This window comes from Peromyscus maniculatus, chromosome 8 (assembly GCF_049852395.1).
Source record: "Peromyscus maniculatus bairdii isolate BWxNUB_F1_BW_parent chromosome 8, HU_Pman_BW_mat_3.1, whole genome shotgun sequence".
In the NCBI taxonomy this organism is placed as follows: domain Eukaryota; kingdom Metazoa; phylum Chordata; class Mammalia; order Rodentia; family Cricetidae; genus Peromyscus; species Peromyscus maniculatus.
In genome coordinates this window covers 105509815-105578890 of record NC_134859.1, presented here as the reverse complement: position 1 = coordinate 105578890, position 69076 = coordinate 105509815, and the positions used below count along the sequence as shown (strand labels likewise).

The following is a 69076-nucleotide window of genomic DNA, read 5'->3' as shown; positions in this document are numbered from 1 at the left end:
AGTTCCGGGAAAGGCACAAAGCTACACAGAGAAACCCTGTCTCAAAAAACAAAAAAAAAAAAAAAAAAAAAAAAGATGTTGACAGAACACTAAATGAAACATGAGGGGTGTCTGACTCAGGGACTTGTGCATTCTGGGGTCACCGGTACCAGAAACTCATCCTGAAGAGAAGGCACACAGAAAGAGTACTTTATAGCCATGTGTCAACACAGGACATATACAAAGGCCTGTGGTTGCCTGGCACTCACCTGGCAGGCGACCTAAAGCCAGCCTTCCAGCCCCGAAGGGTAGGCTCAGGCTCATTATCCATGACTGTGTCTGAAGAGCTCCCCCACCCCAAGAGGCAGGGCTCCTTGACACTGGCCCCCCAAGACCTGACTGCTCCCTTCCCAGGTATGAAGTCCGGCTCTGGCAGGTCAGTCTTGGACCCCCATTTCTCTATCTGTGAAATGGGTGTGTTAGTATCCCCTATTGACTACTGAACTATCTCTCCCGACACACATGCAATACCTAGAACAGCCCCAGCCACGTAAAAGGCCTGGGTCATGTCCCCCCCCCCCCCACGTCTCAGTGTGCGCCTCATTTGATCCTCTGGGGTCACCTTCTGTATTAGATAACCTCCAAGCATAGGAAGTCCAGCCGCCCAGCATTTGGGTGTGAGACTGGGGCCACTGTCCTCACCCACCTCTTCCCAGGTTCCCAGGTAGGAACATAGGCCCCTCAACCTTGGCTTTCTCTGAGGGCCACTGAGCTGCAAAGGGCTCCCTCTAGTGGTCTGGTGTGAAGATCTCCTCTAGGCCGGATCTCACCCTGGGGAGGAAGCGGGAAGCAGCTGGAAGCACCCCCAGGGTGGTGGAGGGTCCTAAGGGTCTCAGCGCCTGCCCAGTTTGTGGAAACGCCCGCACACCTGCCTTTTTCCCTTCAGTCCTTCGAGCTGCGGACCTGGGCCACCTGCGGCCACAAAAGCAGAGACTCAAAGGAGATCAAGTTCCAAGCTGTCCCAGGAGGGGTCCCAGGTCCAGTAACACCCAGCACCCAGGGTCCGTGGCTCTCACACAGATGGCAGAAGGAGACAGGCGGGTGATGAAAACCTACAGCCTTGAAGTTGGGGCAGAAAGAGAAGATGGAGGGATGGGGTGCAGGGGCAGGCGCTTTGGGTGGGGATGTCGGTTGCAGAGATGAGTTACCACTCTATAGAGTGCTCGAACACTTTGAGTCTTTGGGGTTTACTGTGTAGCCCTGCCTGGCCTGGAACTCACACTACATAGCTCAGACTAGCCTTGAACTCGGTGCAGCCCTCAAGTGCTGATAAGTATGCGCTCACATTCTCCTCTCCCCAGGCACTTGATTGCTGAGACAAGGACTCACTCAATAGAACAGGTAACCTGGGACTTTCTATGTAGGCCAGGCTATCCTCAAACTCATTGCAGTGCTGGCACCTCAGCCTCCCTGGTGCTGGGATTACAGGCATGTCCACCACACCTGGCCCCAGGCACACTCCCCTTTTTCTGTCCTGGTGCACTCCCCGGATAAGCTGAGGGTGACCTTGAACTTCTGATCCTCTGGCTTCCACCTCCTGAATGTCAGGATCTCAAGCCATCAATGCCAGGTTTATGTGGTGCTGTGGGTGGAACCCAGGACTTCATGTATTCTAGGAAAGCATTCTACCAACTAAAATCCCCAGGCCCAAACCACCAACACACACACCCTTTTTTTCCAAGACAGGGTTTCTATGTGTAGCCCTGGCTGTCCTGGAACTCACTCTATAGACCAGGTTGGTCTCGAACTCAGAGATCCACCTGTCTCTGCCTCCCGAGTGCTGGGATTAAATTCATGTGCCCACGCCCCTTGGCTCCCAAATCCCTTCTTAAGGATAGACTCCTAAGGGCCCCTTGCTGGAGGGGAGCCTGAGCATCTGCATTTTACAGACAGCAGACGAGGCTGATGAACAAATCTGAAAGCTCCTGGCCTCCCTGTGGCAGGCACAGCCACCTGGGAACTTATGAGCCTGGCCCCAGGGGTGGAGCCCTGAGTTAGGAGGACCAGGGTTACCCTCCCGTTTATGTAACACACACACCCAGATTCGGAGGCACAGGGATACAGCATGGGGAAGGTGGACCACAGAACCAATAGTGCAAGCAGGAATGGACACTGGCCCTGGTGACCTCAACCACCGCCAGCGACTCAGGAGAGGAGACACGGGTCCCCTCCAGCCCCGGGCAGTCTGGGTGGCACTGGCTGTCCACCCCACCCCCAGCCGCTGTGCCTCCACGCAGCCCACTCGCTTCCTGACCCCAGAGTCCGTATCGCCCTGTGAACCCGCCAAGTCCGCGGGATCCTCGTTAGCTGAGTCCTTGTCCTGGTTTGAGCTTTTGCCACTGTGAGGAACCAAAAGCGACTTGGGGAGGAAAGGGTTCATTTGGCTGACATTTCACGTGACAGTCCATCTCCAGAGAAGCTGGGGCAGGAGCAAAGGCCGGAACTGCAGAGGCCATGGAGGAACATGCTCACCGGCTTGCTCCCCAGAGCTTGCTCAGCCTGCCTTCTTATACAACCTGCCCAGGGATGGCACTGCCCACATCCATCATTCATCAACAAAACGCCCCTCAGACCCACCCACAGGCCAAGCTGATGGAGGTAGTTCCTCAGGTGACTCCAGTCAAGTTTGGGTTGTGCCGACAGAAACTAACCAGCACAGCTTTTCCAACAACCAACACACACACAGTCTTCTCCTCCGCAGAAACTCCGCCCCGTCAAACACTCCCAGCTCTCCCCGCCCCAGCCTGGAAGCCCCATTCTGTTCCTCTCTCTGAACTCAGCACCGGGAACTGTACTTAGACACGCAGGCATGCATCCTTGCATCCAGCTCCCATCCCTGAGCAGCATCCTCGAACGTTATCCATGTAGCACGTGTTTGAATTTCCTCTTTTGCTTGAGTAATGCTTCATTGCATGACGGAACAACTCTGCAGCAGACAGACACCTGAGTTCCACCCATCCTGGCTTGAACACTTGTCTGTGAACATGGGGGAGTATGTAAAAACATGTAAAACCCCTGCTTGTAATCGTTTCCTTTCTGCAGTTCTAGGGATGGGAGCCAGTGTCTTGCACATGCTAGGCAAGCACTCTATTGCTATTGGTGAGTTACATTCCAGCTCTTTTTTTTTTTTTTTTTAGGTATGTAGCCCAGGCTGGCCTCAAACTCAAATCAACTGCCTCTACTTTTTGAATGCTTCAGCTTTTTTGTTGCTGTTGGTTGGAGACGGGCTGATCCTCTTGCCTGGACCTCTCAAGTGCTGGGATTACAGGCGTACACTACCATATCTGGTTTATGCTGTGCGGGGTCTAACCTAGGACCCTACCAGCTGAACCACTTCCCTAGGTCATGGTGTCTTGTGAGATCTCTGATCACTCTTCAGGACCTTGTCTAAACCCAGTTTCCTCCCTCAGGCTTGCCTTTAACGCCATCCTGCTGCAGATTAGAGCTTCAACATATGAGTTTTGGGGACACAGCTCTATCCATAGGCAGTGCTGCTAAAATGATATCTCGGCAGGGTGGGGGAGACATAAATAATATCTACCCCTCCTCCTAAGGCCCCAACAACAAACCCAGGCACAATTCCGCCAAGTTCACTCTAGGGAACCAATGGCTTTACTGGGCCTTTTCTTTGGGGTGGGGTGGGGTGTTAAGACAAGGTCTCTTTGTGTAGCCTTGGCTGTCCTGGAACTAGCTCTGTAAATCAGGCTGGCTTTGAAGGCAGACACCTGTCTGCGTCTGCCTCTGCCTCCCGAGTGCTGGGATTAAAGGTGTGCGCCACCACTGCTGACCATCAAACTTTCTTGCAGGGCTTAGGTGATCGATTGATTGCTAACAGGAGTGATTGTTGTCCACGACCCTCAAAAGGCCATACCAGAAAGTCCTTACCCAGCAGGGACAATGGCTTTCACACTGACAGCCGAATAGTTCCGTCTTCCCCAGCCTACACCCTCGCCCCTCTCCAAGGCCATGGACAGTGAGAGCAGCATTGCGTGCAACAGGTGTTACGGAGACTATTTACTCAGGTGAGGTCTCTTCCCCCCCAACCCTCTATGAGGGGTGTGAACAGTCAGCAAGCCCAGCAGGGATGATCTTTCCAAGCCGGCACAGCTGGACACCCCACGATGGCGGTTGTTTGACTCAGAGGATGGACAGGTGCAGCAGGCAACGGCAGGGCTGTGGGCAGAGGCAGGGCTGGTCCGGTCCTGGGTCCTTTCACATCCTAGTCTTACCATCTCCTGTTCTCCAGAGCCTCTGTATCCCCGGCAGCATCCATCCCGAGACTGCCTGCTTCCCCGGCAGCAGATTGCCTAATGCATCCCCCAGGAGTCCCTTGGCCTATTTGGTTGTGTCACTTTTCATTTCAGGATGGGAGGCAGCACAAATGACCCCCAAGGAAGAGGCAGCATGGAATTGTGTCAGATGTCCTGGTAGTGCTAGTGCGTAGACACTACCAGGAAACAGCAGCCTCCCCCCCCCCCCCCCCCGCCCCCGCCCCAAACAGGGGACAGGCCACAGGGCCTGCTTATTTCCTTTTCCATTGTTAGTGGTTTTGTTGCAGTTCACAGTCCCTGTGCACCAACAGAGTTGGGCAACCATCACTGCAATCCGGAGTAGAACATCCTTGACATCCCAGAAAGAAAAACACCTTTAGCTACCAGTCCCAACCCCCACGTCCCAGCCCTGGCAACCTCCAGTCTGCAATCTGTCCATGGAAATTTCCAGGAGTGCTCTGTTCAGCCCGGAATCTGTCACGTGTTGTATGAGCCTGTTTCCTACAAGCTGGGCTGCCTTGGGTCCCCGCCCTGCCCACCTCTCTCCATCCTCTTGTTTTCAGGAGGCCCCTCTGAGGTTGCCTCTAGGACCAGCTCTTCCAGTCCAACAACTTGTAGGCCTGGGACAGGGTGGGGAGTGTCTTCATTTCCATGGATCTCAGACTGCTGGGGTCCCATCACCGTGTGCCACAGCAAACAAAGGGAGCACACACATAGTCTGTGCGTGTCTCTTAGAGCTGACCATGCTCTTGCTGCTCAGATTCTCCATCTTACCCACCTGGTGGTGGTGATGGTGGTGGTGGTGGTGATGATGATGACAATAATGGTGGTGATGGTGGTGGTGGTGATGGTGGTGATGATGATGACAATAATGGTGGTGGTGGTGGTGGTGGTGGTGGTGGTGGTGGTGGTGATGATGACAATAATGGTGGTGGTGGTGGTGGTGGTGGTGGTGGTGGTGGTGGTGGTGGTGGTGGTGATGACAATAATGGTGGTGGTGGTGGTGGTGGTGGTGGTGGTGATGGTGGTGATGACAATAATGGTGGTGGTGGTGGTGGTGGTGGTGGTGGTGGTGGTGGTGGTGGTGGTGGTAGAGATAATAATGGCACTAATAGTGATGGTGCCGCTACAGTGGGCTGAACTGACCCTCCAAAAGATTTGCTACCCTGAACAATAAAGGTGATCTTATTTGACAAAGCCTCTTCGAAGATGTAGTCAGGTTAAGGATCTGATTTTGGTTTTAGTTTTGCTCTTTTGAAGACAATATTTCTCTGTGTAGCCCTGGTTGTCCTAGAACTCACTCTGTACACCAGGCTGGCCTTGAACTCAGAGATTCTCTGCTAGAATTAAAGGTGTGTGCCACAATACCCTGCCCAGATTAAGGATTTTAAAGTCAGAGCCTGAAAGATTAGAGATGAGCCCTAAACACAAGGGTAAATTCCCTGTTAAGAAGTGCTTGCTAACCCGACATGGTGGCACAGGCCTTTAATCCCAGCACTCGGGAGGCAGAGATAGGTGGATCTCTGTGAGTTCGAGGCCAGCCTGGTCTACAGAGTGAGATCCAGGACACCAGGGCTACACAGAGAAACCCTGTCTTGAAAACAAAATAAATAAATAAATAAATAAAAATGCTTGCTACTTTTCCAGAGGACCAGACTTCAGTTATTAATACCATGTCAGGCTGCGCACAGGTAACTCATACCTGCCTGTAACTCCAGCTCCAGGGAATGTGACTCCCTCCTGTGGCATTTACAGGCATTCATACTCACGTGCACCTACTCACACACTGACACACACAGACACATGCATTTACATAAACAATAAATGTTTTTTTTCTAAAGAGAGGCAGAAGAGATGACAGGCCCAGAGATGCACAGAAGCAAAAAGTACATTGATGTGACCACAGCCAAAGGACACCAGGGCTCATCAGCTGCTGGAGGAGCAGGAGGGACCTTTCCTGGAGCCTTTGGAGAGGGTGGTATTCACAGGACCTGGGCTCCGGGCCTCTGGTCTCTAGGACTGTCATATCCCGTTTCTGTTGGTTATGGCCTCAGAAACTGGGCACAGGGTTCACCTGAGAGGCCCTCACCTAACCTCAGTCTTCCCACTGCTTGGGAGCAGCTCTCCAAGTGGGGTCCTCCTGTCCAGAGCCGCTGGGCTCTGGAGAGTTAAGTAACTCACTCCTGCTGTGGCCTGTGAAGTTGCCTCACCCCTTTGAAGTCAGCCCGGGATCCAGTTGACTAGCTTCCCTGCCACTGTCCCGGCAGGATGGAAAGAGAGAGGCCACTTTTTCCGAGAAAGACGCTAATGTGCTTACAGGCATTCCGTTATTACGTTTATTATTTACAGTCCGTTTTCGGGACATGAAATTGCAGCTGTATTGTTGGAAGTAAATTTTATTTCCGAAGCTTTAAAACACACACACACAAAAACAAAAATAATAATCCCATTAGCAGCTGAATGTTGTCATAATTCTGTAGAATGTAAATTGCCCCCTAATGACAACTGTGAAATACCAAGAACCTGTTGCAGCAAGATTGTTGGAAAGTGGCTTCTGGGCCCCAAACACAAATGATCATTTCCTTCACGGCTGCACAGGGCCGGCTTGTGAGCATGAATGGGCTGTGTGGGTGAAACACAGGCAACAGGAGCCCGGCCACTCGCTGAGGAGGACCTTTTCATGCTGTTTGGTGTTGATGCCTTTTCTGTGTGTGTGTGTGTGTGTGTGTGTGTGTGTGTGTGTGTGTGTGTGTGTGTGTACATGCACCTAGGTGTCAAGGGCAAACCACAACCATGAGTGTCCTTGCTCAGGCAAAAACCACATTTTTTTTTCTTTAGACGGGGTCTCTACTCTGGCCTGGAACTTGCCAGGTAAGACAGTCTAGCTGACCAGTGAGCCCCAACAATCCTCCTGTCTCCACCTCCCCAGTGCAGAGATTACCAGCATGCACCACCATGCCTGCCTCTCTTTATGTGGGTCCTGAGACTCGAACTCAGGTCCTCATGCTTGCAAGATGAAGCAATGATCATCTCCCCAGTCCTGTTTTTTTTTTTTCCCCCAGACAGGACATTATGTAGCTCAGGCTAGCTTCAGACTGACTACAAAACTAAGGCTGGCCCTCATCTCATGGCTCGTCTCCGCCTCCCAAGCTCTGGGGCAAAAGCATGAGCCACTGTGCCCAGTACCTTGGTGCTGTTGATGAGATAAGGAAACCCTGTAGCCAGGCTATCCCCGACTCATTAGGTAGACCAGGCTGGCCCATAACTCCTCCTGACTCAACTTCCTAGTGCTGGGATTACAGGAACGAGGCACATACCTTGCCAGACTCTTCTGTCCTTAGCCATACTGAGGATAAAATGCAGGGCCTCTTGAATGTGAACAAGCGTCCTGCCCTGAGACAGACCCCCAGCCCCTGTCGGCCCAAGACAGAGTGATAAAGAGGACCATCATGCTTGAGAATCAGGCTGGAAATCAGGGGTGGGAAGGGGGTGCTATCGAGGGTCCATGCTCAGTTACATGAAAACTTCAGACAATAAGTCAGATTTGGTAATGGCAACAGCGTGTCTGAAATTCAAATTTAACCAGGAGTTTTGGTTTTGGTCTGTTTGTCGTATTAGCCTTAGTGACTTTAGGCAGGACTGAGGAGGAAGGTTGGATCTCCAGCCCCCACAAGGGAATGCTTACAGTGGGGCCCTGCTGGCACTGGGGACATTTGCAGGCTTAGGAGATATGGCAGGGCTTGGCTTAACTGTTTCCCTAAGTGTGTGCATCAGTTTGCCTTCCTGTAACAAATATCTGAGACAGGCAACTTATTGAGCAGAAAGGTACCTTAGTTGGGGTTTCTGTTGTTGGATAATCTTTTTGTACATTGTGAAGATGTGTCTCTGCCAAGGCACCTTCTGATTGGTTTAATAAAGAGCTGAATGGCCAATAGCTAGGTAGGAGAGAATAGGCGGGACTTCCTGGCAGAGAAAGGAACTCTGGAAAGAAGAGAGGCAGGATTGCCAGCAAGATGCAGAGGAGTTCAGTATGGAGGAGAGAGAAGAGCCATGTGGCAGAATGTAGATTAATATTAGTGTGTTAATTTAAGTTATAAGAGCTAGTTAGGAAAAAGCCTAAGCTAAGGCCAAGCATTCATAATTAATAAGAAGTCTCTGTGCCGTTATTTGGGAGCGGGCAGTCCAAGGAAAGTCCGACTACAAGTTTCTACTGTTGTGATAAAACATCATGACCTGAAAGGTTTATCTTACACTTCCAGGTGACAATCCATCACTGAGGGAACTCAGGGCAGGAACTCAAGCAGGGCAGGAACCTGGAGGCAGGAGCTGATGCAGAGACCATAGAGGGGTGCTGCTTACTGGCTCGCTCCCCACGACTTGCTCAGTCTACTTTCATAGCTAACCCAGGACCACCAGCCCAGGGGGGACACCACCCACAGTGAGCTGTGCCCTCCCACATCAGTCAATCAAGGAAACACACCACAGGCTTGCCTGCAAGCCAGTCTGGTGGAGGCATTTTCTCAATGGAGCTTCCCTCTTCCCAGATGACTCCAGCTTAAGTCAGATTGGCATAAACTCACTGCAGAGATGGTTTATTGTGGTCCCTGAACTCAGATCCATTGCCCTGTTGCTTTGAGGTTTGTAGAGAGGCTGAACATCACAGTGGGGAGTGGGGAGCAAAGTAAAACTGCTTTTATTACCCGATGTGGTGGCTCACCGGTTATCCCCAAACTTGGGAGAGGATAGGAAGGTTGTAAGTTCCAGGCTAGACAGAGCTACACGGTGAGTTCTCTCAACAACAAAATCCAAAACTGAACAAATGAAAACCCCACAAAAACCCAAGTAGGATACTAGGGAAGTGATCAGTGATGAACTGTGCTTGCTGCACCATGGTGAAGCCTGGAGCTCAGCTCGCACATACCCAGCAGAGCATCCTGCTCAGAGCATCCTGCACAGATCTGAGGCCCAGCTCCAAGGAAGACAGCAAATGGGGGGAGCGGGTTGGCAGGGCTTGTAGGCTTCCAGTAATAGCCTCAGGCTCAGGGAAAACCCCTGCCTCAAAGGAACAGGTGGAGAGTGGTGGAAGACACCCAGTTCCTTTTGTGGTCTCTGTATGTGCGCTCACCATGCTCTCTTGAGTGTATGAACACAGGCATACGGACACAAACAAATCAGTCTTTATTGCTGTTATTGTTGTTTTGAGACAGGGCCTCACCGTAGAGCTATGACTGGCCTGGAACTCATATAGAACCACCTGTTTCTGCCTCCCAAATCTGAGATTAAAGAACTGTACCACCACATCCAGCTAAATACATCTTAAAAGAAGACACGGGCTAGGGGTATATCTCAGTCGACTGAGTACTTGTCTGTGCTGAAGAGGAGGAGGTAGGAGCATCCCACACTTGAGGCCAGTCTGGGCCACACTCTTCCTGGAACTGGGAATGAAGCTTACGTAGAATCCCTGAGGCCCTGTATTCAACCCCAGGCACCATGAGGTTGGGTAGCGGTGAGGGTGCCTGGCACTGAGCTCTTAGCTCAAGCCCAAGCACCACATTGAAAAACAGGTACCTGTAGCCCCAGGACTTGGCAGGGATTCAGGAGGATCAGTAGCTCAGGGTCATCCTCAGCTATGTAGCAAGTTATAGGCAAGCCTGAACTATGTAAAATTCTGTCTCAAAAACAACCAATTAACCAACAGCCAGCAACTGCTCACAGTATGGCCAGAATGTTAATGAGAGAAAAGGAAGAGGAAGAGGCCAGGGCTCCATGATTCTGTTTGAGGACACACCGCAATGACCAGAAGACCTCTTACTATCCTACCTCCTAAAGGTTCTTCTCCCTTCCAAGAGCATCAAGCATGGAGTGGAGGGTAAGCCTTTGGGGAATAGTCCAGATTCAAACTAAAGCTTGGAGACTTTGTGGGAGAAGGGCAGGGGCACCAGGGTGCTACAAGGCCTCTGGCTGAAACCCAGCCCCTTTTATTTTGCTTTTTATTTTGAGATAGGATCTGGCTAAGTTGCCTAGGTCAGTGTTTTGGTCAGTGTTTTATTGCTACGAAGAGACATCATGACCACACAGCAACTCTTTTTTTTTGGGGGGGGGGGGACAGAGTTTCTCTGTGTAACAGTCCTATCCTGGAAACTCACTTTGTAGACCAAACTGGCCTTGAACTCACAGAGATCCACCTGCCTCTCCACCTGCCTCTCCTTCCCAAGTGCTGGGATTAAAGGCGTGCGCCACCACTGCCTGACCTGACCACAACTTTTTTTTTTTTTTTTTTTTAAGTATACAACGTTCTGTCCACATGGAGCCTGCAGGCCAGAAGAGGGCACAAGATCTCATTATAGATGGTTGTGAGCCACCATGTGGGTGCTGGGAATTGAACTAAGGACCTCTGGAAGAGCAGTCAGTGCTCTTAACCTCTGAGCCATCTCTCCATCCCCACCACAACTCTTTTTTTTTTTTTTTTTTTTTTTTGCTTTTTCGAGACAGGGTTTCTCTGTGTAGCTTTGTGCCTTTCCTGGAACTCACTTGGTAGATCAGGCTGGCCTTGAACTCACAGAGATTCACCTGCCTCTGCCTCCCGAGTGCTAGGATTAAAGGCAAGTGCTGGGATTAAAGGCGTGCACCACCACCGCCCAGTTTACCACAACACTTATAAAGGAAAACATTTAATTGAGGTGGCTTACAGTTTCAGAGGTTCAGTCCATTATCATCATGGAGAGAAGCATGGCAGCATGCAGGCAGACATGGTGCTGGAGAAGGAGCTGAGAGTCTTAAGTAGACATAACCGTCTTGTTAACTAAGAAACACAGGCCAAATACAGAGTTAAAAGCCAAGAGGTCAGAGCAATAGCTAAGAGCTGAGATTAAAAACCTTACCCTTCACTGCCGCTGCTGTCCTACCTCTCCCCAAGAGGCATTGGGCGCCAGATGTAGCAGGAATCTTAAAAGTTCTTATTAATAAAATCAAACCTAAGCCAAGTATTGGGGTGAACACTGGAAGATCAGAGAGACAGAACAAGCCACAGCTAATCTCACCTGGCCAACTTCTCAGCTGATCCTGTTTCCTCAGACTGGAAGCTTCTGTGTCCTCATATCCGAATAGATCTCTGCTGAACTGTGCTGCTTGAAAACCTGAAGCTTAACCAGCCAAATGCTTCTAGTTCCTGGTCTTCACACCTTATATACCTTTCTGCTTTCTGCCATCACTCCCTGGGATTAAGGGCTCACTTTCTGGGATGAAAGGCGTGAGTCACCATGCTTGGCTGTATCCTTGAACACATGGATTTCTGCCTCTGGAATGCTAGGATTAAAGGTGTGTGCTACCACTGCCTATCCTTTATGTTTAATATTGTGGCTGTTCTGTTCTCTGACCCCAGATAAGTTTATTAGGGAACACAATATTTTGGGGAACACAATATCACCATAGTCGTACATCTTGATCCACAGGCAACAGGAAGTGAACTGAAACACTGGTGTGGCTTGAGCACAGGAGACCTCAAGTCCCACCCCTACAGTGACACACTTCCTCCAACAAAGCCACACCTCCTCTAATAAGGCCACACCTCCTAAGTGCCACTCCCTCTGGGGGCCATTTTCTTTCAGGCCACCACAGTCAGCCTCTCCCTCCTAGGTAGCTGAACGACAGGCCAGCACCACCAGGCTGGTCTCCTTCTCACTCTCCATGTCATTGCTGTTAGCGCCTTTTCCTGTAGACGTTCAAACACCACAGGCAGACCTTCTCCTTTGCTGTGTTACGTTGACCACTAAGATTGCACGCACGTTTATATCTTATTTGGCGTGTGTGCTGGAGGTGGGGTTCTTTCTACCCCTCTACATTCTCCAGGCCAGCCAGTCCTGAGGTTCTGGGTGGTCCTCCGGTCTCTGCCTCACAGTTTGCTGTTGTGTCTTTTTGTGGGCTCAGGTTGTCAGCCTGCCACAGGAGCAGTTTTACCAGCTGAGCTGTCTGGGGCCCCAAATATCTGCCAAATAAATGTGTGGGTGACCAGTGAGGGGGGGAAGGAGGAGGAGTGAACATGTGAATAGTGAGACCTGACTTGCTGACGCTGTTGTAGCTTCCGGTTGTAGCTTGAGTGTCTCCTTTTCTACTCTGAAGTAGGAACTTCCCAGCACTACTTCTCTGATTCATTCTCCCGTGAGTGTGGTGTGGTCCCTTTGCCGCATGCACCTCCCCATAGGGATTTATCCCCTGCCCTGAGAGCTGACTTCCCTCTTTCCCACCTTGGCTCTGAGACCCAGGCTGGACTCTCGCCTGCGGCGGATTGCAGCAGATACCCTGAAGATGAAGACGGTATTGAGGTGGTGAGTGACGTGAGGAGGGAAGTGAAGGGGTGGTGGGGTGATGGTGATGATGATGGTGATGGTGATGATGATGGTGATGAAGGGGACGATGGTGATGGTGGTGGTCATGACGAAGGTGGTGATGATGGTACTGTGGTGCCTTCAGTGAGTGAGTGGTCTTCTCCAGAAGTGTGACTGGCTGGGGCAGGACCCCATCTGCACGTACTGTGCATACTATTTTGCGTCACTTCCTCTGGCTAAGCCTTAGTGGGGGACTGCGGACTCTGGACTTTTGTTCCCAGATCTCACTAGCAGCCTCTCTGCCCCTTTTATTGCTGCAGGAACTTGGGGCCGCAGCAGAGGCATAGCTTTTTTTGCAACATGAAGCAAGGACGGAGTGGATTAGGGTCTCGGCCTGCCAGAACACTGAGGGGCAAGGCCCACACCCCTAGCAAAAGGCAGAGAGCCATGAGGGAGCCTCTAGAGAGAAGCCAGACTGGCCAGTGAAGGTGGCGTGCAGAGGACTGGCCCGGCACCCCTGTGGGGCTGAGCCTCCAAACAGACATTTTCCTGGGGGACATCTTAGGGATGGAGTGAGGCAGGGCCCAGGACTGACTCCGGGCATTTGCTAGTGTATTTTTCTCTGTTCCTCTTTCTGGAAGAGGAGAGCTTCCTGCAGACCCTGGAAACTGGCCTAGAGGTCACCTGTGGGCCACAACGGTTCTCTGTACCAAAGTGGCTGGGATGTGAGAGAAGTCCCAACAACCTCCTGGGTGAGCTCTCCACCTCCTGGAGGAGAATAAGAAAGAAGCTGGGGTGGAAAAAAAGGAACATCTTAGAGGACATCCCTGTCTGCCAACCCCCCACCCCCAGTGGAGGGAAAAGTCTATCCAAACAGAGCAGTGACCGGCCCGCTTGCCAGGGGAATGTGTACTTACCTTCACACCTGCAGACCACTGGAGGGGGAGCTCCAGAGACACCCCACCCCAGGCAAGTGAAGAGCAGCAGGGTCAGCAGGCTAGACCCAGGACTCAGGCCTGGCCTGAGCCGCCAGGGCCCGAGTGTCTTCGCAGCTGTTGCTCAGACTCTGTACCTTCAGGTTAGCCCAGCTCTGGATTCCTTCTTGACTGTCAGTAGTGGGGGGGGGGGGGTTGCAGGAGGGAGGCAGCAGGGACCCCGCCTGCGCAGGCAGAAGTTGGCACCTTGGGCAACGCCTCCCCCACCCTGTTCTGCCATTACTGGAAGTGAGGAAACCTCCTGGGGTCTCATAGAGCTGCCTGCTGGTAAGTCCCTTCCCTAGCGGCAGGGGAGGGCTCCCACAGGCCCGCCAGGGCTCCCACAGGCCCGCTGTGCTGGCAGCCCCAGCCTGGGCCCCCGGGCCCAGCCCCCACTGCGGGTGGTCTCTTGAAGGCAGTGAGAGTGGCGGTGGACAAAGGGGTGCCCAGGCCATCTGCCTCTGCCTTTCTGCCACGGGCCTTGCTGGTGCCAGGGCTTCCTGGGAAAGAGGAACTATTCCTACACGTGTCCACACACCACAAACAGGTGGGTGTGTGGCTGGAGAGGGGGCACCTTCACGCTTGTTCTCTTCCCAGAAGAGCGGAAGCTCAATGGCAGGTGCCACAGCAGCCCTTCCGGCAAGACGCCATCACTCCCAGGTGACCTATTATTTCCTGACTCTCTGGACCCTGAAGTCCTCGCTTCAAAGTGAACCTTCACAGTCGTGGGCAGGAGGAAGGGTCAAACGGTACCTGGAAATATCCATCTGACCACAGCAGGTACTGTAGACCACTCAGCCCTCTGCATCCTGGCCTTGCAGACGGCCTCAGGAGGTGAATGGGACAGTGGGGCTCACAGCAGGCCTCCAGCATCCCCAGAGGGAACTCAGGAGGGTCCAGTGTCCAGATCTGGAGGGTTCTATGTCAGTCAGAGCCCAGGGAGCTGTCTGGGTCAGCTTGTTCTGAGCATGGAGCCCAGGAGTGAAAACCAGGACTCCTGAACATCACCTGAGGGGAATAGATAGGAGGCAGGTCCTTCCAGAGACCAGGGGCAAGGGTCTGTGCTGCTGCCCACTCCGTCTTTAGTGCTAGTGTCTTTTTTTTTTTTTTTTTTTTTTTTTTTTTGGTTTTTTGAGATAAGGTTTCTTTGTATAGCCCTGGCTGTCCTGGAACTCACTCTGTAGACCAGGCTGGCCCCAAATTCATAGAGATTTTCCTGCCTCTGCCTCCTGAATGTTGGGATTAAAGGCGTGCACCACCATACCCAGTTTCCACAGCAACTCTGACATTTAATTGGGGCTGGCCTACAGTTTCAGAAATTTAGTCCATTAACGTCATGGCAAGAAGCATGGCAGCGTGCAGGCAGACATGGCGCTGGGGAAGGAGCTGAGAGTCCGACATCCTGATCTGCAGGCAACAGAAGGAGACTGTGTGCCACACTGAGTATAGCTTGATTAAGCATCTGCCTTACATATTAAGTGTCCACCTATTACTTAAGGCATGTTTGTGCCATTCAAGAAAGGGTTCACGGAGTGGGGGCTGGAGAGATGGCTAAGTGGTTAAGAGCCCTGGCTGCTCTTCCAGAGAACTTGGGTTCAATTCCCAGCACCCACATGGCAGCTCACAACTGTCTGTAACTCCATTCCAGGGATACATGCAGGCAAAACATCAATGTACATAAAATAAAAATAAAAAAATTATTATTAACAAAAGAAAGGGTTCGCACTGAGAGACTGAGCATAGCTTGAGCATAAGAGTCTCAAAGCCCCCACAGCGACACACCTCCTCCAACAAGGCCACACCTCCTAGTAGTGCCCCCTCTATGGGACAAGCATTCAAACACACGAGTTGATGGGGGCCATACCTACTCCAACCACTGCAGGCGTGTGTGCACGTGTGTGCATGCGGAGGCCGGAGGACAAAGGTGTGTGCTTCAATCCTCTTCTCTCACTGAAACTGTCTCCTCTAGGCTGGCTCCCTCTGGCCCACAACACTGGGATTACAGGTGCCCAGCAAGTGGTCTTGCCACTGAGCCGGTCCCCAGCCCTGGTTCCCACCTGATCTGAGACACCTGCCAGCGGGCAGCAGCGGCACCTCAGGTCCACGCCACTGCATTCGTTCATCATCCACACATCAGGGCTGGGAGCATCCGTGACACCTCGTGGCCTGTGGGACAAAGGAGACCCAGAGGTGTTGAGGGCACACCTCTGCATGTCTCCAGCATCCGGGCTGCTCAGGACAGAGTGAGCTGAGGACAAGGACGGCTCCCTCTTCATGCTGGAAACTGAGGTGCAAGGCTGTACAAGTCATTAGAGGACGTATGTCACCCAGGGAGGCAGCCCCTCCTCACTGACCATGGCCCCCAGGCCCCCTAAGCCCCATGGTGAGGCGCCAGGGCACTGGGACCAGCAACCAGGAGTGTTGTGTGCGCTGAGCCCATGGCTCTGCCTGAGGCCTAGCTGTAGATAGGACAGTGAGAGGGTCAAGTGGGGACCTGGGGACCGGTGACAAGCTTAGTCAGGACAGGTCAGATCTCTATAAATAACAACTGAGGAAAACAAAAGGAAGAGAGAAAAGGAGGGCGAGAAGGGGTGGGGGGGAGGAGGGAGGAAAGGAGGGGAAGGAGGGAGGGGGGAGGAGGGAGGGGGAGGAGGGAGGAAGGAAAGGAGGGGGAGAAGGGATGGGGAGGAGGGAGGAAGAAAAGGAGGGCGAGAAGGGGTGGGGGGAGTGAGGAAGGAAAGGAGGGGAGAAGGGATGGGGAGGAGGGAGGAAAGGAGGGGAGAAGGGGTGGGGGAGGAGGGAGGAAGAAAAGGAGGGGAAGGAGGGAGGGGGGAGGAGGGAGGGGGAGGAGGGAGGGGGAGGAGGGAAGAAGGAAAGGAGGGGAGAAGGGATGGGGAGGAGGGAGGAAAGGAGGGGAGAAGGGGTGGGGGAGGAGGGAGGAAGAAAAGGAGGAGGAGAAGGGGTGGGGGGAGTGAGGAAGGAAAGGAGGGGAGAAGGGATGGGGAGGAGGAAGAAAAGGAGGGGGAGGAGGGGTGGGGGAGGAGAGAGGAAGGAAAGGAGGGGGAGGAGAGGTGGGGGAGGGGGGAGGAAGGAAAGGAGGGGGAGGAGGGATGGGGGGAGGGAGGAAGGAAAGGAGGCAGAAGCAGTAGAGGTAGGGGAGATGGGGGCAGGGAGGGCGGAAGTCCCCGTGCACCTTCGCAGGTTTGTCCTCACTGTGTCCATCTCTCAGTTTTGTTTGGGGGACAGAAAAGCTCATCTCTCCCTGAGAAGCAAAAGAGGGAACGAAAAGAGGATGGGGCCCCACATTCCCTTCAAAGACACCGGTGACCTAAGTCCTCCCCTGTGGCCCCAGCGACATGGCTCCATGGCTCCGCCCACCCCAGGAGTACCATACAGAGTCCCGGCCTTTAACACAGGAGACGCTGAAGAGTCAAACAAGGTCCTGGGGGCCACTGTTCAACCCAGTGACCCTGACGGCTGCTGGGGGTGGGAGTCCCAGGACACACTGACTCCACTGGAGTGCTCGCTGGCCTTGTGGGCGGGCTGGGCACTCAGGTCCCAAGGGATCCTTGGTCCCCTGGAACTTCCTGAGCCTGTGGGGCGAGAAAGAATGAAGGGCAACAATGGCCTCGTCAAGATCTGTTACATTGCCCAAAGACCGCTGCCATCACCAAAACCCGTTCCATCCTCGAAGAGGAAATGAAGAGGGTGTGGATATCCTACCAGGGACCAGGTTTCCCAGCCCCACGCCCTGCAACAGGGGTGGCCCTCAACTAAATTCTCCCCTTGGAAATGGAGGTCAAAGCCCTTCCCTCCCACCATCACGCCATACCTCCTTCCAAGGGACGAGGCAGTGACTGGAACTCCAGACTCCAGACTGAGGTGGCAGAGTGGCCTGCACCTGGTCCCTGAGGAGGAAGTCCCCACCTGGGCTGTCCCAGAAGAGAAGGCAGCTTCTCACAGACCACAGCTACTATGGTCAGGCCACTAAAGCCACCCTAGTCAGTACTAGGTCCAAGAAAGAGAAACCCACCTCGGAGCATCTTCAGCCAAAAGGAGGCTCACATACACGGCCACAGCCCAGGATGTCCTTCCTAGGACAGCAACCGTGAAACACAAACAAGGCGGTCTGGACAGCTCAGCAGGTAAAGGCACCGTGGATAAGCCTGACCACTCGAATTACATCCCCAGAATCCACATGGTGGAAAGAGAGAGCAGACTTCTACAAGCTGTCTTCTGTCTTACACACACACAGTGCGCCCCCACATGTATGCACAAATACATAATAAATAAATAAATATATAAACGTAACTAAAATCAAACAAACCACAAGAGCTGGGGGTGTACTCACCCGGTAGATGCTTGCCCAGTATGCATGAAGCCCTAGGTTGGATCTTTAGCACTACATAAATGGGGCATGGTGGCACACACCTATAATCCCAGCACCTGGGAGGTGGAGGCAGCAGAATCAGGAATTTAAGGTCATTCTTGGCTACCTAGTTGGAGGCCAGCCTGTGACCAAAGCAAAAACAAACAAAACCTCCAAAGCCACAGACAACCAATGTTGGCCAGCTGGGGACCTTGTGTGCCTGCTATTGCTGGGGCTGTGGGAGGTGTGCCCACTGTGGAACAAGTCTGGCCGTTCTTCAGAAAGTTAAATGCAGGCTCAGAAGATGGCCCAGCAATTCCACATCAGCCGTGTCTGCAGCTGGACGGTGTCCCCCAACCGATGAATGCGAATAGAAAATATGGTAGCCCTACAATGGGATGATACGTCCTTCTGCCTTAAAGGGACAGGTGATTCCAACACATGCCAGTAAGTCCATTAAACCTGAAGAGTTACTGTGTTGTTCAAAATAAGCCAGTTGGGAACCTAGAGAGGTGGCTCAGTACTTAAGCACGCTTTCTGCTGTTACAGAGGACCCAGGGTTCAGTTCCCAGCACCCATGTGGCGGCTCACAACCATCTGTAACTCTAACTTCCTCTTCTGGCCTAATTAGGCACCTAGGACACACACGGTGCATATACATACATGCAGGGAGAACACTCATACATATAAAATAAATTTTAAAAAATTTAAGCCAGTTGAACAGGACAAATGCTCTGTCGGTCCTTTTTTCTTCTCGAGACAGGGTCTCCGATAGCCCAGTTGACTTCAATTGATATGTCCAGCCTTGAACTTCTGAACCTCTTACCCAGCATTCCTGAGTGCTGGGATTACTGGTGTGCACCATCCCAGCTGGTTGTAGTGGTGGCTGGAGATGGAACCCAGCGCTCTGTGCATGCTAGACAAGCGCTCTACCCGCTGAAGCACATCCCCAGCCCATGTGGCTCCTCTCATAAGACGTCTTGCACGTAGATAAACTGACAGTGGCAGACAGTAAGAGTGGTTTCTGGGTGCTGGGGGAGCATGAAATGGGGAGTTATACTTTGTGGGGACAGAGCTTTGACTGGAAAAGATGAAAGGTTCAGGAGATGGATGGTGGTTACACAATTCAAATTACTTAATGCCACTGAATTGGACACTTAAAAATGGTTAAAATGGCATGTTTTACCACAATTGGAAAAAGCTTAAAAATTACTTTACCAGGAAATAGAAGGCCGATTAGACAAATATGGGGAAACATTAATAACCATGGAACCCAAATGGGGATTCCTTGAGCCCACCGACAATCCAAAACATTTGTGGGGTTTTGAGTGAGACGTCCCCTATAGTCTCGGCCATTTGAATCTCGGCCCCTAGTTGTTGGTGCTGTTTGGACAGGCTGGTAGGTGTGGCCTTGCTGGAGGAAGGACGTCACTGGGGGTGGGCTTTGAGAGTTTAAAGACTCCCACCATTCCCAGTCCACTCTCGGCTTCCTAGTTTGTGTTTCACGATGTGACCTCTCAGCTGCCTGCCGCCATGCTCTCTGACATGATGGTGATGGATTCCTATCTCTCTGGAGCCACAAACCAAAACAAACCCTCCCTTCTATAAGCTGCCTTGGTCGTGGAGTTTTATCACGCAATACAAAAGCGACTACCACAACATTTTTATAATAAAAATCAAAAATAGGGCTGGAGTTGGACGTGGTGGCACACTCCTTTAATCCCAACACTCTGGAGGCAGAGGCAGAGGCAGGTGGATCTCTGTGAGTTCAAGGCCAGCCTGGTCTACAGAGCGAGTTCCAGGACAGTCAGGGTTACATATAGAGACACTGTCTCAAAAAAACAAACACAAACAACAATACCAACAACAAAATATAATATACGCCTGGCAAGACAGCCAAACAGGCAAGGTTTTTGTTATACGAGCCTGATGCCCTGAGTTTAATCTCTGGAACCCACAGGTGGAAGCAGAGAGCCAACTCTATGAAGTTGTCCCCTGACCTCCACATGTACACTGCTGCATGTGTGTGCACACCCATCAAACACACACACTTAAGTAATAAAAGTTGCAATAAAAAGAGAATTGGCCTCCTTTACTGCCTAGTAAAGTTATGCATCCTTACTTTGAAATGTTCTGTGACAGTGTGTATGATATACATGTGTACACGCTTGTAGGTGCATGTGTATGTGCACACACATGTGTGCATGTGTGGAAGCCAGAGGCTGACCGCTTCTGATCAGGAGCTCACCGCTTAGTAGACTGCCTATCCACCTGCCTAGCACTAGGTCACAGATGCTTGCCTCTGCACCTGGGGATCCAAACTCAAGTCCTCACGCCTGTGGCAGTCACCATCCCCCAGACTCACCTTCTTTTAGAGATAGAGTCTTATGTAGCTCAGGCCTTCCTAAAATTTGCTATATAGCCAAGCATGACCCTGAACTTTTTTTTTTTTTAATCTTCTTGTTTTTGGTTTTTCAAAACAGGGTTTCTCTGTGTAGCTTGGCTGTCCTGAAAGTCATTCTATAGACCAGACCGGCCTTGAACTCAGAGATCCTCCTGCCTCTGCCTCCCAAGTGCTGGGATTAAAGGTGTGCCCAGCTCCCCTGAACTTCTGATCCCTGTCTCCCTACCCTCTGAACGTTGAGATTACAGGCATGCACGACCCCATGGTGGAGATGAAACCGAGAGCTTCATGTGTGCTAAGTAAGAGCTCTAAATTGCTCCACACTTACAATCTATAGTCTTGGCTTTGGACATATCTGTAGTCCCAGAACTTGAAGATCAAGGAAGAAAGATCAGAAATTCAAATCCACCTTCAGGTACATTGAGTATCTGAAAATAGATTAAGGATGTATTGATTAGCACAAATGATACCATATTCTGCCTAGACATCGCAGATGGATCCTTACTGTCTGACCCACAGCTCCCAGGAACAATCCTACATTTTCATTTTATTCTCCTTTGGATGCTGGGACCTGAACCCAGTTCTTGGAGCGTGTGAAGCATGGATTTTACCACTGAGCTGCATTCTACACCTCCTGGACTCCTCAAAGGATGGATTCACGTGGAAGGCTTTGATTGGTCACTCTTGTCACACGCCCGTCCGCCCGTAAGTTAGCAGGAAAGAGGGGGCTGAGCCCAGTCTCCCTTCCTTCCTGGATGGCCACTGAGTAGAAAGGACATACGGACACCCAGACCTGGAAGAACAGGAGTACACCTCTGTCAAGAATGAAGGGTGGGCTGCGCACAGACCTGAGTTCCTTCCTGGCTGCCTCGGTTTCCCCCTCGACTCATCCCATGCATTCTGTGTGACTGTCAACTGTCCTCAGGTCCCAGGTCCTTGGCTTCAGCCACCTTGGGGAAGATGGGCTTCTCTTTCCTGGAGGCATTTGTGGCTTCTGGAGCTGGAGACAATCCCAGTCACCACACTAGGGGGCTGTGGGGGGCCATCCTGGAGGTGAGAAGAGGAGGGAAGAGACTCATAGCTGGCATCTGTCTACTCCAGTGTGGAGTTGTCTGGCAGGCACGTGTTCCGGTCTTTCTGATGGCATGTTTACTAACTTGGTGGCTTTGGCTAAGTCAGATGTGAAGTGTAAATCCACATGCAATAACTCATCACATAGGACCTCGGGGACAGTTGGAGGAGGTGTGTGTGGGTATCTACGGCCGGCCGGGAAAGAGGAATAAAGAGGACTGCCCCTTAGGAGCTGCCCACTGGGAGGGAGGGAGGAGCAGATACAAACCCATACAGGCAGAGGATGTAACCACCGCTCCACCCCACCCCCTCTCTTCTGCCAGTGCTCCCGAACTGAACCCAAGAGAAAGCAGAGGGCCGCTCACAAGGCCCAATAGGGGCCAATCCAGTGCAGGGTGAGGAGGGAGGGCGGATGGAAGCACAGAAGGCGCCAGAGCATCCTGTTACCCAAGTTGTTAGGGTCAGAGCCTGGCTGGGCCCCGCAGCACTAACAAGGGAGGCTCAGCCTCCAGTGCCCAGTAGGCCAATTAAAGAGACAAGCAATGGTGAAAAGCAGAGAAAGGAGATTTATTCAGTGTGGGCACATTAGGAAGAGACCCAAAGAGGTCCAGTGATCTCCAAGTCCATCTGAGGGTCCTGGTGTGAGCTTTATGTTTAAACAGAGGGCAAGAGGCATGGAGAGCTGGTCAAGGTGGGCACTGGTTCATCATTGTCCCAGCTTCTCTCTCCTGTAGGTGGTCTAACAAGTTGCTAGAATGGTGTGAAATCTCTTCCAAGGAGACAAGCTCCCCTCTGGCTGGTCCCTTCTCCCAGCACAAGACTCCTGGCGAGATTCCAAATTCTTGGGGTTCATCTTCTTAATAGTCCAGCAGCCAAAGCGAGATGCACAAGTGTCTTGGTAGGACATCTGCCCTCCTGGGCCGGGGTTTGGTGGTGCACGCAGAGATGGTGGTGGAGGCAGAGGCAGGTCAGTCTCTCTGAGTTCGAGGTCAGCCTGGTCTGCAGAGCAAGTTCCAGGACAGCCAGGGCTACACAGAGAAACCCTGTCTCAAAACAAAACAACAAAAACAAACAAACAAAAATATATCGTCCCTCCTGCCAGGATCGTTACAACCCTAGCTCCCTGAAGGCAACAGCCAAGTCCCTATGCTTCTGAGGGGGCACCTGCTGCTGTCTCCTCCTGGTCCCCCAACTTCAGATCTAGTCACCTGGTTCCATAGCCTTTTCCCTTCCAGCTATCTGAGAGCTGTCGAGGCCTGTCCATCTGGAGCAAGGTCACACTCGACCTCCTTCTGCACCAGCTCCGGTGCCCACACTTGCAGGCCTGAATTGATCTGCAAGGTCTCACAGGATCCCGTGATGCTATAGCAACTCTAGAGTCAAGGGCTAACTCCTCGGGACTCAGGTATGGGGAGCGTGGCGGGGGGGGGGGGGGGGGGGGGCGGGGGAGGAGAGGAGGGAGTTGAGAGGTGGGGAGTGGAGAGGGTAGGGTGTTGTCCTCCAGTGGCTGAGTCTGTATTTCATCTCAAGATACCAACATTGCCATTCCCTGGGCCTGGCAGATCCCTCACAGTATGGGTCCTCTGGCTCCATGAAAAGGGGGCTAACACATCCACTCACTCACTCACTCACTCACTCACTCACTCACTCACTCACTCATTCAAACAATCCTTAACCAAGCCAGAGGCTGCTGCATCTCTGCAAACTACAATATTTCCACAGTACTGGCTCTTCGCAAAAGATCTGCATAGTTACAGGAAAACAAAATCAGCAAGTCAGTCAGCCTGGACCTGGCTTAGAACCGGCCAGCCAGCCGGGAGCAGAGGCCATATGAACGGGGTGCTACCATGGCTACTTCTCAGTCCAGGCTATCACTTCCACCTTCCGGGCAAGGCAGCCAGGCACCACCCCAGCACTGTCCAGCCCTCCTCGCTAACTGCGTCCAACTGCAAGGCTGTTTCCACTCTGACCCTAGCTAGGAGGGTGGGAATGCAATGCGTGCTCCGTTTCCAGTCTCTCCCCTCTTCCCAGAAAAGGGTTGGGACACGGGGGTGGGCTGGAGAGATGGGGCCCAGGGCCAGCACAGCAGGTCCCCAGCGTAGGTAACCTCTCTCCGAGAGCTGAGGGTGAGAACCTGCCCCCAGCCTGCCTCTGGACTTCAACCTAACATTCCAGGGAAGGGCTCCCAACATGGGACAGGATAGACCCCCATTCCTCCTGCGGGGAACCCCATCTCACCTTTGGGAAGACTTAGGGGATAGCTAGTGCTGCCTCCAAATACCAGAAGCGGGGTGTAGCGTTGGAAAAACTAAGCCGGGCTCAGCCTGCCTGGTCCCTTCTTGAAGGAGGGGGCAGGACAGACAAGAGGGTCAGGTCCCTGCCAAGCTGAGCAGCTGACCCCCAGAGGGAGCCGAATGTGAATGAAATGTCTGATTGTGCCCCAGCCGGGCCCACACAGGCGGCCAGCCTCCCCTTTATCATCCACGGCAAGCATTTACAGTCAATAAGCGGCCTAATTAATTCCCTTCAAAGACCTCTCAATTACTCATCCGGCTACAGAGAACAATTAGAGCTTGCAGCAGCTCACAGTGGGAGGGAGGCCCGCCAGAGCCACAGATGGAGCCCCCTGGGCCTGCAGCCTCAGTGTCCCCAAGGACCCCTTCCCTGATAGAGGCCTGACCATGGGTCCCTGGGGCCCAGCAGGTTGGTGCCTCTCAGAAACACCATCTTCTTCCTCAGACCGTAAAGGTGCAAGCAGGGGGTCATTCTCCCGACTTCTCAAGGCAGGACCCAGCTGGGACCTCTGGGGCTCCACAGCCCACAGGAGGCTGACTTGCAAAGCCAAACTCCAGGCTGCAGGGACCTTTCGGCCTCCAGGAAGAGAATCTGTGCCTGCGGAACAGGGGAGGAAGCCAGAGGGGGGCTGCGGCTCATGCCAAGCTCGACAGAACCCACTGTCCCACTTAGACCCGAGTGCCCACCCCCCCACCCCCCCACCCCCACCCGCACACACACCGAGTCTGGAGTATGGCTGCCAGTGGGCCCCAGCAAGGCCTCCCTGAGGCCCAGGGGGCCTGGCTAAGCCAAGGCCAGCTTGGTTTCCCTGCTCCAAGTTCCGGACTTGCTCAAGTCGCTGGCCAGGGTCATTCCCCTGTCCACCTTCGCTCCTACCCATGGCCCCACTGCCGGCTCCCGCTCCCCCTTTCCCCCCAAACAACAGTCCCCGGCATATGCAGGGTTAACTCCCAGCTGCTCCCGGCTGCCACGAGGGGGGTGGGGGCCGCAGGCGTGCCTGTCGGGAAGTATGGATCTCGGCAGTGGTTTTACTGGAAAAGCTGTAGCTGAAGGTGGGAGGGGGTCACCATGGCAACTTCTGGCTGTGGGAACAGGTTGGCTGGTGGGAACCAATTCTTCCAGGGGCCCAAGGGGGCCCGGGCGGCCCTGGCCACCCCAGGGATCCTACCCATATCCCTTCTCTGTGGCTCAGCGAGGCAAGGAGGCCCTCCCTAACCTAGCATCACCGGTTTCCCCGCCTCCCTCCGGCAATGTCTCCCCAGGGCTTGCCCGAGACTCGGCCTCCCGCCCCCATCCGAGAGCCTTACACCCCAGCTGCGAATCGATGCACCAATTACCAGGCTGGCAGGCCCCCAGCCGGGAGCCGCAGGGGATCTCCCGCCTGGAAGAGCTCTCCTCTAGAGAGCGCTGCTCACAGGCTGCAGGAGGTAGGGTGGGGAATGCTCAATTTCAGGGGGAGACTCCCGCCCCGGCCCCATACACCAGACCCAGAGGCCAGGGGGAAGGTGGCAGGAGCCCCACCCGGATCCCCGTGGTGAAAACTCGGGCTAAATCATCAATTACCAGTTCTTTCCACCCAACACAAACACATAGAGCGATGGGGCCTCCGAAAGCCCCATGGTGGGTGTGAGCAGGATTGGTGCCCCAGGGGGAACTCCTAGTGGCCCCTTACTCTACCCGCCCTCACTCCCGTGGGTTTGTGAGTAGCTGTTGGGACAGATGCTGTCCAGTTTCCTTTCCCAGGGGCACGGCGGACCTCCCACCCAGACCCTCCCCACGCCCTGCTTCACAGATGATCAGAGGTCATCTGACCTGGAGATCTGGGTAAGGGTGCACACACATGAAGCACATCAAGGCTGACCCAGTGTGGGAAGGTTGGCCTCTGAGACCACAACCCTCCAGACACAGGGGCTGGTGCAGGGCAAAGTCACTTCAGGAATCTCCAGTGGGACTGCCAGAGGGGTGGGCCACACTCACTGTGCTCCTTAGTCGGAGTCCCTGGGGTGGCTGCTCAGAACAGGATGACCTGGGGCCCGTCTCACCCAAAAAACAAACCCAGTAAGGCCACTCGGGTTTCCAAGCACTGGAGAGCATGAAGTAAGGTCTCCTTCTCCTGTCCCACCTCTGCCTTGGTTGGTTTGTCCAGACAAAATCTTGTTTGAGACAAACTGCGTGGCCCTGGCTAGTCTGGAATTCCCTGTGTTGACCAGGTTTGCCTTGAATTCACACTCACAGCCATCCGCCTCTCAAATGCCGGGATTATAGGTATGCACCACAGGTCCAGCTCATGGTGGCTTTTTGTTTTATTTTATTTATTTATTTTTGATTTTTTTGAGACAAGGTTTCTCTGTGTAGCTTTGGCACCTTTCCTGGAACTCACTCTGTAGCCCAGGCTAGCCTCAAACTCACAGAGATCCACCTGCCTCTGCCTCCCGAGTGCTGGGATTAAAGGCGTGTGCCACTGCCACCTGACTGGCCTTTTGTTTTTAAGATTCGTTTATTCTATGTGTATGAGTACTAGCCTGCATGTATATTTGTGGACTACCTGAATGCCTGATACTCAAAAGGGGGTTCAGATCCACAGGAACTGGAGTTCCAGGCAGGAGACTGTTGTGACACCATATGCATGCTGGGAACAGAACCCAGGTCCTCAGCAAGAGCAGCAAGCACGTAAAAATATATATATTTTTTAAATTTTTAGTTTATGTGTATTGGTGTTTTGGCTGCATGTATGTACGTTCACCACATGTATTCCTGGTGCCCAAAGAGAGCACTGGATTCCCCAGAACTGGAGTTACAGATGCTTGTGAGCTGCCATGTGGATGCTGGGAATTGAACCTGGGTCCTCTGCAAGCGCAGCCACTGTTCTTAACTGTTGAGGCATTTCTTCAGTTTGGTTTTGGGAGACAGGGTTTCGTGTTGCCCAAGCTATCCTAGAACTCGCTATGTAGCCCAGACTGGTCTTAAACTCCCAAGGCTCTTGCCTGCAGCTCTCAAGTACCGGGGTTCTAGGCACACACCATCACAGCCAGTTTAGGGCCCCTTTTAAGGCCTCGTGCGTGGGTGGGCTGGATTCCTGTGCTGCTCTGCTCTAAGCAAGGAGAACTGGTCCTTGGTGATAGTACCTTCCTACAACCAAAGCAAAAAGGTGGGTAAGCCTGCCAGCCATAGACTCCCATGGGCACAGCACACATGTGCTGCTTCCCAACTCCAGTGCCTGGGAGGGTCAACGCCACCACTGATGGGGTCCCTCCACCTTGCACCCCTGGGCCAGGCTGATTTGGGTGCTGCCTGTGTCTGTATGCTTCCACCCCGTTGCCTGCCATGCACGCTTGACTGTCTACAGAATCCCGATCAAACATTTGGGGGAGATAAGTGCTATGTATAAATAATTAAGGACACATGCATATTCGCCAACAAAAAAAAAAATTTTTTAACCCCCATTCCGGGAACAGCTGCCCATGTGGGGCCCTAGGCAGGCTGTTCAGACCCATCCCTATGGACTCCGCAGGGAGGAACCCTCTATATCTCTACCCAAAGCCCAGGGGCCAGCCCAGAGTAAGCAGAGAGAGGGCAGCAGCGGGGACTGGCGCCCAGGGGTGGGGTCAGGGCACTAGCGTACCATGAGGTAGCTTGGGCATCCTGAAGCCCAGCCCCTTGTCAGGGTTTCCCAAGCCCGGTGCCTGGAAGGCTCTAGAAAGTTTTTGGTTCCCAGTAAACACTTACACAGGACATGAGTAAATTGCACATATGACCTCCAGATTCCAGGGGACTGTCTGACTTGAACTGTGTGGCCTGGGCAGGAAGCCTGAGTAAACTTTCAGAGGGAGTCAGCTGCCCTCTGTGCCTCCTCCTCTGCAGGAGGGTCCACAGCGGACTGTAAAGGGAAGGCTTGCTTCTGTGATATTGCTGGTTAGGAACTTGCCATGTCCCAGCACAGGCAAGCAGATCTCGGTGAGTTCAAGGTCAGCCAGGGCAAGCAGAGACCCTTCCTTGATGGAAGTACCCCCTAGTGCCCTGTCCCCTGCTCATGTCTGTCCTCTTATTTCTCCAGGGCTGTTGCCCATCTTCTGAAGAAAGCCCCCCTCAACCTTCCTCTGTCCTCATGTAGTTCCTGAGTCCCCACTGATGATACCCAACCTCACGACAAGGATACTGAAAACCAATGACAGACCCTAGTGAGGGACACGGGACAGATGGCGACAAAGAGCTGCCTGGAGATAAGCCGGGTACAGGAGAAACAGGGTGAATGGGCCTTGGCAGAGGTGGGACTATCATGGAGGACTCCCTGGAGAAAGAGACACAGGCTTTAAAACGGTGGTGACTCGTCCAGGTACAGAGGGGAATGAGCGCTGAATGGTGCCTGCCACCCTCAGAGAACGGTCCGCTGCTGGCTCCACACACAGCTGCCCACCCACCGGGGCACACAGAAGCCCACACAGTGGATGCACAGACTCCAGTCCCACAGCACGAACAGGCTGGTGACTTTACCATCTGAGCTGTTTCTTCACAGAGGAGGCGCTGTCCTGCGATGCAGAGTGACAATCCTCCAGTGACTTCTTGACAGGAGACGAAGCATCCTAACCCAGCACCCAGGGAAAGCTAGTAAACTGGCAGGTAGGTTGAGAACCTTGGAGTTTTCGTCCAGAATCTTCCTCCCCCAGATGGCAGCTCTCCTCTGTTCACAGCGTGGCTGGGGATGCTCCCAAGTCTCAGGGTTGCTGGTGCCTTGTAAGCCTTCACCACCCGTGAGAGGAGGAACTCCTGGCAGTGCGGTCTGCAGTTGCCCCTGCCTGGTCCAGATTGCCTGTGGAATTCTGCCCTTCCCAGAAGCAGCTCTGCCTGAGGTCCCAAGGTCCCAACCACGGCAGGTGTCACTTCTGCATGCTGTTCTGTACTGAGTAGATAGGTCTTAGGGTATGGTCATAGGGTGTCACACTCAGGGTCAGTGCCACTCAGGCTTGTCTCTGCTGCCAGCAGGGGCCATTCCCCACTCGAGAGGCCTGAACCTATTTGTGCCCACATCGCCCCCAGGTCACCTGCTCCCCCTTCTATCTTCATCAAGACAACTTGGGACGCTGCATTGCAGACAGCCCTCCAGATACCCCCAAAGAGGGACCTTGCTCTAGCCTGGGCTCAGCAAGCAGGTGCCAGGATGAGAGAAGGATCAGACCTGGGAAACAGGGCCTTCAAACCTCACACTGCTACGACTATGCACCTACCTGCCAATAAAAACCAAAAGATCCATGGCAGTTCACAGATTATGAGTCTCTGCGGGGCATGTGTACATTACTGCATATAAAATATTCACCAAAAAGTCGGGTGTCGAGGCTCATGCCTGTAATCCTAGCACTTGGGAGTCTGAGGAGGACTGAAGTTCTAGGTCAACCTGGTCTCCATTGTAACCGCCAGGCCAACAGTGTCACAGAGCCAGACCTTGTCTCAAAGAAACAAGCAAACCAAAGCCAAATGCCCTGGTCTTGCACAGCTCAAGGGACTGAACTAAGTGGGGTGGCCAGGGGAAGAAGACATGATAAACACACAGACACAGACACAGACACAGAACACAGACACAGACACAGAACACAGACACAGACACAGACACAGACACAGACACAGACACAGACACAGACACACAGACACAGAACACAGACACAGACACAGACACAGACACAGAACACAGAACACAGACACAGAACACACACACAGACACAGACACAGACACAGACACAGACACACAGACACAGAACACAGACACAGACACAGACACAGACACAGACACAGAACACAGAACACAGAACACAGACACAGAACACACACACAGACACAGACACAGACACAGACACAGAACACAGAACACAGAACACAGAACACAGACACAGACACACACACACAGACACAGACACAGACACAGAACACAGACACAGAACACAGACACAGACACAGACACAGAACACAGACACAGACACAGACACAGACACAGACACAGAACACAGACACAGACACAGACACAGAACACAGACACAGAACACAGACACAGACACAGACACAGAACACAGACACAGAACACAGACACAGAACACAGACACAGACACAGACACAGACACAGAACACAGACACAGACACAGACACACACACACACACACACAGACACAGAACACAGACACAGACACAGACACAGACACAGAACACAGACACAGAACACAGACACAGAACACAGAACACAGACACAGAACACACACACACACACACACACAGACACAGACACAGACACAGACACAGAACACAGACACAGAACACAGAACACAGACACAGACACACACACAGACACAGACACAGACACACACACAGACACAGACACACACACACACACAGACACAGACACAGAACACAGACACAGAACAGAGACAGACACAGACACAGACACACACACACACACAGACACAGACACAGACACAGACACAGACACAGAACACAGACACAGACACAGACACAGAACACAGACACAGACACAGACACACACACAGACACAGACACAGACACAGAACACAGACACAGACACAGATACAGACACAGACACAGACACACACACAGACACAGACACAGACACAGACACAGACACACACACACACACACAGACACAGACACAGAACACAGACACAGAACACAGAACACAGAACACAGAACACAGACACAGACACAGACACAGACACAGACACAGACACAGACACAGACACACACACACACACACACAGACACAGACACAGACACAGACACAGACACACACACACACACACACAGACACAGACACAGACACAGAACACAGACACAGAACACAGACACAGACACAGACACAGACACAGAACACAGACACAGACACAGAACACAGAACACAGACACAGACACAGAACACAGACACATACACAGACACAGACACACACACAGACACACACAGACACAGACACAGACACAGACACACACACAGACACAGACACACACACAGACACAGACACACACACACACACAGACACAGACACAGACACAGACACACACAGACACAGACACACACACACACACACACACAGACACAGACACAGACACAGACATAGAACACAGACACAGACACAGACACAGAACACAGACACAGACACAGACACAGAACACAGAACACAGACACAGACACAGACACAGACACACACACACACAGACACACAGACACAGACACAGACACAGACACACACACACACACACACAGACACAGACACAGACACAGACACAGAACACAGACACAGACACAGAACACAGACACAGACACAGACACAGACACAGAACACAGACACAGACACAGAACACAGAACACAGACACAGACACAGAACACAGACACATACACAGACACAGACACACACACAGACACAGACACAGACACAGACACAGACACAGAACACAGACACAGACACAGAAAAGGACTGGGCTCTGGAGGAGAAGCCACGGCACCCCAGAAACTCGACTTTTCTGCTGTAGAAAACTGAACAGGGAGTCAGGGGTTAATGTCGACATGTAAACAGGGAGGCAGGGTTAATGTCTACAAGTGAACAGGGAAGCAGGATTATTCCATACAGCTGAACAAGGAGGTGGGGTCAGCTAATTTCTGTGGGGAGCAGTCTTCAGGCCATAAACATGGAGGCTACAGAGAAAGCTATGGTGGGTATTTCCTGCACACGCTGTCGACATTCACCCTCGGACCTGAGGTGGGCTTGGCCGTCCCTCTGAGCCTCACGCTGGGGAAGGTTTTGCCATTCCCATGGGACTGAGGCATTGGTCCTTGATATGGCTCTACCCATGTCCAACAACACAGTCACTCAGGACTTCACCCACTTCTACAGCCAGGTATGGTGGCATGCCTCTAGCATGTGGAGGTGAAGACAAGATAAGGACTTTAAGATTGTTAGTTACAGGGCTGGAGAGATGGCTCAGTGGTTAAGACCACTGATTGCTCTTCCAAAGGACCCAGGTTCAATTCCCAGCACCCACATGGCAGCTCACACCTGTCTGTAACTCTGGTTCCAGGGGATCTGACACCCATACATGCAGACAAAACACCAATGCACATAAAATAAAAATAAATATAAAAAAAGGTTGTTAGTTACATAGCAAGTTCAAGGCTGGTCTGGGTTACATAAAACCCTGTCTCCACCCTCCCAATACCAAAATAATAATAATATAAATAAAAATTCATTAGCATTAAGGAGAATATGATTGGGCTTGGAATGATGGCTTGTCAGTTGAGAATATGGTTTCTGCTAAGTGCAGAATCCAGTCCAGCCCCCACCCCCCACCCCCACAACCACCCCCGTCACCCTGCACATCCCACCTGGAGAATAAAGCCAAGGAAATCCCTGGGACTCCAACTGTGAAGGAGTCTTGGTGCCTTCTGCTTGAGCCCATCTGCCAGCTCAAATTCCAGTCTTCCTTCTTCCCAAAGATCCCTAGATCCTTCCACTGCGACAAATGTCGTTACTGATGTATTTAGGGACCAAGAGGAAGCCTAAGGTGGTCACTATCCGTGCTCTGCCAGACTGTCAGGGGAAGGGGATGAACGGAATTGAAATAAGATCTGTGAAGACAGATAACAAAGGGTTGGCTTCTTCCAACACCAAACATCTTCCCCAAAGGATAAAAGGCCAACATATGGCAGTTCAGGCTCTGGAGTTGGAATCCTGGCTCTGGGGTAAATGATTGCTGGAGAGCCTGCAGTTAAGATCACATAGTGAGTAGTCAGTACTCAGTATTGAGTGCCAGGTCACACAATGGGTGTTGGTGCACAGTCGGTGTGGGGCACAGTAGGTGTTCAGTACACAGTAGGTGTTGGGCACACAGTAGGTGCTCAGTACACAGTAGGTGTTGGGCTCACAGTAGGTGTTCAGTACACAGTAGGTATTGGGCACACAGTAGGTAGTTAGCACTTGGGAGACATTATACATGCCCTTCACTCACAGTAGCTACGATGAGTCATCATAAATATAAAGTGGCGGATGTGAACACCACCCCAAGCTCTGGAGCATCCCAGCAGGAGCCACAGCCACAGTGGGGTGTGTTGCTTTCCTAACAGTCTCCGGGCTGAGGAACTGTGGGTCCAGCTACTGACCAGAAAGTAGAGAGTCTCATGTGACTTGTTGATAGTCTAGGAAAAGATCAGGACAAGAACGGTTTCTACTGACTGCAGTTTACTGAACAGCACAGTAAAGTCCAGACAGTCTTAAGTCGGGGACATCTGTGAGAACACTGCCCCTGAGCAAGGCAGGGCATGACTGTCCGAAGACTCAGGTCCTAGGTAAGAGGCTAGGCAGATGTTTTTGCCCACACTCCTTGTGGCCTGAGTATACCGGGGGCCAGGGAAGCCTACCAGGGTTGTCAAGTGGGCCAGTCCTGTGATTCCGCATCTCCAGCAGATCCAAAGCCTCGAACACGTCCACACAAATCTGTCCATGCCCATGTCCCAAACCTTCCCACGCTTTCCCACTGGGCTCTGGCCCCAGGCTGCAGAAGAACACAGGGAACGCAGGGGAGGTCTCAAGAGAGGCATGCCTTGTGGGCACAGGGAGGAACGCGGCCTCTGTAGGCTGGATCCTGAGCCCGGGGCCAGAGTCCTCTCCTGCACACAGCACTGGGCCAGTGGCTAATGAGCCAAACCCACCCGCAGCTGGCCACCCTGCCCCAGAATCTGACCCCTTTGTCTTCCGGCCTGATGATGCGAAAGGTCAGACCTGGGGGCGGCTCCAGAGGGGCAAGGATCTCAGCAGGCAGGGTGCTGACCCTGCAACTCAGTCCAGGCTCAGTAGCAGGAAGCCTGAGAGGCTGGGTGCCAGTAATCGAGATGCGAGAGATTAGAAGTCTTGCTGCCTGATCAGAAGCCGCCTGAAGTTAGAGGACAAGTTCCTGGAAGAAGAAGGAAGTGGCACAGTAAATAATGTCAAAGGCAGCTCTGCTCAGGCCCCAGCTGACAGAGCCAGGCCGCCCTGTGAGCAGGGAGCTAGGGAGCTGGCCTGAGGGAGGACCCAGGAGGGAGGAGGCGGGGAATACGCAAAACTGTAGCCTGCTGTCTACTGGAGCTTGAGGTATCTGGGGAGGTGGGCTCCCTCACAGTCTCTAAATACAGCTAGCAGGATCAGGAAGGCGGGCTTCTCCAAAACTCTGCAGGGGAACCTGAGGCTGCTGTCCTCAATGCCCATACCTGCCACAACACCCAGCCTCTCAGGAAGACCCTTGAGTGGGCACTGTGAGTCCCATACTCCTCCCTGCTCCCACCCCAATCTGAGATTCTGGAGGCTGGCTGCCTCCCAACCACGCACAGGGGCAATAGCCCCCCAGTGTTCCCCAGGGTGCCTTCTGCTCTTCCAAACCTTTGTCTCTCTCTGTTGGGCTTCCAGGCTCCAAAGCTGCTCCTCAAGTTCTCCTTAAGGCAGATCTTGGTGGTCCCTGACCTCAAAGTATGGAACTGCCAGATGCTGCAGTTCCAAGGCATCAAACCTCAGCCTTTGTGACATCTGGGGAGGCGGATGGTGTTGGAAGTGGTGAGATTTGTTTCAGCCTGGGCAGAGGGGACCTGGGCGTAAGATGGAGCTGGCTCTTACCAGGAAGTAAAAGCAGACCTGGTCATGAGCTGGTCATGACTGCAACATGTGCCTACTCCCCTGACTGGAACATTAACACATGACTACCTCTCCAGTTGGGCCGAGGGAGAATACTCAGGGTGTGAGGGTGTGTGATCTCCACACTGGCCTGGCAGAAACGCTCAAAAGTGACCAGTCTTGGTGAGGTTACCTCTATCCTGCCTGCTTCTGTGATGGAAACCCTCCTGCTCTCGGGAGTCCTTCCTTCTAAGTCCGTATCTGATCTGCTCGCTCCTTGTCTGCATGTCATTACTCTTCATGGATGTGTGAAAACGAACCCAGAAGCTATAAGCTCAGAGCAGCTTTGGCAAGTGTGGATGGTCCAGTACCCTAGCTCACAAAGAGCCAAGAAAGTCTCCAGCCCTTTTAGAACCACATTGCCATTGCCAGCTCTACGTTTGGGGCTCACGGTCTGCCCAGGCCACCTCTGAGTCCCCTGCACTGGTCTTGGTGTCCCTGACCTCCATAGTCCACTCATCGCCTCTGGCCCTTCTCTAGATCCATCTCAACTGTTCTTTCTTTGGATCCAGTCCCTTTGGTCCCTACCTTGTGTCCTGTAGCCTGTCATACCAGCCAGAGCAGAGCATGATGGCCATCTTGAGGCCCATAGGGCAAATGGAGACTCCAAAGAGGGAACCAGACATCTCTTCTCCACGCTGCTACTGCTCGGAAGGGGCACAGCAGATGGTGGAGACACACACTGAGGATGCACACAGCACATTTCCCCTTGCAGAAGATGATGAGTGAGAAAGCCTGCGACCTGCGCGTGCCGAGGAGAGCTTCATGAAGGCCAATCACAAGCTGGGCATAGTGGCAAACGACTTTAACTCAGCACCCATGGAGGCAGAGGCAGGTAGATCTCTAAGAGTTCAAGGACAGCCTGGTCTACATATGAGTTCCAGGATAGCCAGGGCTATGTAAAGAGACCTTACCTCTCTCTCTCTCTCTCTCTCTCTCTCTCTCTCTCTCTCTCTCTCTCTCTCTCTCTCTCTTCATATGTGTGTGTGTGTGTGTGTGTGTGTGTGTGTGTGTGTGTGTGTATGTGTACCATACAAGGTAAGAGCAAACCACAGATGGAAGGGGGCATGGTGCATATATTTCCCAGTAGGTCGCAACATTTATAAGCTAACCACTGACCGGCTGGTCCTCAGGAAGATAGACCCTTTGCTTAAAGGGAGTCCAAATGGCCCAAACACAAAGCAAGGCCTTGCAGGATCCAAGGACACACACTGCGTGCCTGCCTGCCCAGAGGGCTGGAATAAGTCTGATGACGCAAGTGTCACCCAGGCATCAGGGAAGTGGGGGGGCACCACTTCCATCCCTGGGGAGATGGCTTTCAAAAGAGGTAGCCATTGTGACTGCACTGCCTCCACCCCCGGACTGTGTGCCACAGAAGCAGAGGTACTGGAGCCAGGAACAAGGATGCTCCTGGCCGCACACAGCTGCCCGTCCGACACAGCGGAGGGCCTCTGAATGGAACTGTGTCCTAGGGCCTGTGAGATAGCCTGATGACTTGAGTTCAAGCCCCGGGACCCACGGGGTAGAAGGTAAGAACTGGCACCCTAAAGCTTAGGTCTGGAGTAGAAAGGTGCATGGTCACCACAAAAACGGTGGACGGCTCTCAGGAAGACAGCGCCTGACTATAAGAAGTCCACACGTGGTTCAAAATCCAGCCACAGTGCACTCCCCTGAGAGATGCACACAGGCTGGTAAAAAAGCAAGGAAAGCAGGTGATGAGTGGAGCGGGGGCGGGGGGGGGGGGGGGGGGGGGGACGGGACACAGGGACGGAAGCCCTGGCCATGGTCCACTTTTTTTTTTTTCTTTAAAGATTGTTTTACTCTGTAACCCATGCTGACCTCAGACTCATGGCAATCCTGCTGCCTCAGCCACTGCCCAAGTGCTAGGATTGCAGGCCTGAGCCGCTGCCACCACAGCTAGCTTCCTAGTCCCCTCTCGATGGGAGTGGCCACAGCATGGGAGTTCATTTGCTGTTCACATTTGTTTGTGACACAGCACAAATATGCTTCGTGTGCTTTTCTGTAAGAGAGTTAGATTTCATCACTGAGAGAGCCGGTGCTGAGCCCTGGGATCCAGCCATACCCAGCTCTCCCACAGCCCAAGCTGAGGCAGGCGAGCTGATGCGAAGGGCACAGGCATTCTTGGCCTCAGAGGAACTGACCCCCACTGTAGCCTGTCTGCAGAGCGAGCCTGCCTGCTGGTACCCTCTTCTCTCTCCCCAACCCCAGGGCAAAGCCCTGGGTCTCCTGATATGTCTCAAGGCAAAACCTAACCAGCGGGGTCTCCTCCTAGGGAGGTGCAGAGACTTGGAGGAAATGCTTTCCCATTCTCAACTCTCCATCAAAGCAGGAGGCCTTGGCATGGTAGAGCCACATGAGCCAAGTGCTTGCCCACTGCTAAGCCCAGCCAGGACCCCCACTCTTCTAGCATCTGCCCTTACCCCTCCCCCCATGCTGGGCATGGTGATGTCCCCAGCCTCCCAGGGTGGTGGGTCTGGGTTGGACCAGTGCCCTATAGAGGGTGGGCTGAGTGGATGGGAAAGACATTTCCCCGTGCTTACTGGGGCCCAGCTGCTATCTGCAGCTCCAATCTGCTGCCTCTCTTTATCTCTGAGGGACCGCCTGGGTTCCCAGCAGCCTCCCCGCTGCTCACTTCCTGCCAGTGGCCAGCATTACAGGAATACGCACGCACACACAGCACACTGAACTAACTCAGCATGTGAGTGTGTGTGTGTGTGTGTGTGTGTGTGTGTGTGTGTGTGTGTGTGTGCATGGGTGCTCACACCCCAGAGCTTGCACCAGCCTGGCCAGGTGCCAGGGAGTCAAAGGTACACCCAGAAATCCTGACCTGAGTCTCTTAGAATCCTCCCTCAAGAGGCCAGAGATGGTGAGGGTGATCTTGATGTTCTCCTGACTGTCCTCGGAGGCAGGACAGCGCGCCTGTTCTCATGTGTACAGCCAGTGACCAAGATCAAGGGCACTGAACCAAGTGTCGTCGTCTCACACACACACACACACACACACACACACACACACACACACACACCCCCGTCAGCCACTCAGCTGCCACCAGGATGACCTGACCTCAGGAACACACATATATGCAGGTTGCCCCATGTGTCCCTCCCTCATCCGCCACTCAGCTGTCAATCACCAAGTCCCAGACTGGGCACTGGGCTAAGCACACAGGGTATGACACAAAACGCCCCCGGCTGGCCTTTCGTGTTTAGTGCATCAGCTGCACAAGTGACAGAGTCGTGCACCTGTGGCCGTGGGCAGTGGGAGGAGAGGTGCCTTGTGTACCCCAGAAAAAGGTTGGGCCGGGTTGGGCCAGGGGGCTTCTTAGTGGAAGATCATTTCAGCTGAGACCCAAAGACTGAGGAGGGGGTGACCAATGACGTGCTGATAGCTGGGAGGGGCAGGGTCCGGACAGAAGGGAGACAGGTACTGGGAGGGCAGGGAAGAGCGAGGAAGCATATTTGGGAACAGAGTGCCACAGGTGGGCTGAAGTTCTGGTGAAAAACCCCAGAAAAAAAGCTGCATCAAGCATCAAGAGTCTGGTTGGGTGAGGAGTGGCTGGAGTGATGGCTGAGTTGGTAAAGGGCCGGTCTTGTAAGCACAAGGGCCTGGGTACCATCCCTGTACTCTGTAAAAAGCTGTAATGGTGGCCAGCATTTGAAATCCCCGCTCTGGGGAAGCAGAGACAAGCAATTCCTAGGATTTGGACAGCCTACCCTAATCGGTGAGCCCCAGGTCCCAGTGAGAGACTCTGTCTCAAAAATAATGTGGGCTGCACCAGAGGAATGACATGTGAGGTTGACCTCTAGGCTCCATGTGCATGTGTACGTGCACATGCGTGTGCACACACACACACACACACACACACACGCACACGCACACGCACACGCACACGCACATGTGCGCGCACACACACATGCACATAAACACCAAATAAAAGGGCCAAGTATGGCAGGCACTCAGGCCATCCTGCCCAGAGTACTGGCTGTGAAGAGAAGGAGACAACGGGCAAGGTGAGGTGACCCCGTGACCTCTGCAGTGGGGACTCTTTAGCACTAACAACTGCAAACAGGCCATAATTAGAGAGAAAAAGGGACGGGTCAGCCAGAGACCAGGAAAAAGCCAGAAGACAAAAGGAGCTGGCTCAGGAGGAGATTCCTTACCCTACTCAGAGAGGGTGGCTGGGGTTGGGAATGTAGCTCAGTGGTAGAGTGCTTGCCTAGCAAGCGCAAGGCCCTGGGTTCGATCCTCAGCTAAAAAAAAAAAAAGAAAAAAAAAAGAGAAGGTGACTTGTCCCCAGCTCTCACCAGTGATACAGTCTACAAATGACACTGTGCAAGAATTAAAAGGCAGGCCTGGCATGGTGGCACACACCTTTAACCCCAGCACTCGGGAGGCAGAGCCAGGCGGATCTCTATGAGTTCGAGGCCAGCCTGGTCTACAGAGGGAGATCCAGGACAGGCACCAAAACTACACAGAGAAACTCTATCTTGAAAAACCAAAAAGAAAAAAGAAGAAAAATGAAAAGGCAGAAAGGTTTGGAACACAACTGGCAGCCGCAGAGAAACCTCCAGCGTGGCAGACAGGATCCACAGGTAGGGGAAGGTGTGTACTGGGCGATGTGCAGAGCTGGGCGACGTGCAGAGCGGCCAAAAACCCCGTGTCTTGTCCAGGCCTGCGGGTTGGAGAGCCTCTGACGTGTCCCATCCCTAATTTAGGGTTGGTCAGTTTGAAGAAAGCTAGGAGAGTTGGGTAGCCCAGAACTGTTGTGTGCTATGTCCTGATTCAGAGCCTCAAAACCTGTCCATCAGCAGGGTGCCAAACAGTGGGAGACAGAAGCTTTGGTCTCGTCAGGAGGTTGAGGAGGAAGATGGCCATCTCCGAAATCTGCCACTAGTTACCTAGTTAAGGACCCCACCCCTATCTGCCTGCCTGCCAGGGAGTCCGTCTACCTCCTGGCCACTCAGCAGGATGACTCAAACCTCAGGTACAGCTAGGAAGCATGCAAACATGTGTATGCACAGAGATGCACACAGATCCACCCATATACATGTACATATACACACATGCTAGCATAGACAATTCATTCAAATATACACACACACAATCCATACAGATACACACTCAGATACATACACAGAGCACACACACACACACACACACACACACACACACACACACACACACACACACACACACACGAGATAGAGACAGAGACAGAGACAGAGAGGAGAGAGACACCCAGGCTGAGCTCAGGTAGAGTCTCCTCCACACACACCTGGTTGTCCACACTCAGGCACCAGACAGGAGGACCTAGCAATAGAAACTGTCTGTCCTACAACCCTGAGAAGAATATGCCTCCATGGGGAGACAGACCCACTGGGAAGGACAAAAGCTAGTGGTCCAGCTGTCACCTGGGCGGGGTCCTCAAGCCTTATGCCCTGTTTCCCCTTCCCACCACTGCTTAATGATTGGCAGGGAGCCCCCTTGGGAAGGCCTTGTAGTTTCTGAGAGGGTTACAAGCAGGTGGCCATTCTCTGGTTCTGCCATCAAAGGGAGGTGCTTGCTCTTTTGTCCCCTCTCTCCCCTGAGAGCTCCCATGGCTGCTCCCAGCCCATCCACCCCCCTTCCCATGGAGTCTTCGCTCCCGCCCCCCATTTCCCAGCAGAAGTGCTGGAGCCAGACAATGAGATAAGGGCTTGTTTTCTAAGGACTGGAATTCGGGAATTAGGCAGAGCTTGTGGGTCAGGGCCAGAGCACCCTGCTATGGGGAAGCAGGGGGCCTTTCTATTAGGTGGAAGGCCCTGGGGCCCCAGGCCTACAGGGACTTGACCTTGCACCCTTTTAGGATGGCTCTGCTAGGGGTTTGGGAGAGGGGAAGAGCCCCTCAGAGTTGGCTCTGTCCCTGCAGGTGGCCTCTGGGCTGCGTCTCACCTCTCCTCACTTCTCCAGCCCCCTGGACTTCCAACAGGGTCTGCCACCTTACTGTGGCCCCAGTAACTCTCCCTTCCTCCATCTCCTGCTTAGTACACTGCCCTCTCATCAAAAATGGTTGCTTCCTCCAGGAAGCCTGCCTGGCGGCTGCTCCCTCCCAACACACCACTGGCAGACACAGCAGGAGGAAGACAGAGTGACAGAGAGGGGACCTGGACAGCATCTGAGTCAGGATGAAAGCCCTGAGAGGTACCTTGTTAGGTATGGGCTTCTGCTCCATGAGGCCCTTTTCAGACTGGCTTGCTCCCAACCCACCACAGACAACTAGCAGGCCTGAGTCCCCAACCTCCCTGTATGAGGGAAGGTCACTCTTTGGTCCCGGTAAGTCAGAGTGTACCCCACAACAGAAGCACCAAGCTCCAGGGCCTTGCAGCTCCAACATCAGGCTAGCAGCAAACTCTCCCAGGAGCCTGGCACAGGGTCAGTACCGGAAGAGCAGAGCCTCCCGCCCTCGCCATAGTAGGGACCCTGAGCACAGCTTGTTTCCGGACACACAGCTGGGAGTGGAGTGGGGATCTTATTTTCCTTGCTTTTCTGAGACAGAGTCTCTCACTCTAGTGCAGACTGGCCTGAAACTCTCAACTATCCTCCTGCCTCAGCCTCCCAAAGGACTGGGATTACAGGCACGAGCCACCACACGGCCTATCTTTTGCAGTGCCGGGGAATCAATCCGAGGGCCGCATACTTGCTACGTAGGTGGTCTGTCACACAGTGTTCTTGGGCATGACTTCCATGAAAGCATCTTGTCTCTCAAGGCAATGGTGTAGGGAGGAAGAGGATTTCTACATACCTCTGTGACTCTGCTTCCCATTACACCCTGGGAGATTATACCTCCAGCCCCAGGTGAAGACATTCTTGTGTCCCCTGCCTGGCACCTAGTTAGTGCCCGGTAAAACCATATCAAAGGCTGGACATGGTGGCTCATTCTTGCAATCCCAGCACTTGCGAAGCGGCAGGGGGATTGTGCAGAGTGAGTTCTAGGTTAGTATGATTGTCTACAGCATGAGATTGTCTCAAAAAACAAACAACCCCAAAACAGGTATTGGAGAGATGGTGCAACACTAAAAAACACATACTACTCTTGCAGAGAACCTGAGTTTGGTTACTAGTACCCACACCTGTAACTCCAGCTCCAGGGTGTCCAAAGCCTTCTTCTGGCCCCCAATGGGCAACTACACTTATGTGCACATACATCACCCACACACATACACACATCATTTTAAAAGTTTTAAATTCATTTTTATTTAGGGAAAGAGGAGAGAGAGAGAGAGAGAGAGAGAGAGAGAGAGAGAGAGAGAGAGAGAGAGAGAGAGAGAGCACTGGAGATGTATCCCATTCGGTAGAATGCTTGCCTAGCATACACAAAGTTCTAAATTCAGCTCTCAACACAGCATAGTCTGGGCACGTTGGCACACACCTGCAATCCTAAGCAGGACAGTCAGAAGTTCAAGGTCACCTAGGCTACGCAGTGAGTCTAAAACTAGCCTGGGATACATGAGACCCTGTTTCAGAAGACAAAAATTGAAAAGACTCTTAAGGGGCGACATGGTACCATTTATGATTCCTGGACTTCAGGAACTCACAGCAGCGTTTGCAGTGTGTTTCCTCCCATGTGAAACAAGGACCGTGAGGGGCTGGAGAGATGGCTCAGCCGTATTCCAAGCACCCAGGTTGTTTAGTGGCTGGGACGCTTAACTAAGTTAAATTTGCAGTGTCACGAGCAGTGCCAGGTACACACTAGAAGTCACCTGGACGTCAGCTACATAAAAGATGACCCCTTCAGCTAAGCAAGGAACTGTCATCCCAAATTCTCTGCACGGCGAACACGAACTACAATTCCCAGCACGCTGCGGGACTCACCATACTGTATAAAGCTCCAGAGAGAACTACGACTCCCAGAGTGCCCTGGGCCTACCCAGCTCCAGTCTGTGCCGGGTCAGAGTAGTCCAGCCTCACCGATACCCCGCAGGCCCGGAAGAGAGTGTCCACGGCTCCTACAAGCGAGCAAGGCGGGTGCTGCAGCCATGCTCCGCAGACTGGCCCGAGCCGCAGTCCCGGGGCTCAGGGTGCCCTGGGCGCGGTGGTCTGGGAACTGGGCGGGGGTCCCAGCTCAGGTGGTAGACCTGCGCAGCGACACAGTGACCCGGCCAGGGCCGGCCATGAGACGCGCCATGGCCGAGGCGCTCGTGGGAGATGACGATTACGGCGAAGACCCCACAGTCCGCGGTGAGCCGGGCGAGCAGGCCCGGGGTAGGGGTCCTCGCGGTGACCCCGGGGCGCTCTCCGTGGTGCTGAGAGGAGGACAGTGTGGACGCAGAATAATGGCTCACGTGGCATGTGAGGACGCGCCCACAGGCTAGTTGGTGCACCCTGCGCCCCTGGTCGTTCTCTGGGAGATCCTTGGTAATGCAGACTCCTGAGCTCCGCTTTGGACTTAGGGAGCCAGAATCTGCCTAATAACACCGGGTGATTTTTGGCCACTGTTACCCAAATGCCCAGATGGGTGTTGTCCAGTCTTGCAAAGAAAGGCTCTGAGGTGGCCCGTATCAGGAACAGGGAAGAACCAGGGGTTGAGAAGGTCTGACTGATGACTTGTGACTACTCTCCTGCATTCACTGACTGACTTCACAGAGACAAAACCAATCGAGCGAAGGTTTCTGGGCTCGCTGCACCTTCCCAGGGACAGAATTTCATAACCGGGGTTGATAGTCACTGTTAAAAGTGACTTCTAGTGTTGCTGGGGTGTGTACAGCTTTAAGGGATCCAGAGATAAACCAGAGATCACCACTTTGACCCCTGGAGGCCTGTTTGTGGGCCCAGAGATTACTGGGGTTGTTACCAGGAACTTCAAAGATGCTGAGCTACTCTGCTGAGCCGACACCTGGGGTGTAAACAGGTCCCCACATCAAGGCTGGGGGAGTGCTGGCCTTCTGGAGGCTGGGGAGGATGCCTTTCCAACCAGGGACTGGGAGGAGGAAAGAACAGAGCTCCCTGAAGGATGAGTGGAAGCGTCCAGGGTGCAGGTGGGGACACAGTCTAGATCACTCCAGCCCTGGATGCCATGCCACAGAGGGAAGCCACCATGGGCTTGAGACAGGCCTTTCACTCACCCACCAGCTGCACCCGTGATGCCCTGCCAGCTCCCCAGAGACTCTTCTTCCGTGGTGATGTGGAGAGGAAGTCTGCAGGGAAACCGCAGGGCCTCACCTGCCGGGGCTGATGGGAAAGGAAGAAAAACAGGTGTGAGGTTGGGTGGGAAACGGAGTTCAAACCACAAGAGAGTTTCGGTGGCCTGAGGCAGAGGACCGTGGCCCAGGAGGAGGTAACATGCAGAGGCCTGACAGAGGGGCCTCTGGACATGGCACGTGGTTACCAGCAGCACAGACCACAGGGAGGGGAGGTGGGCTCCAAGCCCTGCCATGGGCCGTAGGCTCTCACAGGAACACATGCACTTTTTAGGAGGAGGGGTTTAGGACAAGGTCTTGCTATGTAGCTCAGGCTGCTATCAAACTCAGCCATCCTCCTGCTTCAGCAGAGCCCTGGAACTACAAGTACAGACCATCACACCCCGTAACAAGTGCACCTTGAACTGTACCAGGGTACAGTGGCTCTGAGCAACTGTTGATAAGACATTCTCACCCCACCCTCCCTTCTCCCTTCCCAGAACTGCAGGAAAAGGCTGCAGAGCTGTTTGGGGTGGAGCGGACCCTGTTTGTGCCCACCAACACCATGGCCAACCTTATCTCTGGTGAGTGTCCACCCACCCTCTGAGCCGGGGTTTGCGGCTCTGGTGGATGCATTCTCACATTCCTGGGTTTCTTTCGGATGCAGCCAATGGAGCATCCTGGCAGATGGTAACAGGAGGGTGAGGTCTGCAAGTCTCTGCCACTCCCTAGCTCTTCCTCCTCCTCAGGCTTCTGAGGGGGCCTGGCCACTGCAGTGCCCTGGACTGCCTGTTCCCGGGGACGGCACTCCGTTATTCTTCCCTGCTGCAAGTGTTCTGCACTGGGGCACGGGGCTCTGATGCAGGTTGTTAATGCCCAGCATTTACAGCAAAGCCATCCCAGGGTCGTGTAGCACGCCAGCCTTTTCAACACATGGCAGTGAGGTATCTTGAGGGGTGTGCGTCCTAACTGATAGTCTGAGTTCACTGGGGCTCCAGCTCAGCCTGGCCACACTGAGCAGGGGCAGTGGAACCCTCTTGGACCCAGTTCCAAGTCCTGCCCTCCTCCCATCTATCTCAGTGATGGGTCACTGCCGGCGCCGGGGTTCCCAGGTCCTCCTTGGGCAAGAATGCCATCTCCACGTCTATGAGCAGGGCGGGGTGGCTCAGGTAAGGACCGGGCACCACTCCCTTGGGACTTTGGACATCCTCCAGCCAGCTGGGATGCCAAGGTAGGCACCTGCTTCCCAGGCACCAGGCTGGAACCACTAGGGAGGAAGGGGAGGGCACAGGGAAGCAAGAAAGGGAGATGGGAGGGAAGGTCTGGGCCCAGATTTGCTCCTCTGCCTTGGTGCCTTACTGCCCCCTAGTGGGCAGATGGAGCACTAGCACTCCAGAAAGAAGCCAAAGGAGGACATCTGAACAGAAAAGCAGGATGCTGCGTGCAGGTGCTCAGAGCAAAGGCTCTGGGTCCCAGAGGTGGCTCCTACTGCAGAGCAAACTTCCTACCTGGGGGTGCCGCTGGACCCACCTGATCCAGTGTCCTCTCCCACCTGCAGATTGCTGGGGTGCATTCCCACCCCCTCCCAGACATGCCCCATGGCACCCTGGACCTGAATGAGCTAGAGCGGGCACTCAGTCGGGGCTTCGGGAGCTCCTACCATCCAGTCTGCGAGCTTGTGTGTCTGGAGAACACACACAGCAGTGCCGGGGGCCGGGTGCTCCCCATCGACTACCTCCGCCAGGTAGGCTCCCACTCAGCCGGGCCCCAATGCCAGCGTACTCTTGACTTCCTGTGCCCCTGCACAGTCCCTATCCCTAGGGACAAATCCCCTCTGACACATGCTATGGGCACCCATCAGTGGTCTGACTGTCAGAGGGGAATGTGTTGGTCCAGGCTGAAATGGCATGGGGTTCATCACTCTGGCTTCAGGCTCTTGGTCTGTCTTGGGCACAGAAACATCACATGTGTGCAGCACAGGGTGACTTCTCAGGTCCCAAATACACAGAGCCACCAGGCTTCTGACTCGAGAGCCCTCATGGTTCCTCAAGATGCCCAGCTCGGGGGAATCCTGAGACATGTTCAGGGGTTAAGAAGAGTTGCTGCTCTTCCAGAGGACCTGAGTTTGGCTGCATCAAAACACCTGTAACTGCAGCTTCAGGGGACCCGGTACCCTCTTCTGGCCTCCATAGGCACACCACCACCCATGGCACACACCCACACACAAACACATAAAATAAAAAGAAATCTTGAGATGACTCAGTGGATAAAAGCAGTTGCTGCTCTTCCAGAAGACCTGAATTCAGTGCCCAGCACCCACACCAGACAACTCATGATGTTCTGTAACTCCAGCTCCTGGGGACTCCAGTGCCTCTGGTTTCCACAGGAGTTTGCACGCATGTACACATCCACGTGCAGACACATCCTAGACTAATTAATAATAAAAATAATAAAATACAAAATCTTTTTAAAAAATGATGCCAAGTCCAGATGCCCTCCCTACACCGGCCCCTCTGACCTCTGCCTGACCTTTGCCCCAGGTGCGCCTTCTGGCCCACACCTATGGAGCCCGGGTCCACCTGGACGGGGCGCGGTTGATGAATGCAGCCGTGGCTCTGCGTGTGCCCCCTGCCCGCCTTGTGGAGCACTGCGACTCTATATCCTTCTGTTTCTCCAAGGTAGGCTGACCTTCCAGAGGCAGGGCGGTGTGGGCACCCCTGAGGGTACAGTTGGACCCCTGAGCTCCGGGCCTTCCAGAGCCTGCCGGCCCTGCCGGCCCTGAACTGTGCAGCACGCACCCCTCCCCACCTCCAGGAGCCTTTCCTCTCTTCCCTTAGGGCCTCGGTGCCCCGGTGGGGGCTCTGGTAGGGGGATCCAAGGACTTCATTGAAGAAGCCTGGCGCCTCCGCAAAGCCCTGGGTGGAGGCATGCGCCAGGCTGGAGTACTGGCTGCGGCTGCCCTGGTGGGACTGGCTGAGGCAGAGGAGGTGCTGCCAAGGGACCATGAGAAGGCCCAGAGATTCGCTACAGGTGCCTGGACCAGCCCCCGCCCCGCCCCGCCCCCTTTGCTCCCTACCATCTGGGCCTAGATGTCCCCAGCAGCAGGACCAGGTCCCCAGCAGATCTGCACCCCCAAGCCTCTAGCAAGCTTCTAGGATGGGACCTGGGTCTTCTTGCCTCAGCAGGCCCTACTCCGTGGGCCACTCACATAGGGATGCACCCAGCTGAGTCAGGGGCCAAGACAGCGTGGAGCCTCCAATGTGGGTCTTCTGTGCATTTTCTAAATTTTCATAACAGTCCTTTGACGTCCCCACATCTGAGACCCAGAGAAGTAGAAAGCAGGATTCAACTCATGTTCCCAAATGCCACCTCAGGACTCAGGGTCTGCTTGCCCCCTGGGGGCAGCTCCGGTGGGGGCCCGGAGTTGGCCCGGGGCTGGGGTGTACTCACCACCGTGTCTGGCTCCAGGACTCCAGGACCTGGCATCACCCATTTGCTCTGTGGATCCTGCCGCCGTGGAGACCAACATGGTGCTGGTGCAGGTGGCCGGGCTGCCTCCTGGAGAGCTGTGCCAGCGCCTGCAGGCTGTGAGCGCCGAGGAGGTAGCTCGGACTGGCTGTGCCGTGAGCGTGCTGCTGTTCCCCTGGACGGAACACTCTGTGCGGACTGTGTGGCACCGAGACGTATCTGCTCAGGACACGGAACTGGTGCTGAGGAAGTGGGAGTTTGTACTGAGAGAGTTGATGCCCTGAGGTCGGGGAGCAGGAACCCTGTGCCCTGGCTAGGATTGAAGTGGGGAATAAGGGGCCCAAAACCATTAGCCTGGTGAAGGCCGGTCCTTCTGGGGGATGATGACACCACTCAGCCTCTGGTTTCCTCCAGCGACTCTCATGTGACGGCCTCATTCAGTCAGGAATAACCAGGCATAGGCTGGGATAAGATGTGGGTGAACATCAAGAGAAGGAAATGGTCAGGCAGTGGTGGCGTCCGCCTTTAATCCCAGCACTTGGGAAGCAGAGGCAGGTGGATCTCTGTGAGTTCGAAACCAGCCTGGTCTACAAAGCAAGTTACAGGACAGTTACACAGAGAAACCCTGTCTCAAAAAACCAAGAGAGAGAGAAAGAGAGAGAGAGAGAGAAACAGATCTTAGGGCTGAGACATGTATGGCTGCTGCCTGGTGTGCATGAGTCCCGAGTTCAATCCCCAGCATTGTATAAACAGGTGCGTTGACTCGCATCTGCAATCCTAGCATGCTGGAGGATTCAAGGTCGTTCTCAGCTACACAGACTTTGATGTGAGTCTGGGCTACATGAGACCCTATCTCCAAACAAACAGATCCTTACGTGATTGGCAGAGTTATCAGAGATGGACTGTAAAATAAAGTATTGAAGGAGCTGTGTTGGTTACCTTTATGTCCTGGTTAAATACATGACAGACGCAACAGGTTCGAGTTCCAGCACCCACACAGTGGCTCAACCATCTCTAACTCCAGTCCCAGGGGATCTGACACCCTCTTTTGGCCTCCACTGGCACCAGGCATGCATATAATACATATCCATACATGCACACAAAACACTCATACACAAAAAATAAAATGAAAAATAATTTCAGTATTGGAGCTGGAGAGATGGTTTAGCAGTTATGAGCATTGGCTGCTCCTTCAGAGGACCTGGGTTCGATTCCCATCACCTGCTTGGCTGCTCCCTACCATAACTCCAGTTCCAGGTGGAGATGGTTAAGAGGCTGCCATGGTGTGCAGGATGATGTGGTGGACAGTTTGGGCTGCAGCGATCACACCTGAAGAAGAGCAGGAGCTGCCGCAGGGGACTGTCTCTCCTCACCCCTCACAAGACTCCTGTGTTTGGGGCTCCCCAGGGCCCAGAGCTTTTCTCCTGTGTCTGAGGTGGTGGTAGAGCGTAAAGCAGTGCCTTCTCCTTTGATTTCCCATACTGCCTTCAGGAGACAGACACTATGCACTAACTAATCCACTGCTGGGGAAGGAACGTCCCCCGACAAGCTGGTACCTCAAGCCTGCAGGAATACCTCACGGGTTCTCAGTTTCTGGTCTTAGGAACTGAGGGGTTAGCTTAGGCTTGGTTTGAGCTTTCCTAATCAATGAATGCTCTGTGTGAGCCATCTGCCTCCATGGTGGCTTGTTGTACCCCCGGCCTTGTACCCGTCTGTCTGGGCAAGCCTCTTCTCACCCCAGCCTCAGTGCAGCTGGCTCCCAGTGCAGCTGGCTCCCAGTGCAGCTGGCTCCCAGTGCAGCTGGCTCCCCCTAGCACCAGCGACTGAGAGGCTGAGGCAGGACCTATGAGGCATTGTCTGCCTTTCCCTATGTATCCCCAGGTCAGTCCAGACTTGGTGTGTCAGAAAAGGACCTGAAGGGGAGGGACCGTTTTCCAGCCATCCGGAGGCTGCTGCTGTAATGTATGGATGCTGGCTGGGATGAAGTCTGCATCCAGGAAACACTGAATCCGTATGGTTCAGGCTCTGGTGACATCAGAGGACAAATGGCGGAGGAAAGGGGACAGCAGGGCATTTGCAGACAGTGGGTTCAGAGGTAGGGAGCCCTGTGCTGCTGGGGGGCCCCTGGCTGGGCCCACATTTGGCTGCAGGAACTGAGGCACACTCACATGGAGGGTGAGTCCCCTGCCTGTGAGGCCTGGCTGCCACAGCGGCTGGCTTTTGTCTCGTGGGCAAGCTCCTCACTTGTCTCTGCTCTCCGTGTGAGATACATGGTTCCACCGGAGCTGCTGTCGTCTGTTCGCGTCAGCTCTGAGCTGCTGACTCCTCCCAGGCAGCACTTGCCTACCTTTTCACCTGGGTCTCATCGCCCAGCTACCCAGTGAACCGTGAACCAAGACAAAACCCTTGGGCCAGTGACTAAGAAGACTGGTCCATCAGTGCAAAGGCCTCAGCTAGCTTCAGTAAGCCCTGTCTGGCCACATGCCCTTGTGCAGAGGCACACACCCGCAGGCAGCTGTGGAGGTCTTCACAGCCATTGTGTGGGTCTTCCCCAGTGTCACCTGGAAGCTTAAAGCCACCCACATTCAGTGGGCCCGGAATTCACAAACTGGCTTCCAGCAGACAGATACCTCAACAAATGTTCATGAAGCCAGCCAGGGAGAGGCTGTAACTTTCCTCCAGCTCCCGGTGAGCCAGCCCAGATCCTGCTCAGGCCCGAGACTCCTCTCCATCTCTGGAGCTAGGAAGAAGGCAGTTGAAGCTGCAGGATCTGACAAAGTGCACACATCGGTGATGACCAGAAACACACACTGGTGTGTGTCCACCCTTCTAACTCATGAGAAATGAGTATGTATTACCTATTTTGAAGAATTCTAAGCTGGCCCTGGTGATGTATACCAGAAATCTCAGCACCAGGGAGGCTGAGGCAGGAGGCATGAGTTGAGGCCTACGTAGTGAGGCTTTGTCCCTGTGCCCCTCCCCAAAATAATACACATCACAGAAAGAGAAAAATATATACATTGCAGCTGATTTATTCAGACACTTAGCAGTGCTCCTACATGGAATGGCAAAGATTAGAACACAAATTGGAAGGGAGGTCGCCATCAGTTCCAGACCTTTGCCCTCAGTAGGTCACATTAAACCCTACAAAGTACTCCCCTGCTCCCCAGGACCTTCCCATATCCTTAGAGGCAATCAAAAGTGACTTGGGGACACTGCTGGGACCAAGCCTTGACAAGGACTACCTTCCCTAGTGCATACCCCAAAGGAAGAGCCTGCACCAGAATCAGGGCTATTTGGGGATTTCAGGTACTGCACAGCCCCTAACCTAACAGCCATCCACTGTCCAGTCACGCAAACACAGGTCTGCCCCCTCTTACGTGGCCAGAGATGATTCAGTTCCCACCTATGTTGTCCCCAACAGGGAGTAGGCTGCAGGCAGCCTGTGAGCTGACCCATCCACACCTGCAGCCAAATCTAGCACAAGTAGAGATGCAGGCAACCAGGAGGCAGGCCAGGCATGGCCCCAGCTCACCCCAACTGTGGCCAGTCTCAGACAGCCTCCTGGTTGTTGCTGTAAAGAGGAAGTACCAGGCCAGCAGGGCAGCAGCCTGTACCAAGACAAGGACTGAGACGCGAAGGTCCACCCTGCCTGGAAGCACTCAAGTAAGTAACCCACTTGGTGGCTTGAAAACAAACCTAGACTGTACCCTCCCATTCAGCCCCAAGCCTCCTCCCATCAACCTCCCCTTGGGAGAGGGAACAAAACAGAACCCAGGTGTCGAACTGCAGTGACACCCGGATCTGCCATCTGTTCTCGGGTTTCTGGCCTCAGTCTCCCTCTCTGTGGCATAGGATGACTAGGGATAGAGAGGTAAGGAAGTGCTCAGGAAGCACTCAGGCAGCTCCTAGCACAGACTGGGACTGTCTCAGCTCCTGAGGGTTGGAGTGGTCTGCGCCCCCAGAGCAAGAGCATGCCCTGAGCACCCAGAACCCTGAGGCACCCCAGCAGACTGTGCCATGACTTGAGACGCTGGCTATCATCTGCCTTTCTCGTGTCCAGCTGAAGTGGAAAGAGTACTTCCCCAGCATGCCATCCCCAGGGCACCCTCCTAGTCAGGGTTCCAGCAAGGGCCAAGAGTGCACTTCCTTCTCCACACAGCCCGCCGCCTGGGACTCAGATGATCACGCAGTGGGGCATTCCTGGGCGTTGGCTCAGGCTGAGGAACCGGGCAGCTGTGAGCAGGAGGGCACCACTGAGCACCTCCAAGGCACAGGAGCCCCAGGCCAGGGCCAGTGACCAGCCGAAGCTGATGTTCACACTCTGCACGTGCTGCAGACCATACAGGCGGGCAGTCTCCACAAATGCCAGGTGTGAGTAGCTGATGTAGATGCTGACCCCTGCCAGGGTCAGGGCACCTGGGGAGAGAGGGGCAGCAAGATTGCTCCATGTGTCACCAGCAGACCCAACTTTAGGTCTCCACTCCCTCCTCACCAGCCCTTGGGCAGTGTGGTGGGGAGGGAGGGGAGGGGGGATTTATAACTGCCTGCAACAAAAGCCACAGGTTTGGTCTGTGGGAGCATGGGAAGCAGAACCTGACGCACTGTACTCTGGGAGAGGTAGGGATGTGGTGGGCATGCACACACAGTGGAATGGCCACACTCTCAGGCTCCCCAGGCGCCAATACAGCTGTTGTCTGTCGCCCACTACACCTGCAGCACCCAGCTCCCTGGAATGGCGACCTGTCCTCCAGCCTTAGCCCTCTTACAGCATGCCTCCCAGCTGGTCCCTGAAGCCTTGGCTGACAACTCCAGATCCATCTGCCTCTGCTCCTGCTATCCTGACTTGGGGGACCCCAGCCCCCAGCTCCTTTCCCTCTGAGGGCAGGAAAGCTGTGGCCAGCCTCCCCTAGAAGCTGCCTTCTAGTGTCTGTACTCCACCAGTGCCTCTACCAGTATTTGTACTTGAAGGAAAATGCAGAGGCTCCATGTCACTGTGGAGTTTCCACTTAGAATCCCAACCCCAGTACAGTTGGTAGCTTCCTGTGCCTTCTAATTGGATTTTGCACTCAGTCTCCTGGGTCAAGGCTATAGCAGATATTTTGATTACCCCGATTTCACTCTCCAGAGACCTGGGTCTGAACATCTGCCTGTCTCATTAGTCTGTGGCTGCGGTTCCCTCTGTCAGGTCCATCCCACTCCTAACAAAGGTCTCCTGAAGAGCCCAGTGTCCCCTGGAGGGAAGCAGGCTTGTCTGGAAGATCTCATCAGTGTAGTCATAGCCGTGAGAGTAGGACTGGCCTGAGCACAGACCAGCACAAACCTGGCCCAGAGGCTGCTGGGGACGGACCCACAGGGCCACCTACCCACTTTTGATGACCGCTCGCCTAGGGTGGCTGGAACAGACTGTACCAGAGGCACTCGAGGGGACCTGAGCATCAGTTTCCCTCTGGCTCTGGAAGCCTGCTGAAGTGGCCCTGAGGAGCCACCAGGGAGCTCTTGGCCTGGTGCTGTGGCTAGTCATAGCCTGGGACTAGGGGAGTAAGAGCCAAGGATAATACGGCCCTGCTTGCCCTGCTGCCTCGACCCCTCAGCTGGAAGGAGCGAGGAAGATGGGGTCAAGTCCCACATCTTCTTGCACTGTCTGCCCACAGAGCTGGTCCTGCAATTACCATGGAGACCCTGAAGTCTCCCGGGCCAAGAAGCTCCACGCTGGTGTTCCTGTGCATCCAGACCCCACCCAGAAGCCCTGGCCCTCAGCCAGCCCTAGGGTGTCTCTGCTGGGGAGCGGGGGCTCCCCAATGTTCAGAGGGGAATGGGGGCCAGGGTAGAGGTCAATGAGAGTCACAGACCCACTCCCAAGATCCGCAGTTCCAATATCCTCCAAGGGACCTCGACTTACCCCCTAGCAAGAAGTAGCAGCCAGTGAGGAGCAGCAGAGGAACACTCCGGGACAGGGAGCTGAGCAAGCCGCAGACCCAGCCACACACGATGAGGACGAGGCTCAGAGGCAGGACGACCATGACGGTGCGATGTAGCACTGTGGGAAGAGGATGCTCGGGGCAGGCAGAGGGGCGGGCCTCTAAGGAGCCAGAGATCCTTCATCTGTTCAAGTCACCAGCAGGGCTGAGCAGATGCCCATCTCCATAATAACACGAGACCCTTCCAGTGGCCACCCCTTTCTGGTACCGGCTTCCTGAGGCCAGGCTGAGAGAGGCTTTGCCAGTGCCCTCCCCATCCCACCCTCAGGCCTCTCAGGGGCAGTAGGTTGTCTATAGCCATCCAACTAGAAAATTGGCCAGTCCAAAAGGGGGATTTGTGGGCCCCGTGAGACTTAGTCATGCTCTGAGCTGGTTCACATCCTCAAAGGCAAGGAAAGCTCCATTGAAAAGGAACTGAGGTGTGAGGAGGACAGGGCAGGCTGGTATTCCAGCGTCTGAGGTCGGGGGCTATGATGGGAACACCCTTAGGTCCCTGAGGCCTCAGAAGCAGTTTGGTGGGCTGGAGTGAGGGGGCTGGGGTGCGTGGTTTGGTCCCAGACCTGCCTGAAGAATCAGAGGTAGCACTGTCTCGGGACTCACAGAGAAGGTGCTGTATCGAGGGGGATGCTTCCAAGCTCTCACTGGCAAACGGGTCAACCAGGGGCACACAGCTGTTCTTCCCTGAAATCAAGGTACAAATGGGGGCTGGGCAACAAGTGCCATAGCCTTGGGATCCTATGTAACTCCTGACTGAGCCCTGGCAGCTGGGCCCCAGCCTCTGGGGTTCGGGGTTCTTCCTCTGACCTCCATGGAGGCATCCAGACCTGGAGAGGCTGAGGAGGTACAAACCGCCAAGTTACTCAGAAGCACGGAGCAGAGCCATGGTCCACCTGACCTGTCATCTCCCGACGACACCGGAACGCTTTCCAGCCAGGCCCCAGAGGAAAGCTCTTCAGGACTTAAGGAAGCACAGCGCCAGCCACCCCCCCCCCCCACTTCCCACCCGTGGCCACGATGGCAGCACCCTGTCCTTGAGCTTCCTCACACCCTTCCACAGCACGCTGTCACCCAGCAATTTGAGGGGAGACTGATGGGGTTGGAACTCAGAGACTCCCTGAGGAGCAGACCAAGGTGCCACAGAGGCGTAGGAGGAGGGGGTTACAGGGCCGGAGGGCGGGGATAGAAGTGGGCCAGGTGGGAGGGGAGGGGGACTGGGGGGGTCTCGGGGTGCAGCTCACCTTCGCAGGTGCGCCAGAGCCCAGAGTGGGAGGAGAGCTGCTGCGCACCACCGGAGCCGCCAGGGTTCGCCACCTCCAGGATGTACCAGTAGTCGCTGGCCACCGCAGCTGCCAGCAGCGCGAAGCTGAGCAGGGCGCCCAGGGCTGCGCTCAGGAACAAGGCGGCCAGAAGGGCCATACTGGCAAGAGCCAGGCAGCAGCCGGGTAGGGATGCAGGGTCGAGCGGAAAGCAGAGCTACGGATGGCCTGCAGGGGGTGGCAGGGAGCTGGAGACAAGAGAACTGTGGGCTGGGGACAGTCAGGGTTCCGGACGGAACTGACCCAGGCTAATGAAGGCTTAGGCGGTGGGAGAGGTGGAAGACTCAGCAGGAGGGCATGGGAGGGGTGTGGAGGAGCAGGCTGGCTAGGAGGCGGGCAGGGGCGGGAGAGGCGCTGCCCTAGGTTCTTCAGCTACCGCTGCTTTCCTGCCACCGTGACTGGCCAAGTTCACCAAGGGGAAATCTAAGGTCCTGGCAGAGCTGGGGACAACAAAGCTGGGTTCAAGTCCCAATGTTGCCACAAACTGGTAGACACAAGCATGCCCACCCTGCTGGGTGGTGCTGGGAAGAGGACAGAGGTCAGTCCAGGACTGCCCCCAGGGGTTATACAGCAGCAGCCAGAGGCTGGACCACCGCACCAATCACCAATAGCTCCTAGAAGAATGGAGGGGTGTGTGTGTGTGGGGGGTGTAGACAGACTCAGGGTGTGACACATCTCAGCTTGGGGTCCTGGTTTTCATCAGTTCTGAGGATCAATGGGATACACTCCCTGCAGCAGGGGAAAAAAAGCATTGTTTCTGTGCAACTTGCTTAAAGGGCACACACAGGGCATTTACAGGGCATGCACTTACAGGGTATACACCTACAGGACATTTACAGAGCACACACCTACAGGGCACACATTCACAGGGCATGCACTTACAGGGTATACACCTACAGGACATTTACAGGGCACACACCTACAGGGCACACACTCACAGGGCACGCACTCACAGGGCATGCACCTATAGGACATTCACCTACAGGGCACACTCCTATGGGACACACAAAGACCTCTCAAGGACAGGAGTCAGATGTTAGCAGCAGGAGAGGCAAATGAGTGGCAAAGAGGCCTCAGTCAGGAGGAAGCCAGGCAGCTGCAGCCGGATGGACGGGGTTACATTCTGGAGAATGAGAGGGCTCCTAATCATTGCCCTGGGGTGGACAGAACCTGCAGACAGGGGCCGGAGGTGGTCTTTCTTGAACACAGGAGCTTTGTGACTCAGGTCAGCCAAGCCTTCCCTTCTTGGCTTGAGGAATATAGTCCCGAGATAAAGCAATCTTAGCAAAGTTATTAAAACAATATTTCAAGTGGAATTCAGACAGTCACAGAATCCTCCCAGTATGTTGTGGCTGTCCTTTCCACATGTACACCAGGCCACCCCTGCCCACATCTGCTGTGTGACAGCCCCTGCAGCTGGCACTATCCTGAAGATACCCCTGCTTTGGAGCCAGGTGGCTCAATGATTGGGAAAGACCAAGAATCCAATGAGCTCCCCAGAGCTGCAGCCCTCCCAAGGCAGAAGGAAAGGGAGAAAGGAGACTTTCCAGCCCCAAGCTCTGATTACAGCGGAGGAATCAGTGCGAATCCTGCAAACTCGAGGCCACCTAGCTGTTATCTCACAATGTAACAACAGCAAGAATCAGTCATGCTTTCTATCTGTCCAGTGCTCCTGTATAGAAAATGTGGATTGACACGAGGGTCCTCCCTCCCTCCCTCCCAGTGAGGCCCTGCTCCTGAGCTGGTTGCAAAGGTTCATGTTACAGCTACCGCTCAAGCAGGTCTAGTGCAGCTGTTAGGGTGGACAACAGCCACGCCCGAGGCCACCGCTGCCCTGCGGGAAGTGACTGCATCAGGCATCCACACCATCTCTGCAGTAATTCCCTAAAGCTGAAGGGCTGGAAGATGGCCTGCTGAGCAGTCCATACCCACTTCATTTTCAACCCTGGGTCTGTGCGGCAGAAGCCACCAATTAGATTGTCTTCTAGGCAGCAGGCACTGGTCCCTGAGAGGTGGCTCTAATGAATTCTACCAGCGTACTTCCCCAGTTGGACCCAAAAGACACCAAGCCCAGTATGAAGAGGTGCTGCTTTAGAACGACCCAGTCAGTATTCATTGCATGTTGTCTCATCAGATGTGTAAGCCATATTAGGCAGGCTGTGTGCCTACCTCTGGCTGCCAGGGACTCTTCAAAGCCAGCATAATCTATCATCACAGAAGTCATGGACAGGTGGGCTTCTGGGGGAAGTCAGTACAGTTCTGAGTAATGGAAACAAGGCTGTATGCAAGCCTCTTTTCTTTAACTAGGTCACATTTGCAGCTGGAACAGGAGTCGGTTTCTAGTGGAAGCCATGTAGCTGATGAGCCCCCTGCTCCAGGCTAACTCTGGCTATTGCCTCTAGCCCGAGTTTGGGAAATTAGTTGGAACTGTCAGCTAAATTACCCTCCAGCAGCTGGGCATCAGCTATACGACAGCTCATTTTCCTGAGCCTGGCAAACATCCTCCCACAGAAGATGAACCTCAAATTACTGTCCAACAGGCCCATTCTTCTACCCAGCATGCAAGATGAAGCTGGCTAAGCCCAGCAGATGCAAGGACTCTCCAGAGTTGGAGGGCATAGGCCAGGAACACACAGCTTTTCATCTTATTGAACAAGCAAGGCTGCATCCACGCCTCTGTTCACACATGCTAAGGAAGCACTCAGCTGGATCCATGAAGAGTGACCATGACGAGGGGCAGCAACTGGAACAGCAGGTGGTCCCAGACCAAGTGGACCCCACAGGTTTCTGAGGCTCCACTTGCTGAGCGGGCCTCAGAAATCATAAACAGCAGAGGAGTTGGAGGAGCTAGAGGAAGGAGAGCAGGGCCATCAGCACGGGTGTGAGAGGCGAGGACCTGTGTCTAGACAGCTGCCCAGGGAGCCTGCACCAGCCAGGGCGGTGTGTGGGAAAGATGTTTCTAGCACCATGTGCCCTAACTCTTCCACCAGACTGCACTTGTAGTGAGCAGGATGCACACCTCACTCCTGCCCTGTGCGCCTGCCCGTGCTGGTCCAGCTTCTGACGGGGGCTCGGATGACAGGATGTTGCCACCCAGGGTGCTCGGGCACACTTGCCCAAGGCCCTTCCTGGCCTTTTACCTTCTTGAAAGCAAGTAGACATTCTGTAAACTGACTTCAGGAGATGGGGTCCTGGGTGCAGTGCCAGGAGTTCAGAATGCACTCAAACTAATGTCACCCCTTTGGTGACTAAGGGGCAAACCGTCCTTTGGGACTGAGACTGTTTGATCTCTCCCTGATGAAACCTGACAAGCCCCAGACTGAGCCAGTGGGCAGGAAACATGCAGCTGTGCTGGCTCCTGACTTTGTTCAGGACAATTTTTGCCTGTGTGAGACAGGAAGGTCCTCAGTGTCAAGACTGGGGTGGAGCTGGCCAGCTGCCAGGGGGCCTCTGCACAGATATCTTGTCCCTGTCTGGGACTTGGCCCCACCTAGGCTCAGATGTCCCATCTTGGTGCTTGCCCATGGCCCCCATCTTGGTGCTTGCCCATGGCCCCCATCTTGGTGCTTGCCCATGGCCCCCATCTTGGTGCTTGCCCATGGCCCCCACCTTGGTGCTTGCCCAGGGCCCCCACCTTGGTGCTTGCCCAGGGCCCCCACCTTGGTGCTTGCCCAGGGCCCCCACCTTGGTGCTTGCCCAGGGCCCCCACCTTGGTGCTTGCCCAGGGCCCCCACCTTGGTGCTTGCCCAGGGCCCCCACCTTGGTGCTTGCCCAGGGCCCCCACCTTGGTGCTTGCCCAGGGCCCCCACCTTGGTGCTTGCCCAGGGCCCCCACCTTGGTGCTTGCCCAGGGCCCCCACCTTGGTGCTTGCCCAGGGCCCCCATCTTGGTGCTTGCCCATGGCCCCCATCTTGGTGTTTACCCAGGGCCCCCACCTTGGTGCTTGCCCATGGCCCCCACCTTGGTGCTTGCCCATGGCCCCCATCAGCTCTCACACCCATGCTGTCAGTTCTGCTCTCCTCCAGCTCCTCTGCTCTTTCTGATTCTGTGTGGTAAGGTGGGAATAGAGACAGAGACCCAGCTGGTAATGTTGCGCCACAGTTGCCTTATTTTCTTTGAATTATTGTTGCACAGAGCTATCCTAAGCCCTCAGGGAGGCCACCAGAATGTCTTAGGTGGTTCTGGAGACAGTCAGGCCCCAGATGTCCAGAGCAACTCCTGAAATGGCCACCCAGGAGCCATCCAAGTGAACACAGATGGGCACACCATTGCAGTGGAGGACTCAGAGGCCTGAATCCCTTACAAATGACTCGGCCTGAGAGCCTGGGCCTTGCTGAGCTGCTGCAGACCAAAGCCTGGTACTGAGATGGCCAGTTTGGTTTGCCAGTGCTCTTCCTGAAGTTAAGCCTGGGTCATTCAGAGCTGCTGGAAACCTCTGCAGGCCACCTGGGCTGTCATTTCTAACACTGCTTTATGCCCTCCTGGGTTCTGAAGGTCTTAGTGGCTTCCTGTGCTGATCTTCCCGGAGTCAGTGAGGCTGGGAACCTAGGGAGGGACGGAGCAGACCCAGACTCTGGTGAAAGATGTTTGAGCCTCAGTTTACCAGCATGGTTTGCATAGAATATACACAGCTGTGAAATCTGTACCCCAGTCTGCCTTAATTCTACCATTTCAGTCACAGTGGGGTGTGCTTTTCCCATATGCTTGGAGAGTGGTCACATAACCATGTGTTTGAGCAGGGTGCCACATGGTCCAGGCTGACCTCAAACTCCCTATGTATTGCTTAGGATAACCTTGAACTCCTGATCCTTCAGCCTCCACTTTCAAAGTGCTGAGACTACCAGGGTGTGTCACCTCACCTGGTGTCTCAGTTTATCTTGCTGTGTGATAAATTGTCCGATGAAAGCACTTGAAGGGAGGAGTGTCCTGTGGCTCACAGGAGAAGGTGCAGTCCATCATGATGGGGAGTCAGGACGGCAGGGTCAGGAAGCAGTGGTCAGTCAGGACACTGAACAATGATGAATGCTGATGCTCAGCTCTCCATTTATAGAGCCCAGGATCCCGCATCAATTAATGTGATCAAAATAACCCCCCAAAGGCCCATCTCCTAGGTGATTCTAGACCTGCCACGCTGACACAGTATCACACCTGCCTTACAGATGTTCCATTAGGAAAAGGAAATCCTGTCCGTGTGAGTCGGGCTGTACTCCCAGTGCCTTTTTACTACTGTTAACTCTGCAGCTTGTGCTGGCATTGAAGCTTCAACACCCCAAATTTATGACCTCCTAACAGAAGACAATGCCTGTGTGCAGCAGCACACGCCACGCCTCAGTCCTGCTCGGCAGGGGCAGCAGGACTCAGTTCAGCCCTGTCTCCAAAACAAAACAAACCAACCACTTCCCCAGACAGGAGGAGCTTGCCATCCACTTTTCAAGTATTTTATTCCATTCCCCTGCAGTAGCAGACTCACCCCAAGGCCAGACGAATCGCCAGCACCACACAGAACCACAGCTACAGTGCACAGGACATGTCAGCTGCCAGTATAGAAACATGAAGACCAGAAACACCTGCACGGCCCCCCCCCTCAGGTCCTGCCCTGGACACTGCCCCCCTCACCCACTCCTGTCCTCACCGCCAGTCCAGGTCACCACACAGCAAAGCCAGAAAATGAAGAGGTAGGCACACAGGCTGAGCCACTTCCAAGTGAAAACGAAAATAGTTGACATCCAGTTTCAAAATACCGTCTAAGACACTGCTAAGAGGCCCGGGCTGGGAAAGCTGGGACACACAGCTTAAATGTGGCATGTCGCTCAGGTTCAGGTCGCCCCAGCAGAGGAAGCCAGCTGCTCAATGGAGTGGCGGACGGTCTTGGCCGTTTCTTCGAATTCTTTCTGTTTGCTGTTGGTCTCCTTTGCCTGGAATAGTGAACAGACACATCCGGGCTAGGTGTGGTCTAGAAGGAGGGGCCTGCCTAGTGAGAGTGAGGCCCTCGTCCATTACCAGTGTGACAAAGTAACTACAACAATTATTAAAAGCAAAGTTATTGTTTGTGTATAGCTTGGAATTGAACCTAGGGCCTTATGCATAATAAGCAAATACCCCAACTTTTTTTTTTTTTTTAAAGGAAATAGGGACTCATGTCACCCAGAATAGCCTTTAATTTATAACCCCCTCCAGCCAACCAAATTAGTTGAGATTGCATCCTAGGACTGTACCATTTGCCACCATGCCAGGGTTAAAGTGAAGTTAAGATTTTTTTAAATTTTATTTATTTATTTGTTTATTTATTTTTTGGTTTTTCAAGACACGGTTTCTCTGTGTAGTTTTGGTGCCTGTCCTGGAGCTCGCTGTTAGACCAGGCTGGCCTTGAACTCACTGAGTTTCACCTGGCCCTGCCTCCTGAGTGCTGGGATTAAAGGCGTGCACCATTGCCACCTGGCCTGAGAACTTAATTTAAAAATACTAAACTGACAAGAAAAAGCCGCTGGAAAATGGCAATGCTCCTTCTGGTGGGCACCCCAGACCCACAGAGCTACCACCTTAAAAATATCCAGGGGCTGGAGAGGCTCAGTGGTTAAGAGCACTGGCTGGTCTTCCAGGGGACCCAGATTTGTTTCCCAGTACCCACAGGGTGGGTCACAACCATAGGCAGCTCCAGTTCTAGGGGATCCAATGCCCTCTTTCTGACCTCCACAAGCAAAACACACTATACACATAAAATAAAGTATAAATAAATAAATGGTGGCACACGCCTTTAATCCCAGCACTCGGGAGACAGAGGCAGGGGGATCTCTGAGTTTGAGGCCAGCCTGGGCTACAGAGAGAGTCCCAATTACACCAGGGCTACATGGTGAAGTCTTATCTCAAAAAACGGCTGAGTCTGTCTTTCCTTCTGAGTGCCTTTCTCTTGACTCTGCCCAAACTTGTATTAAATATCTTTATTAAAACCAACTCTGGGGCTGGGCGGTGGTGGCGCACGCCTTTAATCCCAGCACTTGGGAGGCAGAGCCAGGCGGATCTCTGTGAGTTCGAGGCCAGCCTGGGCTACAACGCGAGTTCCAGGAAAAAGGCGCAAAGCTACACAGAGAAACCCTGTCTCGAAAAACCAAAAAAAAAAAAAAAAAAAAAAACCAACTCTGCTTCAAAAAAAACCCCAGTAACAAAAGGAATACCATGCAATAGGGACGCTGAGCAGCAAGGCCCTCACCCCCTCTCACCATCCCCAGAGTGTCTGAGCATGCTCCAATCCAACGCCCACTTCAGTCCTCCCTCCTCCTGACAGCAAACTGTCATCCTCAGTGTCTAGTATCACGGTTATTTCATAACGACCTCCACCAAGGAACAGAGCTTACAGCGGAAGAGAAACTTCGGCAAAAACGACAGCAGGTCCTAGCCTCTGCCTTGCAACGTAGAACTACGTAGGGCCAGGGCCAGCTGCAAGTCAGCCTTCAAGCATCAGGGACAGAGAGGCGCATCTGGCTCCTTCTCAGTGTCTTGCCAGTAACCCCCTCCCAGAATCTTCCCCTAAAAGGTTGCCAAGTGCCACACAGAAGAACACAGGCTACCTGGTTAAATGTGAACTTCAGATAAGCAGTGAATAACCCACACAAAATGTGGGGTGTTGACATGGACGGGCGATGTTTACTATGAGCTCTGGCCTCTGGCCAACCTAACTCTTCATGCTTGGCTGCAGGGGCGTCACCTCCTTGTGGACTCATGATGCCACCTGCCTTCCCAACTAATTCCATGAGAATGGACAAGAGGCAGAGTTCAGCTGGACCTCTGCTTCTGTCCCCTCAGCCATCGCTCTACTGCCTGGTCCCAAACCTCTCCCTACACTGCTGCCATCCCAGGAGCCGCCTGTGTCAAGAGCTTCCCACAATGGTCGCCACCCAGGTGAGGTGATTCAACTCACCCCCACCATTTCCTGAGGGGACAGATCTTCTGACTGCACAACCCCAAAACCACACTCCAGGTCAGTCTGTCTGTCTCTAACTCCACCCCCCCCACCCCACCCCCACCCCCAGGGTTGAGAGGACTTCCTGGGGCGGATCCTCCAGGGCTCTGGGGGACCAGGTTTGCTCTCTGTCCTTATTCTCAATTATACATACAATTTTGTTCTTGGCTCTTTCTTTGTCCAGTTTCAAAAATTCACTGAGGGTTAGTTCTTCAAACTGCTTCTTGACAGTAAGGAAGGCACACCCAGGCGAGTGCTTCTTATGCTCCTCTCTAGAAAAATCAATAACCAACACGTCAAAAGAGCCAGTGGCTGCTCATCACTGACAGCCCACCTCTCCTCACCACAGCTATCCTTGGCACACCCTGCTCTGCATCGAGAGCAAGGCATCAGGCCCCAAGTGTACCCCAGGAACACCCCACACAGCCTAGCTTCTCTCTGCTGTGTCTTCCTTATGGCTAGAATATTCTTCTGGAGTCCTTTAGCAATCACCAGGGAAGGTTGTATGATTTAACTCAGAAGGGCTGGAGAAATGGCCCAGTGGTGAAGAGCACTGGATGGTCTCCCAGGACCTGGGTTTGGATCCCAGCATCTGAAGGGACTCGGGCTGGCAAACACGGCTCTGGCAGGCCTTGCCCTTCTCTGCCATCCCCTCTGCCTTGCTAAAAACCGTTAGATTGCATTCCTAAAGCTACAAGGTCTAGTCCCTTATTTGGACACTTCCTCCTCCTGAGGCTGACTACCAAGGTCCAGCTACCAAAGCCCCCTTTGGCTCACCTAATTAACATGTCCAATTAAAGTTAAACACTTTACTCAACACAGCACTTCCCCTTTTACCTTTATAAAGGCTGTTTGCCTACGAGTCACATCTGTCCCCTCTCTACCCAGAGGCAGTCCTTTGTCCCCCCAGGACAAATACCCCTGGTCCCCTTCGACGACTATCTCCTTTACCACATCCCAGTCCATGCTAACACAGACCTCCTCCCCTTCTTCTCTTCCTAAAAATGACCCCTGCAAGGTCATTGGCTGCTGTTTCTGCCTGAGTCAGAAAGCAGCCACTCTAACTTTTCTTCCCTGCTTAATAAAGGAGCGCTCTGTGAAAACAGGTGTTTGGGCGTGGTTTGTGCCTAAGGTCTGGAAGGAAGTGCATGCACCCACCTCCCCACCCCCACCCCCCGCTGTGTGGGAGTCCTCTTCAGCACCCACAGGACGGCTCCCACCATCTGGAACTCCAGTTCCAGGGGATTTGATGTCCTCTGAAGGCACCAGGCATGCACATGGTACACAGATATACATGCAGGTGAAACATCCATACACAGGAATTTAAAAATAAAATTAACTCAGAGGTATTGCATGTCAAATCCCTTTAAAATCTGGGCTGCCAAAATGGCTCAGGTGAGGATGTTTACTGCCAAACCTGCTCACCTGAGTTCAATCCCAGGGAGCCACACAGCAGGAGAGAACTGACTCCCCGAAGTTGACACCCACCATGACACCCACACCCAAACATACACAAAATAAAACATAAAGTAATAATAACACTTAAAAAAATCTGCAGCTAGAGATGGGATAGTGGTTAGGGGTCCTTGTGGCTCCTCCACAGAACTTGACTTCAGTTCCCAGCACCACATCAGGGATCACAACTGACTGTAACTCCAGCTCCTAGGGATCCAATGGCAGAAATGAAGACTCACATGTGCACATGCAACAAAAACAAACGAATCTTAAAAAAATCTCGGCCGGGCGGTGGTGGTGCCCATCTTTAATCCCAGCACTTGGGAGGCAGAGCCAGGTGGATCTTTTTTAGTTTGAGGCCAGCCTGGTCTACAGAGGGAGATCCAGAAAAGGCACAAAGCGAACCAGAGAAACCCTGTCTGGGGGGAGGGGGAGATATATATATATATATATATATATATATATATATATATATATATGTGTGTGTGTGTGTGTGTGTGTGTGTATATATATATATATATATAGAGAGAGAGAGAGAGAGAGATATTATGTATATCTGTATCTATATATAGATATAGATATATCAGGCAGGCCAGGCGGTGGTGGCATAGGTCTTTAATCCCAGCATTCAGGTAGAGGCATGCAAATCTCTGAGTTTGAGGCCAGCCTGGTCTACAGAAGGAGTCCCTGGACAACCAGAGCTACATAGAGAAACCCACCTCAAAAAGCAAAAATCAAAACAAATACCTCAGGCAAAACCATGGGAGTTGGCAGCACTAGGGAAACTGAGGAAGAAATTGAGAATTCAAGACCAGTCTGAGCTATAACAGGTCCAAGGACAGCCTTGAACACCTACCAAGTTATGAAGGCCATGCTTTTCTACTAACTTCAAATGGTTTTTCCAACTCCAGTTCAACCCAAAAGGCTCCCAATAGAACTAGGGCACCAGAAAACCCATTGAGAGTAGCCTGCAGGGACTTACATGGGGTTGTCATCGGGTTCCCAGCCTTCCAACTCCTTAAAGCAGAAAAAACACTGGGCCAAGTCAGGCTCATTCTCGGTAGGGCAGTGGATGAAGCCAGCTTCCGCCATCTGAAAATGACAGCACAGCTCGTGAGCAGAATCAACAGTCTAGTTTTTGTTTGTTTGTTTGTTTGAGGCAGGGTTTCTCTCTGCAGTTTTGGTGCCTGTCCTGGATCTCACTCTGTAGACCAGGCTGGCCTCGAACTCACAGAGATCCGCCTGGCTCTGCCTCGGGAGTGCTGGAATTAAAGGCGTGCGCCCTATCGTTCCCAGAAGTCGTTCCGGGCCGAGAGCTGGGGCGGCCTCCAGCCGGGGACAATGGAAAGAGGCCGTGTCTACCGGGCCTAACAACAGCGGAGCTAACAGCCTCAGTGGTTCGGGCAGGAGGCTGGGGAGAGGTGGGGTGGCCTCGTCGAGGACAATGCAGTCTTTCCGTGTCCTGGGCCGAGCAAAGCAGCTGAGCTAACAGTGCGAAGGGGGTTGCGGGGTTCTGATCCCGGGCCCCACCACTAACACAGGGCCCAGGGAGGAGTCGCTCTAAAGCTGGGGCGGGAATGTCTGCGTGTGGGCGCTCAAGTCCGAGCAGGGCTCACCCGCTCTGGGGTGCAGGAGCAGCCCTCCAGGAACGGCCAGTTCTTGAAGGTGGAGATGCGGTGGTCCATGAGATACAGTTGCCAGGTCGCGGGGAGACCCGGAGCCTCCATGGCTCCCGCCATGACGCCGGGGAGCGTGATTCAAAACCCGCGGGCGGCGCCGTGCCCTAGAGCATGCCGGGAGCGCCCCGCCTCCTCATCGTGAAGCCACGCCCTCTGGGTGCGGACGGCGCTAGGCGAGCCGGGAAGGCCCCGCCCCACAGCATCGGCGCGGGGCGTGCTGGGAGTGGCGTCCTCTGCGGCGGTGCCTCCTTGCAGCTGTGTCTGGGAACAGAGAGCCGCATCCTCAACTGCTTCCCAGAAGACGCGGGAGTGGCTGAGGACAGCGGGTCGGCCTAAGGGCGCCTCTGTTAAGCCTCTCGGCTGCAGGTGCCCCTTTGCTCTGCGGGCTCTTCCTGCAGCTGAGTTTCCTGCTTCAGGGTTTGCAAGCTCTGGCTCGCTGGATACGTCTGCAGCCCCCACCCAGCTTATATCGGAACGGAAGTGCTTCCGATTCCACTCACACGCTGCTCGGGGACACTCTTTGGAAGACAGGGAGACCCTCTGCAGCCGCCATCCTTCCTGTAGACACCGTGGGTTGGAGGCGAGGTCTGGGACTATTGTAGTAAGTGGTGGTGTATATCTTCTAATCACAGCACCCAGAGGCTGAGGCAGGAGGATAGTGAGTTCCAGGTTCTAATATGCCTCAGAGGGGGAAAAGAAAGTCAATGCGTATATAGCTCTGAGATCATCAGCTTGGCCCAGACTAAAGAGAAGCGGCCATACACCACTACAGCGAGTCCAGGCGCAGAACAAAGCTACAGCTTCCCGGATATGGCTGCTGGCTGAGCTTGATGCTGATGAGGCCCCTTTGCAGCGGGCCCCTTTACACCGCCTGTGGTTGCCGTGGCCTCTAAAGAGTTTCACACAGCGGACAACAGGCTGGGCAAGTCCCAAAACACAGTCCTGGTTGGCGTTGTAAACAAGTGCACTGATACTTTATAGTTTAGTCTACAATTTAACCTCAGTAGGCTCCCTGTCGGTTGAGGGATGTGGACCAGATCATCTCACAGATCGTGAGGAAGCATAGGACCCTCATATGTACTGTTAGGGTCCACAGATCACCGCACAAAAGACCACCACTCACGGGCTGGAGAGATGGCTCAGAGGTTAAGAACACTGCTTGTTCTTCCAAAGGTCCTGAGTTCAATTCCCAGCAACCACATGGTGGCTCACAACCATCTGTAATGAGATCTGGTGCCCTCTTCTGGCTTGCAGGGATATGTGCAGACAGAACACTGTATACGTAATAAATCAATAAATAAATCTTTAAAAAAAAAAAAAGACCACCACTCACATATGTAAAATTTTATTTCTCTAGGGAAGGATTCCTGCATGCAGGGGTCAGCCACACAACAAAACAGTGACGACCCCCAGAGAAGCTCTCAGGCTCCGTTTACAGACACCCAGGAGGGGATTAGGTCATCCTAAACATGACCGGCCAAGCGAGCAGCAGCCACACTGATGTTTGTTATTGGCTGGGGCTATAAGTGCGGAACCATGCTTGGTATACAGTATCTCCCTCGCCTGCCTTATCAGAAATGGAAACAGAGGGGTTGGGGATTTAGCTCAGTGGTAGAGCATTTGCCTAGCAAGTGCAAGGCCCTGGGTTTGGTCCTCAGCTCAGAAGGAAAAAAAAAAACACACAAAACAGAAATGGAAACAGAAACTTAACTGAAACTCAGGCCTAGTAGAGGCTGGGGTCAGAACTCACCATGGTGCTACCATGGCCTCTCATGTATGACCGGGCAGCTGGAACAAGATCGTGTCCCAAAGAAACCTGGAAAAGTACCACCTACGGTTCCTCCCAGCACTTCTCACCACCCTGCGCTGAACCCAGGGGCTGAGTTTTGCTTCCCCTTCCCGTCTCCTAGCTTCTCTTTTCTATGTAGTCCTGCCTTTTCAGCACATGCTCTCTTGGTCTCTTGGTCCTAGGCCCTCTGTTCCTCTCCTGGTCCCCTTCCTCAGCTCCTGGTCCCCTTCTCCCTTGTCCTCTCTCCTCTCTTCCTCTCTCCCTTTCTCCATCCATGGCCAAGTTCAATCTGGACTCTTCCAGATGTCTCTGGCTGTACGTTCCCTTGTATCTACAATGACACCTTTCTCAACCACATCTTGGAGAGGTCATGTCCTCATTTTCATTCATTTTTGAAGGTCTCAGGCACTGCTGTATATCAATAGACTTGAAAACATTTAAAATAGCAACAGTATATGTACTGTGACTCCCAGTTTAAATTGTCTTGCGTCAACTGCACGGGACAGCTAAGATTCCTCTTCTGCCCAATGTTAGTTACAGTAGGGATTTTGTCTTTTGATTTACCAACATAGTAGGTGAGCAGGCTAATTTTATGTCAACTAGACACAGGCTAGAGTCATCTGAGAAGAAGGAACCCTGGTTGAGAAAATGCCTCCATTGTAGCCAGAAGTTTCTCCGGTCCTGCTGAACCCTGAGGTATCTTGCTGCTCCTGTGGCCGCAGGCTGGCATCTCCCCGACTCCACCCTTCTCCCTCCCATCTTCAGTTGGAATGTACTGCCTAGCCTTATCCTGCCCTGTCATAGGCCAATGCAGCTTTATTTATCAACCAAACAGAGCAACACATAGTCACAGTGTACAGAAAGGTATCCCATAGCACTCCATGAGACTGGGCTGTAGGCAAACCTGTATTTTCATAAGTAGTGATTTTGTGTGGGTGGGGCCAACCCATCGTGGGCAATGCCATCCCTGGGCTGGTGGTCCTGAGTTCTATAAGAAAGCAGGCTGAAGCCAGGTGGTGGTGATGACACACGCCTTTAATCTCAGCACTTGGGAGGCAGAGCCAGGCAGAAGCCAGGTGGATCTCTGTGAGCTGAGGCCAGCCTGGTCTACAGAGTGAGATCCAGGACAGGCACCAAAACTACACAGAGAAACCCTATCTCAAAAACAACAACAACGACAACAAAAAAGCAGGCTGAGCAAGCCATGGGAAGCAAGCCAGTAAGCAGCCCCCTCCAGGTTCCTGTTTGAGTTCCTGTCCAGACTTCCTTCAGTGACAGACTATGGAGTTTCATCATAGTAATAGTAGCCCTGGCTAAGACAGTAGGTTCTTTGTTTTATGGCTTTTTATTTTTTCTGCTTCAGCTTCTAAGTGCTGGATCCTTTGTCCTGGCTCTCCTTCACTGCTCAGCCTTGGCTGGGATCTTAACACTTACGGGGCCCAGCAGGTGTGAGACAAGGGTAAAAGGTTTCAGGGTAAAGGGTTTCAGAGTAGGCTGGAGAGATGGCTCCGAGGTTAAGAGCACCAACTGCTCTTCCAGAGGTCCTGAGTTCAATTCCCAGCACCCACATGGTGGTTCACAGCCATCTGCAATGAGATCTCTTCTGTATATATAATAAATAAATAAATTTTTTTTTTTTTTTTTTTTTTTTTTTTTTTTTTTTTTTTTGGTTTTTCGAGACAGGGTTTCTCTGTGTAGCTTTGCGCCTTTCCTGGGACTCACTTGGTAGCCCAGGCTGGCCTCGAACTCAGAGATCTGCCTGGCTCTGCCTCCCGAGTGCTGGGATTAAAGGTGTGCGCCACCACCACCCGGCTAAATCT

The 69076-nt window shown here is 53.5% G+C and overlaps 3 protein-coding genes and 3 long non-coding RNA genes across 9 annotated transcripts; 1 reads left to right on the top strand and 5 right to left on the bottom strand.

Annotated features, from left to right (window-relative positions):
* Nucleotides 1-21998: 21998 nt before the first annotated feature.
* On the bottom strand, nt 21999-24659 carry LOC121831538 (uncharacterized). The gene is made up of 2 exons (XR_006075062.2): nt 24468-24659; nt 21999-24344 (listed from the first exon to the last, which is right to left on the bottom strand). It is a non-coding gene; the product is annotated as an uncharacterized LOC121831538 (long non-coding RNA).
* A 7447-nt stretch (nt 24660-32106) lies between these two features.
* LOC143267058 (uncharacterized) lies at nt 32107-35392 on the bottom strand. Of its 2 annotated transcripts, none has more exons than XR_013042001.1 (4): nt 34149-35392; nt 33513-33684; nt 33152-33285; nt 32107-32496 (listed from the first exon to the last, which is right to left on the bottom strand). It is a non-coding gene; the product is annotated as an uncharacterized LOC143267058 (long non-coding RNA). The 2 variants fall into 2 exon arrangements; XR_013042002.1 differs by having other exon boundaries at nt 32107-32362.
* A 6273-nt stretch (nt 35393-41665) lies between these two features.
* Nucleotides 41666-47196, bottom strand: LOC143267057 (uncharacterized). 3 transcript variants are annotated; one of them, XR_013041999.1, is made up of 3 exons: nt 47063-47196; nt 46821-46928; nt 41666-46329 (listed from the first exon to the last, which is right to left on the bottom strand). It is a non-coding gene; the product is annotated as an uncharacterized LOC143267057 (long non-coding RNA). The 3 variants fall into 3 exon arrangements; XR_013042000.1 differs by having other exon boundaries at nt 41666-46042; XR_013041998.1 differs by having other exon boundaries at nt 41666-46928.
* LOC102905936 (uncharacterized) lies at nt 42473-48007 on the top strand. The gene is made up of 7 exons (XM_006990263.4): nt 42473-42674; nt 44113-44196; nt 44693-44781; nt 45171-45356; nt 46153-46290; nt 46450-46642; nt 47081-48007. Exons 1-7 carry the CDS (start codon nt 42473-42475, stop codon nt 47362-47364), a joined length of 1176 nt encoding a protein of 391 aa, XP_006990325.1. The 3' UTR covers nt 47365-48007.
* A 2089-nt stretch (nt 48008-50096) lies between these two features.
* On the bottom strand, nt 50097-55217 carry Tmem235 (transmembrane protein 235). Its single transcript, XM_006990262.3, has 4 exons — nt 54300-55217; nt 53662-53742; nt 52983-53120; nt 50097-51499 (listed from the first exon to the last, which is right to left on the bottom strand). The coding sequence occupies exons 1-4, from the start codon at nt 54475-54477 to the stop codon at nt 51258-51260; spliced, it is 639 nt and encodes a 212-aa protein (XP_006990324.1). The 5' UTR covers nt 54478-55217; the 3' UTR covers nt 50097-51257.
* A 4583-nt stretch (nt 55218-59800) lies between these two features.
* On the bottom strand, nt 59801-65585 carry Birc5 (baculoviral IAP repeat containing 5). Its single transcript, XM_006990261.4, has 4 exons — nt 65405-65585; nt 64771-64880; nt 62488-62605; nt 59801-60291 (listed from the first exon to the last, which is right to left on the bottom strand). Exons 1-4 carry the CDS (start codon nt 65525-65527, stop codon nt 60193-60195), a joined length of 450 nt encoding a protein of 149 aa, XP_006990323.1. The 5' UTR covers nt 65528-65585; the 3' UTR covers nt 59801-60192.
* Between the last annotated feature and the right edge of the window lie 3491 nt (nt 65586-69076).

What these genes read in the sequence shown, in the direction of transcription:
- LOC102905936 (XM_006990263.4), top strand. Translation starts at nt 42,473, where the DNA reads ATGCTCCGCAGACTGGCCCGAGCCGCAGTCCCGGGGCTCAGGGTGCCC. An exon ending in CATGGCCAACCTTATCTCTG is followed by an intron (nt 44,197 to 44,692) that starts GTGAGTGTCCAC and finishes CATCTATCTCAG; the next exon opens with TGATGGGTCACTGCCGGCGC. An exon ending in GGCCCAGAGATTCGCTACAG is followed by an intron (nt 46,643 to 47,080) that starts GTGCCTGGACCA and finishes GTCTGGCTCCAG; the next exon opens with GACTCCAGGACCTGGCATCA.
- Tmem235 (XM_006990262.3), bottom strand. Translation starts at nt 54,477, where the DNA reads ATGGCCCTTCTGGCCGCCTTGTTCCTGAGCGCAGCCCTGGGCGCCCTG. An exon ending in CTCGATACAGCACCTTCTCT is followed by an intron (nt 53,121 to 53,661) that starts GTGAGTCCCGAG and finishes CTCTTCCCACAG; the next exon opens with TGCTACATCGCACCGTCATG. An exon ending in CTGCTACTTCTTGCTAGGGG is followed by an intron (nt 51,500 to 52,982) that starts GTAAGTCGAGGT and finishes CTCTCTCCCCAG; the next exon opens with GTGCCCTGACCCTGGCAGGG.
- Birc5 (XM_006990261.4), bottom strand. Translation starts at nt 65,527, where the DNA reads ATGGCGGGAGCCATGGAGGCTCCGGGTCTCCCCGCGACCTGGCAACTG. An exon ending in GCTCCTGCACCCCAGAGCGG is followed by an intron (nt 64,881 to 65,404) that starts GTGAGCCCTGCT and finishes TGTCATTTTCAG; the next exon opens with ATGGCGGAAGCTGGCTTCAT. An exon ending in GAACCCGATGACAACCCCAT is followed by an intron (nt 62,606 to 64,770) that starts GTAAGTCCCTGC and finishes TGATTTTTCTAG; the next exon opens with AGAGGAGCATAAGAAGCACT.